Source organism: Rana temporaria, chromosome 3, assembly GCF_905171775.1.
Source record: "Rana temporaria chromosome 3, aRanTem1.1, whole genome shotgun sequence".
Taxonomy (NCBI): Eukaryota; Metazoa; Chordata; class Amphibia; order Anura; family Ranidae; genus Rana; species Rana temporaria.
Genome location: NC_053491.1, coordinates 483601215 through 483673303, shown reverse-complemented (window position 1 = coordinate 483673303; position 72089 = coordinate 483601215). Strand labels below are relative to the sequence as shown.

Sequence of the window (72089 nt, the reverse complement as noted above, 5' to 3'; positions counted from 1 at the left end):
TTTTGGTTAGGACCAATTCCAGGTAACTGCAGCAGTGCCCCCTAGGTTTAGAACACCGATAGCGCGAGAGCCCTTCCATTTCATTACATCTGGTTATTAATACACAGCACCAGGGCCACATACCTACCCAAGGGGTCCAGTTTCACGGATTTGGTCGTGAATAACAGGGATTTACAAATAAGAACTGAGACCCCCCTGGCATAATTAGAATATGTGGAGTGGAATGCCCTGCCGACAAAGGCCCTATGGAGCGCCAGTGTCCTGGAACCCACCAGATGCGTCTCCTGGAGAAATATCACCTGTGGCTTACGTTTCATGATATATTTGAACACCAAGGCCCGTTTTTAATCTTAGAATTTAGCCCCCGCACATTCCAGGACAATAGATTAAGGGTCTGCATCATTGTATTTACAGAAAAAGGGGGGACCCCCAGGGCCTCCCACAGCAGGATGAGGTGAGAGCGGAGGGACCCCTTGGTGGACCGCGTTGTATCTTTAGTTTGAATCCTCAAACCAAGATACGACAGCATCTGGGTTCGATCCGACAGGCGTACGGCGTCGTACGCCTTCGGATCATAGATGCAATACTTCGGCATCCGCTGGGTGGAGTTCGCGTTGTTTTCCGCGTCGGGTATGCAAATGAGCTATTTCCGACGATCCACGAACATACCCGCGGCCGTCGCATTTTCTTACGTCGTCTCTAGTCGGCTTTCTCCGGCGTATAGTTAAAGCTGGTATTTTGCGGCGTATAGTTAGACTTGCCATGTTTGCGTAAGTCGTCCGTGAGTAGAGATGGACGCAATTCACGTCTAAGTCATGTCGTTGCAACATCATTTAGCGCAATGCACAGCGGGAAATTTAGGGAAGGCGCATGCGCAGTTCATTTTGGCGTGGGGACACGCTTCATTTAAATGAAACACGCCCCCTACGCGAATTACGCGCCGAGAGATACAATACGCCGCCGTAACTTATGGCGCTAATTCTTTGTGGATTCAAAGAACTAAAAAGTAAGTTACAGCGGTGTAGCGTATCTCACATACGCTGCGCCTTTCTAATTGTATGTGGCTCTGGCCCCATGTGTAAAGTCCATTGTAAAACCGTGTTAAAATGATGATCAAACACCCAGCTGTGTCACACCCATCACCAAAGTAAAAAATGGAGGCTTTTTAGAAAGCCTGCAGACCCATCTACCCCTCTACCTCTAGGGAGGTCATACAGTGCTTGACTGGATCTCTGATCTACCAAAGAAAATCCCAGGTGCTCTCTCAGGTGTCCTGAATTGGTAAACCAGAAGGCTCTCAACAAACCAGGAAGTAGTGCCAAAAACCATCAATGGATCAGCTAGCTGAAGTATATATGGAACAAAAGACTCCACATGGTGTGATACTGTATCAGCTTTAAATTTAATAAAAAGTTATGCACTTACATCAGATTAGTAAAATGCAGGCAGATAGATACATAAATCCAAACAAAACCCTTGGAAATGGCCAGATAGCGATCGCGCATGCACAGTAGCGTGTGTACGTATCACTCCCGGTGATCGTTTCGTTATCAATGACGTCATCAGGGGTACGCACACACGCCTGAACCTGCGCTATAAATATCCCCAATAGGGAGACAAGGAAGCGTTACCATGGGTCAGATAGAAATGACCTACATAGCCATTGGTGAACAAGAACTGGCCCACCATAGGTTAAAAAAGATTGACTTATGCAGCTAATTGTTAAAAATCATGCCCATCAATAATGGTGTGCAGTTATTCCCCCTCAGCGCCATCTTGTGGATCATCATAGAAATGCCTTAAATAAATCACTTAGTATAGATTGAATGAATACGATTCCTCATCAACCCAATGTACTATACAAGACATTAAATAATAAATTGATGCATTATATTTATAAAATTGATACAGTATCAATTCAGTAAAATATTTAACTATAAAAAAACTATCGGATAATATAAAGCAATAATATATAAAACCAATAATACACACATGCATGCGCAGTCTATATACCCCAAAAGGGCATCTAAACTTTATTCTGATCTAAAAGAAATGGAAAATAAGTACGGAAAAGAAAAAAGAAGAAATTTTATATATATATATATATATATATATATATATATATATATATATATATATATATATATATATATATATATATATATATATATATATATTTTAAATGAATAAAAAGGGGATTAAGTCATGACAAAGGGAACACTCTAACATAGTGGAGGGGACATCTACTATTATTAATAAAACAGTTGATGTCCCACTCCACATTCAATCCTCGGCACATGAGAACACAATTTATAGATCCAATTGATTGGTCTCGGCTTGTCTGTTTGCCATTGCTACCACGCCAGTGGGGAACATATTTTTCAAGGGCAACAAAGGTTGGGGGTCTCGGTTATGTTTTAAATCATAATGCTTAGAAACATTATGTTTGTCAAAATGTTGGCTATATGTTCCGCCAATCTGATATGTAGCATTCGCGTGGTGCGCCCTACATATTCCAGTCCACACGGACAGCTAAGAAGGTATACAACACATTTGGTCATGCATGAAATAAAATAATTAATTGGGTAAGTTACTCCTGTGCCAACTGAAATAAACTCAGTCATTTTTCTCCCCCCGGGATGTATTGATTCTACAGGCCTGACATTTCCCACAACGGTAATAACCTTTCAGATCTCCAAAAAAAGGTGAGTCTAATAGGAGGGTTTAAGACATTGGGTGCTACTGTATTTCTTAAATCGGGTGCTCCCTGGAAGACGACCCAGGGGTTGGTAAGGCATTAGAGGGTCAAGGACATGGTCATTCTTTATAATTGGCCAGCGCCTCTTGGTTATCCTCTTGATTGCCCAATGATGGCTTGAGAAGGTAGTAAAGAAAGCTGAAAAAATAAATCAATTAAGGATTAATTGATTTAACCACTTCCAGACCTTAGGTGTTTTTCAGATTTGGTGTTTGCAAGACTAAAACAGTTTTTTCTGCTAGAAAATTACTTAAAACCCCCAAACATTATATATATTTTTTTCTAACACCCTAGAGAATAAAAAGGTGGTCATTCCAATACTTTTTGTCACACCGTATTTGCGCAGCGGTCTTACAAGCGCACTTTTTTTGGAAAAAATTCACTTTTTTTAATTAAAAAAATAAGACAACAATAAATTTGGCCCATTTTTTTTATATATTGTGAAAGATAATGTTACGCCGAGTAAAATGATACCCAACATGTCACGCTTAAAAATTGCGCCCACTCGTGGAATGGCGTCAAACTTTTACCCTTAAAAATCTCGATAGGCGATGTTTAAAAAATTCTATAGGTTGCATTTTTTGAGCTACAAAGTAGCTCTAGGGCTAGAATTATTGCTCTTGCTCTAACGATCACGGCGATACCTCACTTGTGTGATTTGAACACCGTTTTCATATGCGGGCGCTACTCGCGTATGCGTTCGCTTCTGCGCGCGAGCTCGTCGGGACGGGGCGCTTTAAAAATTTTTTTTTTTGTTTTCTTATTTATTTTTATTTATTTTATTACTTTTTACACTGAAAAACAAAAAAAAAATTGATCACTTTTATTCCTATTATAAGGAATGTAAACATCCCTTTTAATAGAAACAAGCATGACAGGTCCTCTTAAATATGAGATCTGGGGTCAAAAAGACCTCAGATCTCATATTTAGACTAAAATGCAAAGAAAAAAATTTTTTTTTGAAACTGTCATTTTTTTCAAATGACAAAAAAAATAATTGTCTCTTTAAGAGGCTGGGCGGGACTGACGTTTTGATGTCACTTCCGCCCAGCAGAGCTATGGGGACGGGTGAAGGAGATTTTTCCTTCAGTCTCGTCACCACTCAGCTGCCGAACAGTCCCGATCTCCTCCGCCGCTACCGACGGCTCCGGTAAGCGGCGGAGAGCGGCGGGAGCCCCTCTCCCGCCACCGATAACGGCGATCTCGCGGCGAATCCGCCGAGGAGACCGTCGTTATCGTGTACCAGACCGCGCACACTAAGGCCCCATGCACACGAGACGCTGCTAAACTCGAGTTCAGAGGCATTTGGGCATTTTTTTCAACTGCCCCTGAACACATTTAATGTTATCCTATGTGTCCATGCACACAATCTCGTTTTTTGGCGTTTCAAAGCAGTTGGGTTTAGGGCCGTTTTTCCAAACCCCAAATTTTGGGTTCTGACGCTTTCAGCTTTCGCGTTTTAGACGCAAATCGCGGCAAAACGCAGTACAGGCGTTTTGCCGCGATTTCATTTATAGGCGTTTTTAAAGGTGACCTATTTTTTTACATTAGAAATCTCAAAAATGATGGCAAATGATGAAAAACCATAAAAAAAACATAAAAAATGTAATTGCTTGCATTGCATTGTGGACAATCCACAACTTGTGGCAGGTGACGTGGCCAGTGGACAATCCACAACTTGTGGCAGGTGACATGGCCAGGTGACGTGGCAAGTGGACAACCCACAACTTGTTGTAGGTGACAAGGGCCAGGTGATGTGGCAGGTGACGTGGCCAGGTCACGTGGCCAGTGGACAATCCACAATTTGTGGCAGGTAACATGGCCAGGTGACGTGGCAAGTGTACAATCCACAACTTGTGGTAGGTGACGTAGCAGGTGATGTGGCCAGGTGACGTAGCCAGGTGACATGGCAAGTGGACAATCCACAACTTGTGGCAGGTGACGTGGCTTGGTGACGTGGCCAGTGGACAATCCACAACTTGTGGCAGGTGACGTGGCCAGGTGACATGGCAGGTGGCGTGGCCAGTGGACAATCCACAACTTGTGGCAGGTGGCGTGGACAGGTGATGTGGCAAGTGGACAATTCACAACTTGGCAGGTGACGTAGCCAGTTGATGTGGCAGGTGACGTGGCCAGTGGACAATCCACAACTTGTGGCAGGTGACGTGGCCAGTTGACGTGGCAGGTGGCGTGGCCAGTGGACAATCCACAACTTGTGGCAGGTGACGTGGCCAGGTGATGTGGCCAGGTGACATGGCAGGTGACGTGGCCAGTGGACAATCCACAACTTGTGGCAGGTGACGTGGCCAGGTGACGTGGCCAGGTGACATGGCAGGTGACGTGGCCAGTGGACAATCCACAACTTGTGGCAGGTGACTTGGCCAGTTGACGTGGCAGGTGACGTGGCCAGTGGACAATCCACAACTTGCGGCAGGTGACGTGGCCAGTGGACAATCCACAACTTGTGGCAGGTGGGGTGGCCAGGTGACATGGCAGGTGACGTGGCCAGTGGACAATCCACAACTTGTGGCAGGTGACGTGGCCAGTTGACGTGGCAGGTGACGTGGCCAGTGGACAATCCACAACTTGTGCTAGGTGACGTGGCCAGGCGATGTGGCAGGTGACGTGGCCAGGTGACATGGCAAGTGGACAATCCACAACTTGCGGCAGGTGACGTGGCCAGTGGACAATCCACAACTTGTGGCAGGTGGGGTGGCCAGGTGACATGGCAGATGACGTGGCAAGTGGACAATACACAACTTGAGGCAGGTGACGTGGCCAGGTGATGTGGCAGGTGACGTGGCCAGTGGACAATCCACAACTTGTGGCAGGTGACGTGGCCAGGTGACGTGGCAGGTGACGTGGCCAGGTGACGTGGCAAGTGACACGCTAAATACACGTACACTGCTGCTCTGGTCTCACAAAATAGCTGAAATGGTTAAATAATATTGTTTTTTGAGCTTAGGGAGGGTCTTATGATGTTTCTTAACCAAATGCTTATAAACGCAAACGCGGTAAATCGCGGTAAAACGCCGCGAAATTCGCGGCAAAAACGGGCGTTTTAAACGCCGGTTTTTGCGTTTGAAAACTTGTGTTTAGATGAGTTTGCATTTGCTTCTCGTGTGCATGGGGCCTAAAGATCGATACCTCGGTTGTTTTAAAAAAAAATATATTTTTTTTTTTCTCAGTTTAGGCCGATACGTATTCTTCTACACATTTTTGGTAAAAAAAATTGCAATAAGCGTATATTGACTGGTTTGCGCAAAACAAAATAGGGAGCATAATATTATTTTTTTACTAGTAATGGCGGCGATCTGCGATTTTTATTGGGACTGCGACAATATGGCGGACACATCGGACACTTTTGACACATTTTTGGGACCATTGTCATTTTTACAGCGATCAGTGCTATAAATATGCACTGATTACTGTATAAATGTGACTGGCAGGGAAGGGGTTAACACTAGGGGGTGAGGAAGGGGTTAAATGTGTGCCCTGCATAGTGTTTCTAACTGTGGGGGAGGGGGGTGACTGGGGGAGGTGACCGGTCGGTGTCCCTATGTACAAGGGACACACCATCGGTCTCCTCTCCCTGACAGCAAGCGGATCTCTCTGTTTACACACAGAGCTCCACGGTCCTGCTCAGTTACTGGGCAATCGCGGGTGCCCCGGCGGCATTCGCGCATCGGGTTAGTGGCTCTGAAAGACGAGGATGTCATATGATGTCCTCTCAGAACAAGAGAGCTATCGTGCCGCCATCAATTGACGGTGGCCGGTAGTGAGGAGGTTAAGGACCCGCTCACGACTATATACGTCGGCACTTTAAAGATGGATATCTCGGTAAAAGCAGCAACTGCTGCCACAACCAAGATATCCATCTTTTTTGTGAGCGGTCCTGTAAACGATAACGGTGGTCTCCGCGGCTCATTTGCCGTGAGATCACCGTTATCGGCGGCGTGAGAGGGGCCAACTTTACTGTTGTCTTATTTTTTAATTAAAAAAAGTGAATTTATTACAAAAAAAGTGTGCTTGTAAGACCGCTGCGCAAATACGGTGTGACAAAATGACCGCCATTTTATTCTCTAGGCTGTTAGAAAAAAAATATATATAATGTTTGGGGGTTCTAAGTAATTTTCTAGCAAAAAAAACTGTTTTAATCTTGTAAACACAGAGTCTGAAAAACAGGCAAGGTCCTAAAGATATCCAATCTAGTTCAATCCTTACGAAGTGTTCAATAAAACACTCATTTAACATACTACAAATATAAAAGACAACAAAATCTAATTAAAATTGGGTAAATTAATTGAGTTTGGTATTGAATTAAAAATTATGGCCCAGATTCACATACATCGGCGCATATTTATGCCGCCGTAACGTATCGTTTTTACGCTACGCCGGCGTAGCGTATTTTCGAAGGCGCAGGCCAGTGTAAGTGGACGTGACCCCATGCAAATGGTGGTCCGAGTGTGTCGCAGTGGTTTACGTCCGGCGTATCTTAAACGGCGCATGCGCCGTGATGCGGACGTATGTCCCGCACCCCTCTGCGCATGCTCACAACTACGCCCGGCGTAACCCCTAAGATACGCCGGCCCACCGCCTACGCTGAGAGCATAAATACGCCCAGACATGTGTCCGTCGAGCGCAAAAGTACACCAGTAGCTTATCTTCCGTGGTGCAGGTACTTTTGCATTCTGAGTGATGTCTGCTCCTGAGACTGAGAGGGAGAGGAGGAAAAAAAAAAATCAGTTGAGGAGAGGGCCATCCTGATCTCTGCCATTTCTAGGTACGATGTGTACCTCCATGGCACACAGAGTCGCATGATCAGGAAGGTCAGGAAAAGAAGAGATCCTCCAAGAGGTCACCCTGGAGGTCAATGCTCTTGGACATGAGAGAAGGACCTCTAAGGACATTGCTAAAAAAATCAATGACCTGCTTCGTCAGGTCAGAGAGAAGCTGGCCTGGGTGAAGAGGCATGCCAGGGGCACGGGAGGTGCACCAGCCAGTACTGTCAGGCTCACGCCGATGAGTAGGTGATCGCCAGATGTCTGGAGCGGGAGCAAGTGGAGGGCCTGGAGGGCTTTGACTCCGGTGAACAGGCCTTGAGGACAGGTAAGTGTGTTTTATCCCCCATCCGGTGTGTAGCATGTGAGGGGGTGCAAGGGAACATGTGACAAGTGTGTGGGTCCACCAACATATGAATGCTTTGTGTCATCCACAGATGTGCTGGAGGGAGCGGGGCCATCGTCTGCTGCTGGACGACCCACGCCATCCCCGGAGGAGAGTGCCCAGACCTCTCGAGGTAGTTGAGGAACATGTGGATCTGGAGGAATGTGTCTACCTCGAGGAGGATAACATCTTCCCTGGACCCTCCCAAACCTCCCCCCATCAGGGGAAGGCTCTCAACCCCCACCCCCATCAGGGGAAGCCCCTTAAGGGCCACCCCATCAGGGGAAGCCCCTCAGAGTTCACCCCCATCAGGGGAAGCCCCTCAGGGTCCACCCCCATCAGGGGAAGCCCCTCAAGGGCCACCCCCATCAAGGAAAGCCCCTCAAGGGCCACCCCCATCAGGGAAAGCCCCTCAAGGGCCACCCCATCAAGGAAAGCCCCTCAAGGGCCACCCCGTACAGACGGGCCCAAGCCTCTCCAGCCCCCAGGAAGGCTTTGTGGAAGATAAGGGGTGTACCCGAATCCCTACAACAAGGGCTTGCGAGGGAACAGGCCCGCCAGACGCGCCACATGGGTGCTATTGCCTGTGACCTGCGCCGTGTGGCAGACAGCCTGGCCTCACACAGCAGGCTGAGCAGAGCACCTCAATCTCTGACAGCCTGCAGGATGTGAGTGCTAACTACTGACCGTGTGCAGTGTCTACAAATAAAATTAAAAGGGATCATGCCATTGGCCGACATGGCATACCCTTATAGGAGGACGGCACATCCTTCTGTGCACGTCTCTCCAAAAAATGCTATGGTGACCTGCATGGGTGACGAAGCCCAGACCCTGGAGGCCATGCGGCAGCACATGGTTGCAGGGGGTCCCTCACCATCTGGGGACCAGGGCTCTAATGTGCAGGTCAGCCTGGAGCGACATACCCTGGCCATTGGGGAGCTTCAGGCCACAGCAGCAGGCCTTGTGGCAGAGGTGAAGAGCCTGTGAGTGGCTATACAGGCCAATACTGCTGCCATCAAGGCGGAGGGAAGGCAGACCAGGCGCCACCAGCGGCAGACCACCACCCGCCAGCTGCGGATGCAGGCGCAGACGAACTCTGTCCTCACCCACATTGCCCTTGCGTTGGAGGGCACGCAGCCAGCATCTGCCAGGAGTGACAGACCAGGGGACGATCCTCCTCCTGATGCCCCACTTCCCCCACCCGAGGCTCCCCCCCCAGACAACTGAGGAGCCGGAGCCGTGGCACCAGGCCTGGCCCACGACAGGGCAAATGAGTGCTCTTTTTTTTTGTTTGCTCAGACTATGAGCTTTTTTTTTTTGGAGAGACGTGCACAGAAGGATGTGCCGTTCTCCTATAAGGGTATGCCATGTCGGCCAATGGCATGATCCCTTTTAATTTTTTTTGTAGACACTGCACACGGTCAGTAGTGCAGGCTACAGTGTGACTGGTGTGTGAATGTGTGGGTGACATTCCTGCCAGCAAGGCGTGTCACCTTGGTTCATCAGGGAGAGGTTATCCCCACGACCGTGTGAATGTGGTATGAATGGACAGCAACACCATTGGGGCCTTGGCGTGGCGTTGCAGCTCCCAAGTCCTGCATGGTGGACTTGGGCTAAACCAATGTGAGGTGGATGTGGTGTGTGTGAGCTAGGGACCGCAGTGGTGTGCATGTGTGCATTGTCCGTGTGCCATGATGAATATGTGTGTTTAACGTGCAAAGATACGTTCCACGAGGCAACTCCTGACTGCTCTTCCCTCAGCAGACGGGGTAGCCTCGGGCAGGGGGGGACTGTCTGGTTCGGGGGTCAGGTCATCACATATGTCAATCTCCAGGCCCTTTCTCATGGCGTAGTTGTGCAGCACGCAACATGCACCCATGATCTGGGCACACAAAGTTTGGGGAATACAACAGGGCCCCCCCCGGACTTATCCAGGCATCGGAAACGGGACTTCAGGATGCCAAATATGCGCTCCACCACTGCACGGGTGCGTATGTGTGCAGCATTGTATCTTCTCTCTCCTCTGGTTTGGGAATTCCGGTATGGAGTCAGGAGATGGGGCCCAAGTGCATATGCCGAGTCACCTGGAAGGGAAAAGACAGGAGGATGTTGGTCGTGAATGTGCCCCTCGTGATGTCTGTATCATGGGGTCGGACAGTCATGCCTGACTCCCATGTCACTCACCAACCAGCCAGCTGTCCCTGTACACGTTCTGTTCGAATTCTGTTGGGATGTTGCTTTGCGGTATATGTGCTCTGTGGCACGGGGGGGCCGTAGTGCCACATGTGTGCAATCAATGGCCCCGACGGTGCGTGGGAATCCGGCAATTCTGTAGAAATCCTGCATTGCCTTCTGCCGCAGATGCTCATGGGTGGGTTTGATGATGTGGTGGGACATGCGTGTGAGGATTGCTGGGACAACCTGGTGCACACATCTGCTCATGGTGGATTGTGAAATCCCAGACACGACTCCACTTGTACTTTGGAATGATCCACTGGCAAGGAAATGCAGTGTTGCCAGTACCTTGACCAGTGGCTGCACTGCATGTGAGCGTTCTGTCTGGCTGGTGATTTCATCATGCAGGGCTGTGGCTAATTCCAGGATGGCATCCGGGCTGAATCTGAAGATGCGATACACCTCTGATTCCCCCATGCCAAAGACGTTCATGCGCGTTCGGTATATCCTCTCCCGTGCCCTCCTCCGTGCCTGTGGATGCAGTAGTGCTATGACCATGGCTGCCCCTGGCATGTTGGCATACAGATGTGTGGTCCTGCAAGTGTGGTTGCTCAGCTCGTCCGTAACGGTGCTGCTGCAGCTGCTCTCCAGCTGACCTGTGCACGTCTGTTGTTGAGTTACACCTGCTTTATGAGGAATAACTTTTGGCCGGACGTACAACTTACGCGCACATCGTCTAGCCTGCGCCGGGCGCACATACGTTCGTGAATCGCCGTATCTCCCTCATTTGCATATTTGAATAGAAAATCAATGGGTGCACCAGATGCGTCCAGCGTAAATATGCGCCCACGATACGCCGGCGTAGGCAAGTTACGTCGGTTGGATTATGGCTATTTTCAGGCGTATCTAGTTTTGTGGGCACGGCGCACAGATACGACGGCGCATATTTGCACTTATGCAGCGTATTTTGAGATACGTCGGCGCAAGTGGTTTGTGAATCTGGGCCTATATATTTTTCTTTTTCTTTGGATACTGCCATCTTGTGGATAAGACAAATGATAAGGAAATTTTTTTTATAAAGCTGGAAAGTGACTAATCGTGCCATCTAGTGTCGAAAGAAGAAAATGGATTCAAATAGAATGGATACACCCTTTACAGAATAACAATATGCAAATACTGATTTCTAATAATTAGATAAATAGCAATTTAAATCTATATCTAAATTTATTCCGACAGGAGTGAGTGTATTTAATTTATAGATCCATTCAGTTTCATTCTTAGATATTTTCTGAATCATATTCCCTCCCCTCCAATCTGTGTCCATTTTGTCAATCCCACATTTTTTTGCCAAACTAGGATCCCTATTATAATGTATCCTAAAGTGGTTGGAAAGGCTATGTTTTGGGAACCCATTGTTGATGTTGTTTAGATGTTCATTAACACGGGTACATAGATTCCTTTTGGTGCGTCCCACGTATTGTAACCCGCATGGGCAGATGATAAGGTAAGTTAGATGGGTCGATTTACATGTAATGAATTTATCAATTTTATATTCACTCCCTGTATTAAATGAAGTAAATGCTTTTGTAATATTAGTCCTCGTCAATTTACATGCTTTACATTTTTTACAATAATAAAAACCTGTTACGTCCAAAAACGTGCCAGTTTTCTTTGGAGGGGTCAGTACATTTGGAGCTAGTCTGTTCCTTAAATTTGGTGCACGTCGATAAATGAATTTGGGGTGGCTAGGCAACAATTTTGATAATGTCTTATCTCTCAACAATAATGGTCAATGTTTTAAAATGACCTTCTCTAGACTTTTATAATCTTGGCTGAAATTAGTCAGAAAGGCTATAAAATCGAGATCTGATTTATTTTTAGGTTTATCTTCCAAAAGTACTTTTCTGTCCATATTCATGGTCTGTAATTGAATGGACCTAAGGTCTTGATTTTTTTAGCCACAATCTCTGACTGATGTAAATAGTCTGACATGTTGTCACAATTATAACTTATCCTCATTAATTGTCCTCTTGGGACCCCACTTAACCCCCTTGGGGGGTGACAACTAGCTGTGGGGATATAACTATTTCTGTCGGTGCCCTTGAAGTGAGTCTTGGTATGAATGCGCCCATTTGCCTTCACCAAGACTAAGTCAAGGAAACGTATTTCAGATTGATTACAATTTCCTGTGAATTTTAATCCATAAAAATTGTTGTTGATGTTGATCTGGAAAGTTTCCAATGCTTCCACTCCAGAGGATAAAAACGTCATCAATATACCTTTTGTATAAGACATTTTCAGGTATAGGGACCCCAAATATGCTGTGCTCTTCCCATAGACTCATTAATATGTTTGCTACGCTAGGAGCATATTTTGCTCCCATGGCCACTCCTTTGACCTGTTTAAAGCATGATCCCTCATGCCAAAATTAGTTGTTAGACATGGCTAGCTCCAAAGCCTCAATTAGGAAGTATGAAATTAGTATAAAGTGATTCAACATCGATGTTAACAATTAATGTGTCATCATGTATTGGAACGTCTTTTAACAAATTTATGAGATGCTTACTATCTCTAAAATAGAAGTGATATGTTTGGACAAAAGTTTGGCAAAAAAATTTGTCATTGACAAAATGGACACAGATTGGAGGGGAGGGATCATTCAGAAAAAATATCTAAGAATTAAACTGAATGAATCTATAAATTAAATACACTCACTCCTGCAGGAATAAATGTAGATATAGATTTAAATTGCTATTTATCTAATTATTAGGGATCAGTATTTGCATATTGTTATTCTGTAAAGGGTGTATCCAATCTATTTGAATCCATTCTCTTCTTTTGCCACTAGATGGCCCATTTAGTCACTTTCCACCTTTTATAAAGAATTTTTCCTTACCATTTGTCTTTTATCCACAAGATGGCAGCATCCAAAGAAAAATTTATAATTTTTAATTCAATCCCAAATTCAATTTATTTACCCAATTTTACTTTGATTTTATTGTCTTTTAGATTTGTAGTATGTTAAATGAGTGTTTTATTGAACACTTTGTAAGGATTGAACTAGATTGTATATCCTTAATTGGCAGACTTGTATAAATATGGAAGCAACGTATCCAACCACATGATCCCTGATGACGTCAGAGCGTGCTGATGAAATGCATAGGATGGCTTGAGCGTGATACGTCACTTCCGCCGTTTTGCAATGCAGCTGGAACGCTAATGGGGTTTCCAACACATGGATGTCTAAACTGCAATGGTGACTTGTTTTTAAAAAATTTTTTTAATAAATCGTGATATACTTCACCATGGAAGCCCTCCTTTTGTTTGCCTTTTTCCACTAACCATTGGACATCTGTTCGAATCGGTGTTGGGGTTGTGAAAATTTCCCTACTGGTAATATCCACAAGTGTTTATGATCACCTGTAATGGGTGTCCTGGAATCCTGATTGGATACTCGTCCGGACCGGTGCCGTGGTCGTGTGAATCTCCTTTGGCATTATCCATAAGCGTTTATGACTACCTGTAATGGGGGTCATGAGATTCTGGAGAGTAGGATGTGTGGCAGGTGATGGTGGTGGAAGATCTACAGTCACTCCTTATTGTTCACCAGGAACAGGAAGATTCACATGCATTTCATTGTTTGATCATAGATTGTCCACTCATATTGGACACTGAATAGATGTCACAATATTTGTTGGACTTTATATATAAATAATTTTACACATGTATATGATTGTGTTTACTGACACTGTTTGATGTAATTCTTGAGCATTTGGACTTTAAAAGTTTTTTTCTTAGAGAGAGCACGGTTTAAATCAATTAATCCTTAATTTATTTATTTTTTTCAGCTTTATTTACTACCTTCTCAAGCCATCATTTTCCATTTGCACAGGTTTGGGGCGTTTATCTGATAAATTCCCCTACATACACCAGTAAAGAAAGCTGATCCAAAATCGTCCGAATTTCCACCTCGGACTGGATTATCAGTTATCAATTGCTGACGATCCCTATTCCCAACTTCCAGTATGAGGCAATCTAAAGCTTTTTCATTATAGCCTTTGGCCAAAAAAATGGTTTTAAGAATGGGTGCTTCCCTCAAGTAGTCATCCAAATGAGTACAGTTGCATTTTATATTTCAATATTTTTATTGAAAAAAAGAAACTGGTTTCGAAATGAACAGACACATTAATAGAACAAAGTCGTCAGATAATCAATATCACAATACAAAAATACAAAAAGTATGATCACTGAACATATCTGTCCTAATGATTACAGCTGAGTGTAAAATTAGTACTATGTATCCAAATACCAATGGGACTGAATAATATATCCTCCCCATGAGCCTGGATCCCACCATGTACATTGAGTGGCGGAGACCCAAAACCAAAAGGAATCCCAGTAGCGGACCCCGAGATTATCCCACGGCTCACTACAGCGTAGGCCCCATAAGTGATCATCTGTATAGTTCAGTTAAAGTGGTTGTAAACCCACTTTTTTTACTTTGGCCTACAGGTAAGCCTATAATAAGGCTTACCTGTAGGTATAAGGAATATCTCCTAAACCTGTACGGTTTAGGAGATTTTCCCCTCGCTATGCGCTGGAGCTGAAGGGCCGGCGCCGCCGACTCATGCCGGAAAGGAAATCTCCCGCGCGCATGCGTGGGAGTGGCGTCATCGCCGCTCCAGCCAAGCACAGCGCTGGAGCGGCGATACCCGGAATACACACCGAGGCTCGGCTCGGCGTGGACCAGGTAAGTGCCTACCTCGTTCCTATGCAAGTATTTCATAATGAGCTAATATGCGGTGCATATTAGCTCATTATGGCTTTTGCCTTGCAGGTAAAAAAAAAAAAAAAAAAATGTCAATGCGGGTTTACAACCGCTTTAAATACCAGAAAAAGAGGGAAGTAAAAGAGTAAATACCAGAAAAAGAGAGAAAGAAAAAAGAGAAAAGAAAAAAAAGGAGGAAGGGAAGGAGATAAAGAAAGAGAGGGTCAACCTGGAGCTCCCTACGGAGTCGAAAGATAGTCGATCCATGGGTCCCACACCGTATTAAATTTCTTGGAGTTGTTACAAAGGATATAGGTAGGTTTATCATTAATCATAATCCAGTTGAGTTTACTTTTAAACCTGATCAAAAGGGATTATCGACTACAGTTGCATTTTAAATACAAAAACTGGCCTTTAGGAACTGCACTTAGCCAGGAGGGATGGTGACAGAAGTCTAGTGGAATGTACCCATTCCTATCCGTCGGCTTGAAGAAGGTCGAGGTAACAATTCTACCCTCTTGTATTGAGATTTTCAGATCCAGAAAATGGTTCTCAATAGGACTCGCCTCATGACTAAGGACTATGACCCTATTGTTGCTATTCAAAAAGGTCAAAAACGAATTAACTGATTGGAGGTCACCATCCCATATGAAGAAGACATCATCAATGAATCTTTTCCATATAATTAACTCTGAACGTCTATTACATAGAACGGTGTCCTCTTCCGACTTAGACATGAAAAGATTGGCCATACTGGGGGAAAATTTTGCCCCCATGGCCACGCCTTTCATTTGCAGATACAATCCACCATCTTGCCAGAAGTAGTTGTGTGACATGGAAAAATCGAGCAATTCTAAAACAAAATTACTTTGTACAGAGTGAACAGTGGAATCCCGAGAGAGAAAGCATTGGGCTGCTTCATATCCCACTTTGTGTGAAATGGCTGTATACAAAGATGTGACATCCGCAGTCACCAATAGATACGTGGGCTTCCATTCAATATTATTTAAAATATTCATAACATGTTTCCTATCCTTAAGAAAAGGAGTACCCATCACCAATGGCTGCAAGTAATAATTGATATACTTGTCTACTCGGGATGTAATAGAATCGATGCCACTGATGATGGGTCACCCTGGGAGTTTTATCAAAGTTTTATGAAATTTTGGGCAGTAGGCAATCTAGGGGCCACGGGTACCAGATGTTCCTTCTCCTCCTTTTTATCCAAAATGCTCATATTGAAACCTTTCTCTACAAGTATTTTCAGTTCCTTTTTAAATTTCAATTTAGGGTCCATGGGTAAAGGGGTATATGATTCACTATCTGATAAGAGTCTCATCATTTCTTGTTGATAAGCCTTCTTATACAGAATTAAGATAGCCCCTCCCTTATCTGCTGGTCGGACTACAATATCCTTTCTATTACATAGACTATCCAATCCTATATGGATATCACGTTGAGGTTGTAAAGGCCTTATTCTCAGATTTTCCAAATCTTTTTTACAACTAGATCACGAAAAACATTGATATTTGGGGCATTATTTCCAGGGGGGGGTTAAAAAGGGAAGCATTACTCAAACCTGAATGAACAAATTCGGATACGTCCCTTGCCAGTTGCCTAGTGGAATTACTTATGAGATATATTTTAATATTCAGCCTAAGGTTATACTTTTGTATGTCAATAAAAGTCTGGAACTTATTAAGATTTTTTAAGAGTTCTAATCTCCTCCTTGGATAATTCCCTAATTCTCAAGTTTATAATACCATTATCACTTAGGCCCTCCTTCTTTTTGGGGTGAAGACCCCTCCCCCCACTGGTCCCTCTCTTGCGTCTCCATTTCTTTTGTGACCACCGCCGGCGCCCCACTGAAAAACCTGTTGGTTATGATTAGCAGTTTGATAATGGTCATAGGAGGGGGGACTGGATGTTCCCTAATTACTCTAGGTTCTGTTCCTCTATTTTCATTTGCGAGTGGTGCAAACTTATTATAGGTATCCACTCTATAGTGATTAGAAGGACCACCAGTATTCTGAGGGCCATAGGAGTCCATTATCCAAGTTATAACCGTAACAGTTTTTTCAGTAAACAAAAGTATACCTGTAGGCTGAATATTAAAAGATGCCTCATAAGTAGGGATGAGACGAACACCCCCCGGTTCGGTTCGCACCAGAACCTGCAAACGGACTGAAAGTTTGCGCGAACTTTAGAACCCCGTTAAAGTCTATGGGACTCGAACGTTCGAAATCAAAAGTGTTAATTTTAATGGCTAATATGCAAGTTATTGTCCTAAAAAGGGTTTGGGGACCCGGGTCCTGCCCCAGGGAACATGTATCAATGCAAAAAAAGTTTTAAAAACTGACGTTTTTTCGGGAGCAGTGATTTTAATGATGCTTAAAGTGAAAAAAGTGAAACATTCCTTTAAATATCGTACCAGGGGCGTCTATAGTATGCCTGTGACGTGGCACGTGTTTCCCGTGTTTAGAACTGTCCCTGCACAAAATGACATTTCTAAAGGAAAAAAGTAATTTAAACTGCTTGCGGCTTTAATGTAATGTCTGGTCCCGGCAATATGGATGAAAATCATTGAGAAAAATGGCACAGGTACCCCCTAGCCCATTACCAGGCCCTTTGGGTCTTGTATGGATATTAAAGGGAACCCCGCATGGGGCCCCCAGGCCCTATATACTCTGAACAGCAGTATACAGGCGGTGCAAACTAGACAAAGACAGGGTTTGTTCTTAAGTAGAATCTGTTTGTAATTTGGAACTGGTACATTAAACTGTAGCTCCAGACAAAAAATCTATTTTTAAGCTTTTTGGAAAACATAGGGAAGGGTTATCACCCCTGTAACATTTGTTTTGCTGTCTGTGCACCTGCTCAGAAAATTTCACCTCACTTTCTGTCCCAATGACAAATGTTTTTTGAAAATTTGGGGTTTCTAGTGAAACAAGGATTGGTGATAAAGCATCAGTGGATGGGGAGACATGTTGTTCCCATATTAACTCTTACAGGAGAGAATTTCCCTTCCATGGGGTAGATTTCCTCTGACTTCCTGTTGTCTCCTTCAGTTTGCAAGTAGGAGTCGTTTGTAAGTTGGATGTTTGAAAGTAGGGGCCTGCCCTATATACTCTGCAGAAATTTGGGCCTTAGGTGTTGGTGTTGCCACAACACTCTAAAAGCCCTCACAGTTACTCTTGGTGGGTGCTGGAACGCCCTGCTGTGAACTATTATATCAAGAATTGTAATTACATGCCATTGTTGAACAATGGTAGAAAAATTGGGCCTTTGGTGGTGGTGGTAGTGCTGGTGCCACAACACTGCAAGTCCTCACAGTTACTCTTGGTGGGCGCAGGAATGGGCCCTGCTGTGAAATATTATATCAAGAATTGTAATTACATGCACCTGTTGAACAGGGGCAGAAAAATTGGGCCTTTGGTGGTGGTGTTGCCACAACACTGTAAGCCCTTGCAGTTACGCTTGGTGGGTGCAGGAATGGGCCCTGCTGTGAAATATTAGATCAAGAATTGCAATTACATGCCCCTGTTGAACAGGAACAGAAAAACTGGGACTTAGGCACTGGTGCCACAACACTGCAACCCCTCACAGATACTGTAGTTGGAGCGCAGGAATGCGCCCTGCTGCAAAGTATTTCTTCAAAAAATGTTATTAAACGCCCCTGTTAAACAGGGGCTGAAAAATTGGGCCTTAGGCACTGGTGCTGGTGCCACAACACTGCAACCCCTCACAGATACTGTAGTTGGAGCGCAGGAATGCGCCCGGCTGCAAAGTATTTCTTCAAAAAATGTTATTAAACGCCCCTGTTAAACAGGGGCTGAAAAATTGGGCCTTAGGCACTGGTGCTGGTGCTACAACACTGCAACCCCTCACAGATACTCTAGTTGGAGCTCAGGAAACCCTGCTGCAAAGTATTGCATCAAAAATTGTAATTACACGCCCCTGTTAAACAGGGGCTGAAAAATTGGGCCTTAGCCAATGGTGGTGGTGCCAAGAACCAACAATGTTCTTACAAGCCATCAGCATGATCATTGAGGAGAAAAAGGATAGTCACTCAGCATAACAGGATAGTCACTCAGCATCAGCATATTCAGTCTTGAAGGGATCTGACATTTAAAAAAAAAACAGTTACATCAGCATCAGGTGCTTGGTAGCTGGTGGTGATCCAAGACTGATTTGTTTTTACGATGGTCAGTCGATCGACCAAGTCGGTGGAGAGGCGCACCCTGTGATCGGTTACAAAGCCTCCAGCAGCACTGAATGTGCGTTCCAAAAGAACAATGGATGCAGTACAGGCCAGTAGCTCAATTGCATACTGTGCAAGCTCTGGCCAGTGATCCATCCTCAAGACCCAGTAACCCAGAGGATTTTCAGTGGGAAAGGTGTCCAAGTCTGATCTTCCCCTAGGTATTCCTGCACCATGTAAAACAGACGCTGGCGATGGTTGCTGGAACCGATCATACCTTGAGGCTGCGGACTAAAAAATTGTCTGAACGCATTGGTCAGACGGCCACCTTCTCCACCGCTCCTTCTTTGACTGACCGAAGCCTCAGCAAAACGTTGTCCAGGACCAGGAATTTGTAACCTCCCAGTCTCAGGGAACGCGTTGCACAGACCTTTCTGCAAGGCCCCCCGAAGATGTTTCATCCTCTGCTCCCTCTGCGACGGCAAGATAAGGTCCCCAACCTTACCCTTGTAACGTGGATCAAGGTGGGTTGCCAGCCAGTAATGATCCCTCTCCTTGATACCACGAATACGAGGATCCTTCCGCAGGCTTTACAGGATCAGGGAGGCCATGCAGTGTAGGTTTGCTGAGGCATTCGGTCCGGAGTCCTCTGGGTCACTGAGGATGACAGGATCCGCAGCCACCTCCTCCCAGCCACGTACAAGTCCATGTTTTTTTTGGGACTGTAATTTATCCCTTGAAGACTGCTGCTCATGCTGAGTGCTATGCTCCACCTCCATGCTGACACAATCCTCCTCCTCCTCCTCTTCCTGTGTGATAGGTGGGCCAGCAGGAACACTGTCTGGATAAAGGGGGCCTTAAGAGGTAAGGAAGTCCTCCTCTTCCTCCCTCTGTTCTGCCTCAAGTGCCCTGTCCATTATTCCATGCAGCGTGTGCTCCAACGGGTGGACAAGAGGGACAGTGTTACTGATGCATGCACTGTCACTGCTCACATCCTCGTGGCCTCCTCAAATGGTGACAGGACAGTGCATGCATCCCTGATCATGGCCCACTGACGTGGGGGGAAAAAACCAAGCTCCCCTGACCCTGTCCTGGTGCCATATTGGCACAGATACTCATTGATGGCCCTCTGCTGCGTGTGCAGCCGCTGCAGCATGGCCAACGTAGAGTTCCGCCTGGTGGGCATGTCACAGATTAGGCAGTTCTTGGGCAGGTTGTATTGCTTTTGGAGGTCAGCCAGCCGAGCACTGGCATTATATGACCATCGCAAATGCACACAGAGTTTCCTGGCCTGCTTCAGGACATCCTCTAAGCCGGGTACCTGGCCAAGAACCGCTGCACCACCAAGTTAAGGACGTGAGCCAAACAGGGCACATGGGTCAGTTGTCCCTGTCGGAGGGCGGAGCGGAGGTTGTTGCCAATTTTCGCAAACCACCTTTCCTGGGTTAAGCTGGCATGGCATCAACCACCTCTGAGCCTGCCCCTGCAGAGCTGACAGAACCTCTGCCCCAGTGTGGCTCCTGTCCCCCAAGCACACCAGCTCAAGCACCGCATGGCATCTTTTTGCCTGCGTACTTGCGTAGCCCCTTGAACGCCATTTTTAAAACTTTTTTTTGCATTGATACATGTCCCCTGGGGCAGGACCCGGTCCATAAACACTATTAATGACAATAACTTGCATATAAGCCTTTAAAATTAGCACTTTAGATTTTTCATGTTTGACTTTAACGGTGTTCTGAGGTTCAAACAAATGTATTGCCTGTTTGCATGTTCTGATGCAAACTGAACTGGGGGGTGTTCGACTCATCCGTGTTACTGATACATTCTATGACAAGCCAAGATCTTTTTTTTATAGTTTTGGCTGGAGTGAGGGAGAATTAGAACCTCTGTTTTTACTGATATCTGTGGATTCCCCTCATTTCCTGTCCTGCTGACAACATTGTACCGGGCAGAAGGTGAGAGGAAATCAGCAACAGGGACCCAGACTTACTTTTTTAGTAGAATAGGGGAAGGCTAGAGCCCCAGTCAGATTTTTATAATTGTGGAGAACTTTCCTCACTTCCTGTTTGGTAAAATCTTGTCACCGGGACAGGAAGTGAGGAAAAATCTTTAACGGAGATCTGGATAGCAGTAAAAACCTGACAGGGGTTCTAATTCTCCCCCACTCCATCCAAAACTAAGAAAATAAAAAATACATTTTAATGATAAATCACATTTTATTTTCTTAGCAGTAAATCTCTAAATCCCTTCTTCATATACAGTAGGTGTTTGTGATATTGTGTTTTATGCACGACAGCATCGCGCTGATTCTCGGCGACATGGTGCCGAGATCTCGCCGACATCTCGCACTCACTGGAATAGTGACAGCACATCCCAGCAAGCGCGTCATAGAAGCGACGGGAGATCCGACTTGGATTCCCGCCAATTCTACACGTGTGCGGCGTTTGTTATGAATCCTGAGGGGGAAGTCCCCGCCGGATTTTAAATAAAAATCCGGCATGGGTTCCCCCTCAGGAGCATACCGGGCCCTTAGGTCTGTTATGGGTTGTAAGGAGAGCCCCCTACGCCGAAAAAAACGGCGTAGGAGGTCCCCCTACAATCCACACCAGACCCGTATCCAAAGCACGCTACCCGGCCGGCCAGGAAGGGATTGGGGACGAGCGAGCGCCCCCCCCCCCTCCTGAGCCGTACCAGGCTGCATGCCCTCAACATGGGGGGGTTGGGTGCTCTGGGGCAGGGGGGCGCACTGCGGCCCCCCCACCTCAGAGCACCCTGTCCCCATGTTGATGAGGACAGGGCCCCTTCCCGACAACCCTGGCCGTTGGTTGTCGGGGTATGCGGGCGGGAGGCTTATCGGAATCTGGGAGCCCCCTTTAATAAGGGGGCCCCCAGATACCGGCCCCCCACCCTAAGTGAATGGATATAAAAGCGACCCCCCCCGGCGGTGGAAGAGAACCAGACGGCGGCCCCCACCCACCCGAAGACATCAAAGAAGAAGCTCCCCCTGGTAAAAGAGCTAATAAAGAAGACAGGGGGAGCCTCCGGAGCAGAAAAATAAATTATTTTAAAAACCCTTGTGTGATGTGTTTATTAACTTTGATATTTTTCCTACAGGTGAATGGTTAGGGGTACGATGTACCCCATATCCATTCACTTAGGGTGGGGGGCCGGTATCTGGGGGCCCCCTTATTAAAGGGGGCTCCCAGATTCCGATAAGCCTCCCGCCCGCATACCCCGACAACCAACGGCCAGGGTTGTCGGGAAGGGGCCCTGTCCTCATCAACATGGGGACAGGGTGCTCTGGGGTGGGGGGGCCCCGCAGTGCGCCCCCTGCCCCAGAGCACCCAACCCCCCATTTTGAGGGCATGCAGCCTGGTACGGCTCAGGAGGGGGGGGGGGGGGCGCTCGCTCGTCCCCACTCCTTTCCTGGCCGGCCGGGTAGCGTGCTTTGGATACGGGTCTGGTATGGATTGTAGGGGGACCCCCTACGCCGTTTTTTCGGCGTAGGGGGGGCTCTCCTTACAACCCATAACAGACCTAAGGGCCCGGTATGCTCCTGAGGGGGGAACCCATGCCGGATTTTTATTTAAAATCCGGCGGGGACTTCCCCCTCAGAAATCATAACAAACGCCGCACACGTGTAGAATTGGCGGGAATCCAAGTCGGATCTCCCGTCGCTTCTATGACGGCTTTGTCTCTATCGCGGCAAGCCAGCTCGGCGCTGGCTCCCGCGATGGGGCTCGTAGGTGCTCAATCTCGCCGAGAAAGGGAGCGAGATTGACACAATATCGCGTGCACCTACTGTATTTCCTCTGAGATTGTTACATTTCTTTTCTATCTCTATTTAGTATAGATTGTATGGAATAGAAGGAGGAAAGAGAAGAGGTGACCACATCCTATCCAATCACAGTGACCACACTGCACCCTGCACAGAGTGACTGCATGTGGGGAGGGGCAGAGAGTAGGGGGAGGGGCAGGAGGAGGAGATTGCTGATGTCGCACACTGTGATAACATAAAATAGGACATGCCATTCACTGTTACTCCAGTAACTAGAGAGATCTCCTACCCAATCACAGGGAGTGACAGAGGAGGAAATCTTACGTTTAACAAAAATCTACAGGGCACTGGCTGAAGTCCCGCCCACTGCTATATCCTATTGGCTGAATGTTCAACGAATCCTACCACCCATCCTTGTTATATCACCAGTCTCTGGACGGAGTTCTCACATCCCCTGATTCCCCCCACAGATTTTTATACAACCTCTCCCTACACATATCCCAGCATGGAGGGGCTCAGTGAAGGTGGTGGTGAAGGTGTGGAGGTGTCGGATAGGGTCACACAGATCATAAAAGGAGATCCGCCCGGCCTCAAAATCCAGATCTATCCTGACTCTGTTACTGGAGATATTGGTGGGTAAGAGGATCTTATTACTGTCATGTCTCACCCTATACTGATTATTATATCTGATCAAACCCCAGGACTTCTTATTCCATCCAATCCCTGACTGATCTCCTCCTCTCCTGTCTATACTGGGGTAACACATCCCGACTTTCCATCCATCTGATCCCCCGACATCCACTTCCCAGTAATGTCTCCCTGAGGAGAAACTTTGACTACTCAACACCTGAGGATAATCCTGAAATCTCTCTGGTGTTTCTGGATGATTCAGTTTTCTATCTGACATGGACACAGTTTTCCTGTCATCTGATATATGGAGATAATTATGAGCTGTGTTTACATCCAGTAATATGTCTGCAGCTCCCTGTATATAGAAGTCTACATTTACCTCTGTTATTATATCAGATAATGTGTGTAATGCGTGTGATATCCCAGCCACATCCAGACCCCCTCCATCATGGAGGAGCTTCTCATGTCTCTCTCTGTCCTCATTATCTCCATCCTCAGTATCACACAAGTCACCTGTGTCTGATTCCTGTAAGACAGTCAGTGGATCCGTCATGTTACACAGCTCCTCAATGTGACGCATCTTCCTGGACAGCTCCTCCTTCTTTATTTCCAGATCCCGGATGGAGATGGAGATCTGCTCTGCCCTCCCGGAGATTTCCCTCAGGACTCTCTTCTCCAGGTTTTCCAGACGTCTCCTGAGATCTCTAAACAGGACAGTGACTCTCTCGGTGTAACCAGCTGCTTCTTCTTCTACTTTCCTCCTGTGTTCCTGCAGACTCTGGACTCTTTCCTCTGTATCCTCTATCTTTGTCAGAAGTTTCTGCAGAACATTCCTCAGTGTCTCCTTCTTCCTTTTAGAAATCTCACCCAGAGACTCCATTTTATGACCCGTGTGTCCTCCAATCATACAATACACACAGATACAGGTATCATCCTCGGTGCAGTAATACTCCAGGATCTTCTTATGGACGGAACATTTCCTGCTCTCCATGGACAAGGTGGGGTCACATAATATGTGTTCTGGGGACTTTTTGTGGACTCTCAGGTGTTTATCACACAGATAAACCTCACAGAGCAGACAGGATCTAACAGCAGGTACAGGAGAGTCCACACAGTGAGTACAGAAGACCCCGAAATCCTCATGATCTGGCTGAGCAGACAGGAAATTCTCCACTATGTTACGTAGTGTTATGTTCCTCTGCAGTGCAGGCCGATCCTGAAACTTCTCTCTGCATTCAGGACAGGAATATTCTCCAGATCCCCCCTGTGTATCCAGCACACGATCAATACAGACCTGGCAAAAGTTGTGTCCACATCTCAGGTTTACAGGATCTGTATAAATGTTCAGACAGACGGAACATTCCAGCTCAGCTCTCAGATTAGCAGACGCCATCGCTGAAAGCAGAAGAGAGAAACGAAACTGAAATTCTCCGGTAACGGAAGAATTCAGTTGGGAGGGGTCACTTCCTCCTACACAGGGTGAGGCTGATCCAGATCCGTATTATTAGACACAGAGATCAGAGCACTGAAAATGAATTTTTTTTACACAGTAGTAAATATAATCAAACCTCCCAACTTTGAGAGAAAGAGGGAAAGATAGGTGTAAAAAAGAAGGCCCCTTGCACACTAGACATTTAGTCCATGTGCACCCAGGGACAAAAACCTGAGATGTTGGGTGCATATGACAATTCTGTGCATCTTCGTCGAATATGGTAAAGAGTGAAACCGGGAGTTGTAAAGTATAGTGGCGTTACTCTATGTCTCTGTCCGCATTGTCATAGTGTATCCTCCTTCTTTCCCTTGGCATCCACCAGATCTGGGATGGTCGGGGGGTCAGAGGAGGGCAACAAACGGCCTCTGCATCCAAGAGGCAGAGCTTTACAAGGATCTCCTGACCTTCTGGCACTGTGGTGGCTGAGTAAGTGGAGCCATTGTGTGGCACCACCAATTTGAAGGGGAAACCCCATCTGTAGCGGATCCGAGCTGATTGGAGAACCGTCGTGATCTCCTTCAGGCCTCTACGCCTATCCAGCGTGGCAGGCGAGACATCAGGGTAGATTTGGACCGTGTAGTCATCCAAAGTGATACAAGGTTTGTTCCGCGCTGCTCTCATGATCTCCTCCTTAGAAAGGAAGTCCTTCATGCAAAGTACAATGTCTCGCAGAGTTTTTTCCGGCGGGGGTTTCAGTTGTCGGGCTCTGTGGAATCGGTCACAAGTGAAGGCCGCAGAGTCATATTTAGGCAGCAGAGATTTGAAAAGTCTAATGGCTGTGGGGATAAGATCAGTCACCGACTCCGGTATCCCTCAGAGGCGCAAAAATTATTGCGCCTGTTCCTATTGTCAAGGTCCTCGACCTGTGTTTGGATCTGGTTAAAGGCCAATACAAGTGATTAATGTTCCCTGCTGAGGTCACTATAAGCCAGGGCCAGCTCATCGTGTTTTGTTTCAAGCTTGTCAGTACTGGAGCCGAGGACCGCTATTTCCTGTGATAAGTGTAGCACTACCCCTGAAGGAGCTGCTGGTTAGTTTTGGGCGGCATGTTACCTCTATTTCTACGCCGTCTAGGGTACACAATGAGAGCCGAGAAGAACTTCAATGTCCACACTCTAGATGTCTTTTCCTGTGCTTTATTACCCAACTGGGTAAAATAGTAAAATAGTAGTAGCTGAAGAGGTAGAAGAGATAGTAGGTAGTAGGTTCAGGCGTATAACTTGGTTTGGAAACAATCCTGCTTCCAGCGATAATCTTTTGTCACCACTCTAGCCAGAGTGGGTATACTGCACCTGGATAGGCTTCTCTCACCAGCCTAGCAGCCAGAGTGTCACACGAAACTTTAGCAAAGTCTCTGCCACAGACCTTCCCAAAGATGGAGATATTATTGGTCCAGAATCCTTGTCAACACAGGATTAAGCACCCGGATCTCTCTTGAATAAACTTTAGTCAGTTCAGGACTGACAGGCAATCATCATCCAGCCCCTCAGTAATAGTACGTCCTTCAATGAAGTCTAAGGCCTCTCCTGAGATACCAGCCTCGTGCTCAGTACTCCCCCAGACAGGTTCTTCATCGGTCGGCTTCCTCCCTCAGGATGGACAGCGTAGGCCATGTCCCTCACATATGCAGCCATGTCCCTCTAGCCATGTCCCCCACATATGCAGCCATGTCCCTCTAGCCATGTCCCCCACATATGCAGCCATGTCCCTCTAGCCATGTCCCTCACATATGCAGCCATGTCCCTCACATATGCAGCCATGTCCCTCTAGCCATGTCCCTCACATATGCAGCCATGTCCCTCTAGCCATGTCCCTCACATATGCAGCCATGTCCCTATAGCCATGTCCCTCACATATGCAGCCATGTCCCTCTAGCCATGTCCCTCACATATGCAGCCATGTCCCTCCAGCCATTTCCCCCATACCTTTGCCGCCGAAAGCCGCCGCATGGAGAAAATCACAGCATTCATTTGAATAGCTGTTTTGCCCGCGCGTATAGACACTCCCCCTTGCTCGGGATTGGACAGATCACGATCACCCATCCAATCCCGAGCAAGGGGGAGTGTCTATATGCGTGGAAACACTACAGCTATTCAAATGAAAGCTGTGATGTTCCCGCACGCCGTTTAACCCATGCGGCGGCTTTCGATGCGGCGGCAGCGGCGCGGGGGGGAAAAGTATTCTATTTAGGTATCGGGGGTATTTGCGCGAGTACAAGTACTCCCGCAATTACTCGGTATCGGTCCCGATACCGATACTGGTATCGGGACAACCCTAGTGGGAATCGTGGACCCCAATAGCTTGTTGGAGGGCACAATATCCTGGCACACCACAGTAAATTATGTAAATTAAGGGTTACCTTGAGCTGTATGGATCCCGCAGGATGACAGAGAGACTGTACACAAATCTCAGCTTAACCAATGTAACTCTTTACTTGATAGGATAAAGCACAAGAAACAAAAGTAAAAATAGTAAAGGACTGCTTGCAGATCCCTGCAAGAGTCAGAAACAATATTAACCAATGAATACACGTTAAGTTATAAAGGCTATGCAGACCTGAGTAAGCACGCAGCAAGGGGATTCCCTCAATAAGGCATCCACATTGAAGTACCTCATTGCCAAGCCTCACCCAGCTCTCGCTAGTAACAATACTACACAGCATAATAAAACACATTACTCAATCAAAGAGCATAAAGATGGACATCAACTGTCTGCAATAACTAAATAGGCAGTTTTTAGATGATAATCCTAACTAGTGTGGTTTGGTTCATCAGTCCAGACTTCAGTTCAAATTATCCCAAGAGTCCGTGGACTGATGCGTTGGCATGCGGTGGCGTGCAAGGGGTAATTTGTAATCCAACAGGGTAACAATTAAACTTGTGGAAGAAACCCAAACTCAAACCACAATGGCCAATGTGAACGATCCACCCTCAAACAACACAGTCGGTAGGTTCTGGGCAGGTGCCCGTCTCACCCAGCCAGTTCACGCCTTATCCTTCCAAAACACTCTGTCCGCGATCTCCGATCACAGTCCTTCAAGACGACAGCCTCCAGCCCTCAGACAAGTCACAGGGGTAGTAGGAACCCACCCGATCACTCCGTCAGGGGTCTGTCTCTCTCTATCAGTGGCGCTCCACTCGGGCGTAGGTAGGCCTCAACTCCGGCCTAGACTTTCGTATGACACTTCCACAGGTGTCCTCCTGGGTTGAAGAGCCGTTGCGGAGAGAGCGCGCCAAACACGTCCCTCCTCCTTAAATTACCTCCCCCAGCAGGCCGTGCGAGGAAGCAAAGCAGTCTGGGATTGCACAGTTGCTCTCTGGGTAACGTAGTTCATAACAAGCCAGAGCAAATGGAGTCTCTTTTCTCCCTGTACTCAATTTCCCAACATCCTCTGTGGTACCAGGAAAAGAAGCGAACAGCAGGTGGCTATATCACAACTCAGCCACAGGAGGGGGCTCAGATCCTTCTCGATCAGCAGATAGTAGTCTTTTATATCACATAAAAGGGAGATATCCCGCTACACCTACTGTACTCGCTGCCTAAAATTCATAAAACTTTGATAAATCTCCCAGGACGACCCATCATCAGTGGCATCGATTCTATTACATCCCTATAAGACAAGTATATCGTTCATTACTTGCAGCCATTGGTGATGGGTACTCCTTCTTTTCTTAAGGATACAAAACATGTTATCAATTCTTTAAATACTATTGAATGGAAGTCCACGTATCTATTGGTGACTGTGGATGTCACATCTTTGTATACAGCCATTTCACACAAATTGGGGTATGAAACGGTTCAATGCTTTCTCTCTCGGGATTCCACTGTTCCCTCTCTACAAAGTATTTTTATTTTAGAATTGATACATTTTTCCATGTCACACTACTTCTGGCATGATGGTGTATTTTATCTGCAAGCGAAAGGCATGGACATGGGGGCCCCCAGTATGGCCAACTTTTTCATGTCGAAGTGGGAAGAAGACACGGTTCTATGTAATAAACGTTCAGCGTTAATTATATGGAAAAGATTCATCGATGATGTCCTCTTCATATGGGATGGTGACCTCCAATCAGTTAATTATTTATTATTTATTTTTATTATACACAATCTATATAGCGCCAACAGTTTACGCAGATTTTTACAATGTAGATGGGGGACAGCACAATTACAGTACAGTTCAATACAGAAGGTACAGGAGGGCCCTGCTTGTAGAGCTTATATTCTAGGGGGGTGGTACAAAAGGTAATAGCTGCAGAGAATGATTTGATGGGGGTGGCTCTGGGACAGATTTTAGGTGGGTGTGGTATAGGCTTCCCTGAATAAATGAGTTTTCATGGATCTCCTAAAGGTGGACATGGTGGTGGCTGATCAGACATACCGGGGCAGGGAGTTCCAGAGGATGGGAGAGGCTCTGGAGAAGTCCTGAAGGCGAGCATGGGAGGAGGTAACAAGGGAGCTAGAGAGTGGGAGGTCTTGGGATGAGGGGAGGGGACGATTTGGGCAATATCTACAGATGAGGTTGGTGATGTAGATGGGGGCGATCCTGTGAATGGCCTTGTATGTTGTGTTTAGCATTTTGAATTTTACACAGTGGGGTAGGGGAAGTCAGTGAAGGATTGGCAGAGAGGAGGAGCAGTCTCGGATCGGTTGAGGAGGTGTATTAGTCTAGCAGCAGAATTCATAATAGACTGAGGGGGGAGGAGCCTGCGTAAGGGTAGGCCATTAAGGAGAGAGTTGCAGTAGTCAAGGCGGGAAATAATCAAGGAGTGAATAAGTTGCTTTGTGGTGGCATTAGTCAGGAAGGGTCGCATTCTGGAGATGTTGCGGAGGTAAAGGCGGCAGGATTTAGCCAGTGATTGGATGTAGGGGCTGAAGGAGGGGTTAGAGTCAAGGATTACACCCAGCACCCTGGCATGTGTGGAGAGACCAATGGTTGTGTTTTTGATATTAATGGTAAAGTCATGGGGGGGACCATGAAGGAGGAAATATAGCAAGTTCAGTTTTAGAAAGATTGAGTTTGAGAAAGTGGTGTGGCATCCATACCGATATGTTCTTCAGTAAGTTTGAGATCCGTGAGGAGATCGAGGGGGTGAGTTGAGGAGTGGAGAGATAGATCTGGGTGTCATCGGCATAGAGGTGGTATTGGAAGCCATGAGAGGTTAACAACTGGCCCAGACAAGGACAGAGCCTCGGGGTACCCCAACAGACAGAGGAAGAGAAGCAGAGGAGATGGAGTTGTAAGTGACACTGAAAGTGCGCTGAGATAGGTAGGAAGAGAACCAGGTAATGCAGAATCACGGAGGCCAAGGGAGTGTAGTTTGCTGAGGAGGAGCAGGTGGTCAACTGTGTCAAAAGTAGCAGAGAGGTCTAAGAGTATGAGTATGGAGTAATGCCCATTGGTTTTAGCAGTTAGTAGGTCATTGGCGAGTTTTAGTAGGGCAGTTTCAGTAGAATGTTGTGGGCAGAAGCCAGACCTTAGGGGGTCGAGAAGGTTGTTGTCCGTGAGGTAGTGACTCATTCGGTCATGGATGAGCTTGGAGGCAAACAGGAGCAGGGAGATGCGTCTTAAGTTACTCAAACAGGTGGGGTCTAGTGAGGGTTTTTTAAATATGGGGGTAACCAGTGCATGTTTGAGTGGGGAAGGAAAGGTGCCGGAGGAGAGGGAGAGGTTGAAGATGTGGGTTAGGGAGTTGAGGATAGAGCAGGAAGGCGGTCGCAGTAATTGAGAGGGGATGGGTCCAGGGGACAGGTAGTGAGGTGGGGCATGGAGAGGAGTTTATCAATTTCATCGGTGGTAACTGGGCAGAAGGAGGAGAGGATTGAGGTTGGCTTTAGACCTGATGAGTTGGGTATGGGAGAAATTTGAATGCTGGTTAATTCGTTTTTGACCTTTTTGAATTGCAACAATAGGGTCATAGTCCTTAGTCATGAGGCGAGTCCTATTGAGATCCATTTTCTGGGTCTGAAAATCTCGATACAAGAGGGTAGAATTGTTCCCTCAACCTTCTTCAAGCCGACGGATAGGAATGGGTACATTCCACTAGACTTCTGTCACCATCCCTCCTGGGTAAGTGCAGTTCCTAAAGGCCAGTTTTTGCGTTTAAAATGCAACTGTACTCATTTGGATGACTACTTGAGGGAAGCACCCATTCTTAAAACCAGGTTTTTGGCCAAAGGCTATAGTGGAAAAACTTTAGATTCCCTCATACTGGAAGTTGGGAATAGGGATCGTCAGCAATTGAAAACTGATAATCCAGTCCAAGATGGAAATTCAGACGATTTTGGATCAGCTTTCTTTACTACCTTCTCAAGCCGTCATTGGGAAATCAAGAGCATAATCAAGAGGCACTGGCCAATTATAAAGAATGACCGTGTCCTTGGTTCTCTAATGCCTGACCAACACCGGGCCATCCTCAGGGGAGCATCCAATTTAAGAAAAACAGTACCACCCAATGTCTTAAACCCTCCTAGTAGACTCACCTTGTTTGGAGATCTGAAAGGTTATTACCTTTGCGGGAAATGTCAGGCCTGTAGAATCAATACATCCCGGGGGAGAAAGATGACTGAATTTACTTCAGTAACTTACCCAATTATGTATTTTTATCGTGCATGACCAAATTTGTTGTAGACCTTCTTGGGTGTCCGTGTGGTCTGGAATATGTAGGGCGCACCACGCGAATGCTACATATCAGATTGGCGGAACATATAGCCAACATTCAAAAGGGTTTTGACAAACATAATGGGGCAGGTCCACGTACCTCCGTGCATCTTTCCGCCGGGCGCAGCGTATCTAAGATACACTAGGCCGCCGTAACTTTTTTTTTTTCGAATCCTCAAAGAATTCGCGCCGTAAGTTATGGCGGCGTAGTGTATCTTTGGCGGCGTAAGGGCATGCGCCATCCGTGGGGGTATCCCAGTGCGCATGCTCGAAATGAAACCTGAACAAGCCAATGTTTAAGACGGTGATGTCATTCTACGCAAATCCCTATTCGCAAACGACTTACGCAAATGACGTAAAAAATTCAAAATGCGAGGTGGGAACGACGGCCATACTTAACATTGAGTACACCTCATAATAGCAGGTTTAACTATACGCCGGAAAAAGCCGAACGCAAACAACGTAAGAAAATGTGCCGGCCGGACGTACGTTCGTGGATCGCCGTAACAAGCTAATTTGCATACTCGACGCGGAACTCGACGGAAACGCCACCTAGCGGCCACCGAAAAATTGCACCTAAGATCCGACGGCGTACTAAGACGTACGCCTGTCGGATCGATCCGAGATGCCGTCGTATCTTGTTTTGTAGATACATAACAAAGATACGACGCGCAAAATTTGAAATTACGCGGTGTATCAAGAGATATGCCGGCGTAATTCTTTCGTGGATCTGGCCCTATGTTTCTAAGCATTATGATTTGAAACATAACCGACACCCCAACCTTTGTTGCCCACTGGCGTGGTAGCAATGGCAAATGGAATAGCCAAGACCAATTGGATCTATAAATTGTGTTCTCATGTGCCTCGTGGCTCCTCGTGGAGTGGGACATCAACTGTTTTATTAATAATAGTAGATGTCCCCTCCAATATGTTAGAGCGTTCCCTTTGTCATGACCCTTATTATTCATTTAATTTATATATATTCTTTTTCCTTTTCCGTACTTATTTTCCCTTTCTTTAGGGTCAGAATAAAGTTTAGATGCCCTTTTGGGGTACATAGACTGCGCATGCATATGTTTATTATAGGTTTTATATATTATTGCTTTATATTATCCGATAGTCTTTTATTGTTATATATTTTATTGAATTGATACTGTATCAATTTTATAAATATAATGCATCAATTTATTACCAATGGCTGCATAAGTCAATCTTTTTTAACCTATGGTGGGCAAGTTCTTGTTCACCAATGGATGTGTATGTCATTTCTATCTGACCTATGGTCATATATACTTCAGCTAGCTGATCCATTGATGGTATTACTTGAAAAAAGTATCGGTACTTGTACTCGGTCTTAAAGTGCTATTGGGACAACCCTAGCTGGAATATGTGATCAGCTTGATTGGGCTGCAATTTAAAAGGGAGAGACAAGGCAGTGAAATAAAAAAGTAGAGGCCCAGATTCAGGTACATCTGCGCGATATTTGCGGGGGAGCAGGGCAACGATTTTGCCCTGCGCCCCCGCAAATATTTTGCGCTGCCCTCGATTCACGGAGCAGTAGCTCCGTAAATTGCGAGGGCGCGCCGGCAAAATTGCCCGGCGTAAGCGCGCGCAATGTAAATGATCCCGCCGGGGGCGGGAATCATTTAAATTAGGCCACGCTCCCGCACCGAGCGTACAGCGCATGCTCCGTCGGGAAACTTTCCCGACGTGCATTGCGGCAAATGACGTTGCAAACACGTCATTTGCTTCAAAGTGAACGTGAATGGCGCACTTACGCAAACAACGTGAAATTCAAATTTCACGTCGCGGGAGCGGCGGCTATACTTTAGCATTGGCTGCCCCTACTATTAGAAGGGGCAGCCTTGCGCTAAAGTTGCCGTACGGAAACTCCGTACCTGGCTTGCGCAGGGCCCGCGCAAGTTTGTGAATCAGTGGTAGTATGCAATTTGCATACTACACGCTGATCACAATGGGAGCGCCCCCTAGCGGCCCACGCAAGAATGCAGCCTAAAATCTGCGTGGCATAAGAGCCTTATGCCGCGCAGATTTTAGGCTGCAGTCGGTGTAACGAGGTTCCTGAATCAGGAGCACTCGTTACACCGGAGCAAGTAAGCAATTGCGCCGTGTAACCTATGGTTACACGGGCGCAATTGCTTCTTGAATCTGGGCCAGAGTGTTTTATTTCAGAGAAAAAAAATCCAGAAATGTTGTTCAGACTCCATGCACAGTGAATAGGCAGCTTTTACCAGGACACAGTTTTTAAGGGAGACACCAGTCAGCCCCCCCCCCCCCAAACTGATCCATAAACACAAACACCTGCACCCCCAACTCACTGTCACCCCAACACCCCCCACACTGATCCATCAACACAGACAGCTGCACCCCCAACTCATTCACCCCCCCCCCCACACACACACTGATCACCACCACAGAAATCACCCAGAATTCATCAATTAAATCTCCATTTCATGATTTCTGTGTTATATCACCAACACTTCACATGTACAATAGAGAAAAACTTTATTCACATTAACATTTCATTTCCTAATTCCCCTCCCATCACCAGGACAGATCTAGTGATTGTAAGATACACCATCACAATGATACATTATATTAGGATCCATTATAAAAGTGATATAATATAGGATATAATAATGTAGAGACACTTATCAATCATACATGATGACAGAGATATAGTATAATGAAAAAGAATGACACAATCTTCAAACTTATTATATTCTTATTTCTAATGCTTATTGTAATCTTATATTATATTATAGAGAGATAGATTGGGTCTTAAAGGGCCAGTACACCTCCATCTGTGCCTCCCATAAGTCATGTTACACCCTGCGCTCTGTCTCAGGTCCGGCACTCTATACAATGTCCCCTCTCACTACACATAATGATCCTGTACTGGGAGGAGCCATAGGAAATAATACCCCGCCCCCTTTCTGTAAGTAATGCAGCAGCCGTACACCCCCTATAGAGTCTCCATGTACATCCACACTCAGAGCCGGAGAAGTGTACACTGTTAGATTGCAGTCTATAAATAACAGGAAGTACATCTCTCCAGGTAAACACTGCACCCCCAGATCAGTGCACCCCATCACCTCTTACCACTGAACATAGTCATACTGACTGATCAACCTTTGGCCAGCCCAGAGGCGGGATAAAGAGGCTCCACCCACTTTGTCCTTTTATGGTAAAATGGGAGTTCTCTTGCAAACCCTCCAAACCCCCCTATATATTCTCCTTTGCTGCTCCCCAATATGTTGTTGCTCCATCAAAGCCCTTGCTAGGTTCCCAGTTTCCCGGGTATGAGGGATCATGTGACCTTCTCCCAGCATACAATGCTCAGGCCTAAGCAGCCAATCACCAGGCTTAAATACTGTCACATGAGGGATGGGGGAGGGGTGACATCATCAATCCTGTGTAAGCTCTGACATAATCCAACATGGAACCTACAAAGGGGAAGGAATGGAGCAGCAGAGGGGAGCAATAATGGGGAATATAAGGGGGTGGACCTTGAGTGGACAGGTGACAGAGTCTCTTTAAGACCATTTGGGGTCCCAAAGCAATGTGACATACTTGAGTCTCAAAATAATAAAATAAAGCCTCATATAAGATATCTAGGTATTGAGACACACTTGGGGCCCCAGACAGACTCCTTTAGCACTCTAGACAAAGGGCTAGATTCACATAGCCCGCCCTAACTTTGCAGGGGCGTAGTGTATCGTGTTTACACTACGCCGCCGTAAGTTAGCGAGGCAAGTACATGATTCACAAAGTACTTGCCTGCTAAGTTACGGCGGCGTAGCGTAAATCGGGCAGGCGTAAGGGCGGCTAATTCAAATTCGGCTGAGGGGGCGTGTTTTATGTTAATGGGGCTTGACCTGACGTGATTGACGTATTTTACGAACGGTGCATGCGCCGTCCGCCTACATATCCCAGTGTGCATTGCGGCTAAGTACGCCGCACGGTCCTATTGATTTCGACGTGGACGTAAATTACGTAAATCCCTATTCACGGACGACTTACGCAAACGACGTAAAATTTTCAAATTTCGACGCGGGAACGGCGGCCATACTTAACATTACTATTCCAGCTATTTAATGGAATAACTTTATGCGTTATGTAAACGGCGTATCTGTACTGCGTCGGCCGGACGTACGTTCGTGAATAGGCGTATCTAGTGATTTACATATTCTACGCCGACCGCAATGGAAGCGCCACCTAGCGGCCAGCCTAAATATTGGCACAAGCCGTCGTATCTTAGATAGGTTTAAGTGTATCTCTGTTTGAGAATACACTTAAACATAGGTCGGCACAGATTCCGAGTTAGGTCGGCGTATCTACTGATACGCCGGCCTAACTCTTACTGAATCTAGCCCAAAAAGTCAAAGTGCCCCCCCGTCCCCCATTAACTGTGAACTATAGCGGTATAGGTTGCAGGTTCTGCCATTTTGTGCCCCCATCCCACTGAAGAACCCAAGTTGGCCGCCTCTTCTGTAACTCTTTGGCTCGGGCCACCAGACCCTTGGAAATGTTTGGGGCCCCCCAGGCAATGTTAGATGTTCAGTCTTCCACAGAATGTGACATATTTGGGCCCCCAGGGACTGGGATATATTCGGGGAACCCTAGAGAATGTCAAATACTTGTGTTCCCAAGCCATATGATATATTTGTGGCCCCTAGGCAATGTAATATTTGTTTGGCCTCCAGACAATGTCATATACAGTATTTGGGCCCCCGGCTTCCCGCGTAGGCTTTCAGATTAACCCTGTGTTCTTCTTTTCCCATAATACATCTCTTCTTATTCAGCACAGTAGTGCAGAGTGTGAGACCCGGAGCAACCAATCAGATGGTGTGACTGTTAGCGGCACTGTGATGTATATTGTTGTTTAGCGTGTTCAGGGCCACAGAGGGGGTAGAACCGGCCCTCCTGTATGGGGTCTGGGCAACTTTATGGTGCAGGCAGTTCAGAAAGCTGCTGATCACAGCTCAGATCCCCACCATCTGCCCCGCAACACAGATGGCTTCTCTTTCTCTCCTTCCCACCGGCTTCTGCAGGGGGTGCCACAGGGGGGATCAGTTTTAGAGATATTCTGCCCACTGCTCTGATCATCCTTCTCCTGTCTACTTAAAGCTCTGATCCCCCTGTGCCCCCCCCCCCCCAACGGCTCTGCCAGCTTCTCCTCTTCTTCCTCCTGCTTGCTGTCAGCTGCTGCGGGCACAGAGGGGGCCCAGTAAATGTGTCATTTTTACATACCTTCCAACTTTTTGAGATGGGAATGAGGGACACCTATCAGCAAAAGTATTCAGGCATATGACACACCCCTTGCAACGCCCCCTTAAAGGAGAATTGTACAAAAAAACAAAATTGGTTAAACCAACAAGTGCTTTTTTTACCACTACTATTCCTTTATATTGGCTTTTGGAATTTACAAATGCAGCAATTTAGAGATCAGATGAAAGGTTTAGCACTGGGAAGCACTTTTTGATAGATAAAAAGTGCATTTTATATACAACTATATAGATAGGACCAAAATGAGGGACAAATGAGGAGTAATGAGGGACATTGCTTCAAATCAGGGACAGGCCCTCGAAATCAGGGACAGTTGGAAGGTATGTTTTTATCAGCCCCTTCCTTTCCTGAATGAACACAGTGAGTAATTGATACAGATCACTCCTTTGTTCATTCATAACTGAAGTGTGTTTACTATGCTTCAGTGTGTGCCTGAACAGAAAGCCTCTGTACAGAGCACCTCCTGTTTAGTCATTCAGCTGCAGATGTAGTAGCAGAGAAAGGATTGGGGATCTCTGTCCTCAATCTCTTTCTCTGTCTCAGGAGTGAATCATTAGGGGTCTAGACCCCTGATATTTCACCAAAGCCCCCCCCCCACCCCCCTGCCCCACAGGGCTGTTAAAAAATGTAAAAAACTACAAAATTAAATAAAAAAAATAATTAAGGGTTCATTCACACAGGTAATCCGGTCACATGAATGAGTAATCTGTTCATGCAGCTGAAGCCGTGTTCAGGGCCATACACCTGAACCCACACACCCATCCAGGCTGGGGGGTCCCTGTCAGGTAATGTACGGGGCCCCATGATTTCTAACAGCAGCCATGAGTGTGTTCTCTGGTCTCACCCTCTTTTGCTTCCCGTATATTCTACATATTACCAGCCTAATGTATGGCGTGTCTCTGTAAGGTATTGTCCTCTCTGGTGGGGAAGATGAGGGTGAGACCGGAGAACATGCTGCACAGCAATATACATCTCAGTGCTGATAACAGTGACACTGACACAATTATATTACTGATACATTCTATTACAGTCTATGCCAAGCAAGGAGCTTTTTTTAATAGTTTTGGATGGAGTGAGGGAGGATTAGAACCTCTGCTGGGTTTTTACTGTTATCTGGGGATTCCCCTCACTTCCTGTCCGGCTGACAACATTGTACCGGACAGGAAGTGAGTGGAAATCTGCTAAGGGGACCCAGACACGATTTTTTAGTAGAATAGGGGAAGGCCCAGTCAGATATTATTATAAGTGTGGAGAACTCTCCTCACTTCCTGCTTGGTAAAATCTTGTCACCGGGGCAGGAAGTTAAGGTAAATATCTTTAACGGAGATCTGGATAGCAGGAAAAACCTGACAGAGGTTCTAATTCTCCCCCACTCTTTTCAAAACTAAGAAAAAAAAAAACATTATTGGTGGACATACATTTTAATGATACATCACAATTTATTGTCTTAGCGGTAAATCTCTAGATCCCTTCTTCGTATATTTCCTCTGAGATTGTTACATTTCTTTTCATCTCTATTTAGTATAGATTGTATGGAATAGGAGGAGGAGGAAAGAGAGGAGAGGTGACCACATCCTATCCAATCACAGTGACTGCACTGCACTCTGCACAGAGCGACTGCATGTGGGGGATGGGCAGAGAGTAGGGAGAGGGGCAGGAGGAGGAAAATTCATGATGACACACCGTGATAACTGTCTGCTTAATGATTACAGAGAAATGAATATGTCAGATTGATATGGGATGGATAGATAATTATATAGATAGGCCACACCCCTCATTACTGACAAATAGGAACATGACATTCACTGTTTCTCCAGTAACTGGAGAGATCTCCTACCCAATCACAGGGAGAGACAGAGGGAGAAATCTCACATATAACAAAAACCTGCAGGGCACTGACTGAAGTCCCACCCACTGCTTTATGCTATTGGCTGAATGTTCAACCAATCCTACCACCCATCCCTGTTACATCACCCGTCTCTGGCGGAGTTCTAACATCTCCTGATTCCCCCCACAGATCTTTATACAACCGCTCGCTACATATATCCCAGCATGGAGGGGCTCAGTAAAGGTGGTGGAGAAGGTGTGGAGGTGTCGGATCGGGTCACACAGATCATAAAAGAAGATCCGCCCGGCCTCATAATCCAGATATATCCTGACTCTGTTACTGGAGATAATGGTGGGTAAGGGGATCTTATTACTGTCATGTATCTCCCAATACTGATCACCATTCCTGTACAATCCCCAGGATTGTTTATTACATCCAATCACTGACTCCGATCTTCCTACCCTGCCTATACTGGGGTAACACATCCCAACTATCCACCAATCTGATTCCCCGACATCCACTTCCCAGTAATGTCTCCCTGAGGAGAAACTCTGACTGCTCAACACCTGAGAATAATCCAGAAATCTCTGTAGTGTTCCTGGACGATTCTGTTTTATATATGACTTGAATGCAGTTTTCCTGTCATCTGATATATGGAGAAAATTATGAGCTGTGTTTACATCCAGTAATATGTCTGCAGCTTCCTGTATACGGAAAATTACATTTATCTCTGTTATTATATCAGATAAACCTGTGTGTATAATCCCAGCCACATCCAGACCCCCTCCATCATTGAGCAGCTCCTCATGTCTCTCTCTGTCCTCCTCATTATCCCAATCCTCAGTATCGCACAAGTCCCCTGTGTCTGATTCCTGTAAGACAGTCAGTGGATCCGTCATGTTACACAGCTCCTCAATGTGACGCATCTTCCTGGACAGCTCCTCCTTCTTTATTTCCAGATCCTGGATGGAGGTGGAGATCCGATCTGCCCTCCCGGAGATTTCCCTCAGGATTCTCTTCTCCAGGTCTTCCAGACGTCTCCTGAGATCTCTAAACAGGACAGTGACTCTCTCGGTGTCACCAGCTGCTTCTTCTTCTACTTTCCTCCTGTGTTCCTGGAGACTCTGGACTCTTTCCTCCGTCTCCTCTTTCTTTGTCAGAAGTTCCTGCAGAACATTCCTCAGTGTCTCCTTCTTCTTCTCAGAAGCCTCATCCAGCATCTCCACCTGGTGTCCTCGATGTTCTCCGGCCAAACTACAAGACACACAGATACAGGTCTCATCCTCGGTGCAGTAATACTCCAGGATCTTCTTATGGACGGAGCATTTTCTGCTCTCCATGGACAAGGTGGGGTCACATAAGATGTGTTCTGGGGACTTTTTGTGGACTCTCAGGTGTTTATCACACAGAGAAACCTCACAGTGTAGACAGGATCTAACAGCAGGTACAGGAGAGTCCACACAGTGAGTACAGAAGACCCCGGACTCCTCCTGATCGGGCTGAGCAGACAGGAAATTCTCCACTATGTTACGTAGTGTTATGTTCCTCTGCAGTGCAGGCCGATCCTGAAACTTCTCTCTGCATTCAGGACAGGAATATCCTCCAGACCCCTCCTGTGTATCCAGCACATGATCAATACAGACCCGGCAGAAGTTGTGTCCACATCTCAGGTTTACAGGATCTGTATAAATGTTCAGACAGACGGAACATTCCAGCTCAGCTCTCAGATCAGCAGACGCCATCGCTGACAGCAGACAAGAGAAACAAAACTGAAATTCTCTGACACCGGAGAAGAATGCAGTTGGGAGGGGTCACATTCTCCTACACAGGGTGAGGCTCAACCAGATCAGTAATATTTGACACAGAGATCAGAGTACTGAAAAGGAAGGTTTTTTTTCACAGTAGTAAATGTAGCGGGGTCATACTATCATGGACTATTGATAGCCTGAATCTCCACCGGGGTCCAGTTACACTTGAACATACGTGTTTATATTTCTTTAAAAAAAACAATGCATTGTGGGATCAGAAGTACCAGGAGATATGGACTCCATTGACCTTTAGTAGGAACAGACTACACTTCCCACAATGCCTTGCCCTTTTGGAGCACATGACACCTCCGTACAGCCTTATGGGGGAGGTTACTTAAAGGCAAGGAGGAGCTGACTTCGCTCTCTAAAGAACCTGCATCTTCTCCTCTGCGGAGCTGTGGAGAGCACCAGAGCCGAGCTGTTAGGCCTGAAGCCTGGGCCTGGATCCACCGGAAGACCAACCATCCGGAGGGAAGCAAGACCAAGGGTGTCCAGCTCGTGTTCCCAGAGACCGGAGAAGCTCGCCAGCTGACGATCGTAGCAGTGGAAAGTTCGATACCGGAGACCGTGTGTTGCGGAGCAGTGACTGATTGGCGCGTCTTTGTGAAATACTCAGGCGGACCGGGCCTGCTCGGGTGAGAGGGCACATGCCCAAGTTTCAATACCACTTCAGCTTATAACTTAACGTTACTCCATAAACCGGGAGCCACGTGTTGATCTCTGACTAAATCAGAGAGGCCTAACAAGTTGAGAGTTATACCTGCAGAGTTGGCTGACGCTGACTGGAGATCAGTTCATCAGCATTGGTGTTCATCATACCCCTTTTGACTGAGTTTATTCCCTTCTTTACCTTTTGGATTACAATTTAAAAGTGCACCAACGGTTGCAACATAGACTTTGTCCTTAGGAGATATTCGGGAGCTGTTTGAGCCAGGCCTGGCAAAGGTTTTTTTCTGTATTAGCTGTTCTGCAGAACTGCCCGCTAGGGGGAGCTCGCGAGCATAGACTGCCTATAATAACTGATACTTAACAATATTACCTTTTAGTTTGGGGTTTCTTTTCTTTATTTGTTGACTCTTGCAAAGGGCCCTTGCACAGTCATTTTTATGTCAATACCTGTGTATGTTTAACCTGTTATTCAAACCCCTTTATCCTCTTTACCATACGCAAAGTAAAGCTATCCTTTTGGTTTGACTATATTAATTGTGTTAGGTGTGTTTACTCTTGGGAGCCGACAACTGGAGAAAGTAACAGTGTTATCGTATTACCATTGCTTGTTTTATGTATGCTATTGTGGCCCCACCCAAGTAGGGGTCACAATACTATTGCATTTATCTGGTGTGCCAAGGGAGGGTTCGAGACAATTGAAGGGGGTGAATTGATTAATGAGTAGATCCCAAATCTAACCAGCGGCTCCTGCGGGGGTAGCGCTACACGTGGGGGCTCGTCCGGGATTCTACTTCTCAAAACAAAAACAAAAAATTCCCCTCATATTGAACCTCAACCCTTGCCAAGATCAGCCATGGATGCCGCTGCTGCATCCAAATGGTGCAGATAAGAGAATGTTGCTTTGAAGAGTGGCCTAGTGGTCGAAATCAGGGGAGAAGTCTGGACAGAGGAAGAATTACTCCCAGTCCTGATAACTTTATCCAAAGACAGAAAGCCATGGATAATAGACCTACGGGTAGACAACACAAACCCTTCCAGATAATTTCAAAGGTGTCAGTTTAAAGACACCAGGCAGTGTTGAACTCTTTTGACACAGCCTGCAGAGGAACAAGACGGTCCTACTTCCTCTAGTGCACCGGCCCCCGAAGGGGTTAAAGAACAAAAGACAGAGGGGTCTGACCCAACACCACTAAACTCTTGGTCCAGAATTACGTGCTGTTTTGGGAGAAATTGTGGCTCAGTATAAGAAAGATTCCCCAGATTACCCAATAACAGGATACAGGAAGCTCAGAACCTTCTCAGGGAGACAACCAGTACCATCCTCGGAGGATGGATTTGAAGAATGGCTGGACCATGCCACTCAGGCTCTGGAAGAGTGGGAAATTCCAGAGAAGCATAAAAAACAAAGGATTATGGAGAGCCTCAGGGGACCAGCATTGGAGGCCATACGTAACCTTAAACTCAGCAAAAAGGACTGTGTTGCACAGGACTATCTAGATGTTTTGCAGAGTGTATTTGGAAGGACTAAGAACACCAATGAGCTCCATTATCAACTAGAGCACTGTTTTCAGAAACAAGGGGAGAAGTTATCCGAGTTTGTTGGCCGCTTAGATAAAATCTTGCATCAGATCCTACTGAAGAAGGGAATGGATCCAACAAAAGTGGATGAGTTCAGGGCCCAACAAGTTATAAGAAGGGCTCAGCCAATGAATCCCATTGCTCTTGGCAACCCTGGCACGAGTTTGTGTAGTGGCCACTGAGAACAGTGACCCTCAGGTTGAGCTACTGAGGACACAAGTGTCTCAACTGATGGAGATGGTGGTCGCCTTGACCAGTCAAGTGGAGGTTCTTCCTTACCAAACCAAAAGGGAAGAGCTGGAGAAGCCCGCCTATAGGCAGAATGATCAATCAAGGAGACCCAGGAGATTCATATTCTGTTTCAACTGTGGAGGAGTACGACATACAAAGGAAGTTTGCCCCAGCCCAGCCAAGAATGGTCAACCAATGTACAAGCCGGCGGAAAACTTCAGAGGGCCCCGGTGAAGGAGTCAACCGGGTGCCTGCCTACTGTAGACAACTCCAAAGTAACAAAAGAAGCAGAAAAGCAAGGCAAGGAGGGAAAACCCAGTCCAAGGCCACCTCATACCCCTCCCCTGTGTGGACGTGTGGAAGCCAAAAAGAGCCCTCATAAGAAGGGAGTGAGGGTGCAGGTCACAGAGAAAAAAGGGAAAACTACACCCCAGAGGCTTCCTGAAAACTTAGTGGGGCCTTCCCCATTAGTCTCTATCCAAGTGGAAGGAATCTACACAAAGGCCCTCCTGGATACTGGAGCTCAAGTGACTCTCCTGTATAGAGACTTTAATGATCGATACCTCTCTCACCCGCCCTTACAAAAACTGGAAGATCTGGAAATATGGGGTATTGGAACTCAGAGTTTCCCCTAAGACGGGTACGTACCCATTCGCTTGACCTTTGATCCTTCGGTGGCAGGTGCAGCAGAGACCTTTGACACCTTAGCAGTAGTCTGCCCTCGACCACCAGGGGCCCAACAGAGTTCCCTCATTATAGGGACCAACACCGACTTGGTCAGAAGACTTTTGCTCCCTCTAGCTGAAGTAGCAGAGACCCCATCACGGAAAGTCCATCCAATGTTGCGGAGGGTTTACCAGCAGTTGGTGATGGAGAAGAAGGCCACTGAAGAAGGAGTGGGGAAGATCTGGCGGCTGGACAAGACAGCGAAGATCTTACAACCAGGTGAAGTGACCTGTTTGAGGGCCTCGGTAAAGCTTACCTGATCTCAGCCAGGCCCGTTTCTTGTCCTTGAGCCTGACCCTGCCTGACACTCGGAAGGAGTGGAAGTGATACCTGAGGTGATCCCCTTGAAGGTGTTGGAGAGAAATCGTCTAATAGTGTCCGTCAGCATCAGGAATGCTACTGCCAGCCCTGTGGATGTGCCAGCCAGAATGCTACTGGGCCGGGTACAGCAAGCCACCCAAGTCGCCCCCTCTGACCTAGAGGAGGGGAAGAAGATTGAAGATCTAAAGAAGTTCCACCAACCTAATGGCACTGGCCTCCCACCAGAATGGGAAGAAAGGGCAAAAGCCCAACTTGACAGGTGGCAGAAAATCTTTTCAAAAACTGAGTTTGATGTTGGGTGTGCGAAGAGTGCCACCCACAGGATTCGACTAAAGGAGGATAAACCCTTCAGGGAGCGAGTCCGGAGAGTCCCTCTGACAGATTTGGAAGACCTCCGAGAGCAACTGGCAGAGTTAAAAAGGACAGGAACCATCAGAGAGTCCAGAAGCCATTATGCTTCTCCCATAGTGGTGGTGAGGAAGAACGGCTCATTGAGGTTATGCATTGACTATAGAACCCTCAACAAGCAAACCATACCTGATCAGTACACCACATCTCGGATTGAAGATGCTTTTCAAAGTCTGTCAGGAGCCAAATGGTTCAGTGTAATGGATTTAAATAGTGGTTATTACCAAATTCCCATGCACCCGGAAGACAGAGAGAAGATGGCTTTCATCACCCCAGTGCGTTTCTTTGAGTTCAACCGCATGCCACAGGGATTGTCAGGTGCCCCAGCCACTTTCCAGAGATTGATGGAGAAGACAGTAAGGGACATGAACCTGATCGAAGTGTTGGTGTACTTGGATGACATTATTGTGTTCGGAAAGACTCTGGAAGAACACGAACAGAGATTAGAGAAAGTGCTAAAACGGCTTCATGACGAAGGCCTCAAGCTTTCCAGAGAAAAATGTCAGTTTTACCAACCGTCTGTTCACTACCTTGGCCACATTGTCTCTGCAGAAGGGATATCGACAGACCCAGAAAAATTGGAAGCAGTTACCTCTTGGCCTAGGCCAACCAATGTGACGGAGTTACGGTCATTTCTGGAATTCTGCTCCTATTACAGGAGGTTTGTGGAAGGGTTTGCAAAGATCGCAAGGCCTTTAAACGAATTGTTGAAGACAGAAGATGAAGATGACGCTTCTGAATCAGAAAGGCCGGTGAAGATCAATCTGGGGCCTCGAAGTCCAAAGAGTCCATCCGTAACCAATGGAACCCCAAGTGTGAAGAGGCGTTTGTTCAGCTCAAAAAGAACTTAACCACTGCTCCTGTTCTGGCCTATGCGGATACCTCTAAACCTTATGAGTTGCACGTGGACGCCAGTAGAGAGGGACTAGGAGGAGTATTATACCAAGAACACAGTGGTTATCTACGCCCATTAGCCTATGTGAGCAGGAGTCTAACTTCATCCGAAAATAATTATCCCACTCACAAACTTGAATTCTTGGCCCTGAAATGGGCTGTCATAGATAAGCTTAAGGATTACTTATACGGGCCAAGTTTGTGGTAAGAATTGACAACAACCCACTCACTTACTTGGATGTAACAGGACAAAGATGGTTGGCAGCCCTCTCAGGATTAAATTTTAGCCTGAAATACCGACCAGGTGTGGGAAACAGAGATGCAGATGCTCTCTCCAGAAGGCCCAGTGGATCGATTGTCTCTGAGAAAGAGTGGACTCAAATAACCTTTGAGGGGGTGCGAGCTCTGTGCCAAGGAACAGAGTTACAGATAAAAGGAGGACCCAGAGCCGAGAAAATTGGAGTTTCGGCAGTGGGAGTACCCAAGTTCTACTGTAATGTGACTCAAATGGGAAGCGAGGACCTACCCAAATTGTCAAAGAAAGATCTAAGGAAAGATCAAGAAGAAGATCCCCTTGGAAAGTTGGTCCTAGAGGCTTTGGAAGACCAAGACCCAGGTGTGCTTCTTACCAGTCCCTCAAGAGAAGCACGGCTGGTGCATAAAGAGTGGGACAGGCTGCAGCTCCATCAAGGGGTGGTCTACCAAAGGGGCCCCTCTGATGGTCCCTAAGAGAAATGGCAGATGTTCCTGCCCAGTAAACACCGAGAGACCATCCTAGCTGCACTTCATGACCAGCATGGCCATCTGAGCCCTGAGAGAACTTTCCAGTTAGTCAGAGACAGGTTTTACTGGCCTGGCATGAGGGCTGAAGTTGAGGGATATTGCCATTCTTGCATCTGGTGTATCCAAAGAAAGACTTTACCCTGACAACCTGCCCCAATGGGCCATCTTCAAAGTCAGGGTCCATTGGAACTGGTGTGCATAGATTTTCTCTGCCTGGAGCCTGACTTGAGTGGAGTAGGAAATGTCCTAGTGGTGACCGACCATTTCACTAGATATGCTCAAGCATATCCAACTAAGGATCAGAAGTCTTCGACAGTAGCAAAAGTACTGGTGGAAAAATTCTTTGTGCACTATGGATTACCACCATCCATTCTGACCAGGGGAGAGACTTCGAAAGTAGGCTAATAAAGAAGCTGTTGGATTTGCTGAACATAGACAAAACCAGAACTACTCCTTATCATCCTCAAGGGGATGCTCAGCCTGAACGCTTTAACAGGACTCTTCTGAATATGTTGGGTACCCTGAGCTCAGAAAAGAGGCAACACTGGAGCAAGCATGTAGCTGCCATCGTGCATGCATATAATTGCACTATGAATGATGCAACTGGATACTCACCCTACCGTTTAATGTTTGGACGGGAAGCCTGATTACCAGTTGACTTAGCTTTTGGAGTATCCCTGGATCATACATCCGCAACTTCCCATAAGGGTTATGTAGACCGACTAAGAAGAAGTTTAAAAACAGCTTATGAGAAGGCCCATGCTAGTTCAGATAAACTTGAGCAGAGGAATAAAAGGAACTTTGACTTGAGAGTCAGGATTCAAGACTTACAGCCAGGAGACCGAGTATTATTGAGGAATCTGGGTATCCCAGACAAAACATAAATTAGCTGACCGTTGGAAGTCCCAACCATATATTGGCCCGCATTCACATACATCGTCACATATTTATGCCGCTGTAGCGTATCTTTTTTACGCTACGCCGACGCAGCGCAGAGAGACAAGCACTGGATTCACAAAGCCAGTGCTGCCAAATCTGCGCTGGGTTTCTTAGGCGTAAGTTGTCGTAAGTGGAAGTCGGCGTGAGCCATGCTAATGAGGCGTGACCCCATGCAAATGATGGGCCGAGCGCCAGATAGATACAAATAACGAACGGCGCATGTGCCGTCCCGTGGACGCATCCCAGTGCTCATGCTCAGAATCACGTCGGAACAAATGCCTAAGATACGACGGATCACTGCCTACGGCGTGAATGTAACCTACGCCCAGCCATATTCACGTACAACGTAAATGACGTAATATACGAAGGCTTGTGTTCCCTGGTCCATACCTTTGCATGGGTTGCGCCTCATATATGGGGAATAACTTTACGCCAGATGTACGACTTACACAAACCGCGTATATTATGCGCCGGGCTCACGTACGTTCGTGAATCGACGTATCTCCCTCATTTCCATATTTTAATAGGAAATCAATGGGAGCACCAGATGCGTCCAGCGTAAATATGCGCCCACGATACGCCGGTGTAGGCAAGTTACGTCGGTCGGATGAAGCCTATTTTTAGGCGTATCTCAGTTTGTGGGCACGGCGCATAGATACAACGGCGCATATTTACACTTACGCGGCGTATCTCGAGATACGTCGGCGTAAGTGCTTTGTGAATCCGGGCCATTGTGTGCAAACAGTTGCCTGGTCTTCCCGTATACCAGATCAGACTGGAAAGAAGTGTGGGTCCTTTAAAAACTTGGCACAGGAATCACCTGTTGCCCCTCACTGAGACTGTTCGAATACCTCCTGAGTAATGTTAGGAATAATGCACAGTGTTTGTTGCCTTGCATAATCTAACAAACTTTTCTCCACTTGTATTTACAAAGCATGTATCAGAATACATACTGTTGTCCTCTTTGGGGACCAAAGACTTTGAGTGGGGGGAGTGTGTAGTGGGGTCATACTATCATGGACTATTGATAGCCTGAATCTCCACCGGGGTCCAGTTACACTTGTACATACGTGTTTATATTTCTTTAAAAAAACAATGCATTGTGGGATCAGAAGTACCAGGAGATATGGACTCCATTGACCTTTAGTAGGAACAGACTACACTTCCCACAATGCCTTGCCCTTTTGGAGCACATGACACCTCCGCACAGCCTTATGGGGGAGGTTACTTAAAGGCAAGGAGGAGCTGACTTCGCTCTCTCGGAACCTGCATCTTCTCCTCTGCGGAGCTGTGAAGAGCACCAGAGCCGAGCTGTTGGGCCTGGAGCCTGGATCCACCGGAAGACCAACCATCTGGAGGGAAGCAAGACCAAGGGTGTCCAGCTCGTGTTCACGGAGGCCAGAGAAGCTCGCCATCTGACTATCGTAGCAGTGGGAAGTCCAATACCGGAGACCGTGTGTTGCGGAGCGGTGACTGATTGGCGCGTCTTTGTGAAGGACTCAGGCGGACCGGGCCTGCTCGGGTGAGAGGGCACATTCCCAAGTTTCAATACCACTTCAGCTTATAACTTAACGTTACTCCATAAACCGGGAGCCACGTGTTGATCTCTGACTGAATCAGAGAGGCCTAACAAGTTGAGAGTCATCACTTTGGCCATCACTTTGTTGTGTACCTATAGGTATCATAATGCATGTTCCCCTTCCGAAAGGATTGTCCATAAATTGCAACCCAAAAATACATATTTTTGGGTCAACTCGCCTTAACACCCATCTTTGCCATAATAAATGACTCCATCTATTCATGTGGCCTATAGCTCGTTACCAGTTAAGTAATTCACTCATTAATGCAATGTCTGAATGTATATGCTATTACCATACCCCTTTGGGGTTATTTACTCTGTACTTTGTATCTTTTATGTTTTTGATGTCCTGGGTGCACACTGATGCTCCCCTCCTCATTCCTCCCCCACCTCTCCATGTGGGGCGGGTGCCGCCACTTTCACAGGCTTCCCGACACGGCGGGGAGACGTGTTATTATTCACGATTCTCCCCATTGCTATGCTCCCATTAGGGTGTGCCATTCCACCTGTGGCCACCCGGGGGAACATTACCGTGTCGGCGGCATTCCTTGATCACCTCCAGAATTGCCATGATGCCGCATGCATGCATGGCCTCGGCCCTGCGTGCGTTTTTGCGTCAGGACATCACGCGATTGCGATGGAGGTGACGGCAGTGGCCGAAGCATCAGCTTACAGGAACGCCGAGGGAGTAAAGAGTTAACCAGCACGGGGCTGTGGTTGATGAGGGGGAGGGAAAAGACGACACCTGGCACTAATTGGCTTAGACCCTATTTAATGTGCCTTATTTTCCTGGGTTTGGTAATGATCCCAGAAGAGCTCCCTCCACACACTGACAGGATGTGAGCCCATGTGAGTACTTGATCCAGCATACTATATATATTCATATTATTTTTGCACACTATACTACACTTTGTAGTTATTTAGCAATATCATTACTGCCTTAAAATGCATACATCTACACTTATTTACAACTACCAGCACTGGGACATACTATCACACTGACCTTCACCATTCACACACACTTTCTTTTACTTCCTACATTTTTTACTTTCTGCTCATGTCACCTGATTCGCTAGATTTTTCTTGTTTTTTCAACTTTCACTACACATATTGCCGCTTTTTTTATTTTAATTTTTTATCTTTGCACATCATTGCACACACTAGTATTTCCAAACCCATACACAGTGCATTAACATGCACTCTGTACCTATACACCCTACACACACACATACACATTACTTTTGCACCACACATTTTTCTGTCATTTTTTCAATCACTTCATCCACCAGCAGCATGTTCACTCTGCATTCACTTGTATATTATACCTACCATGTCAATGGTTCTGGTATATTTAATAATAATAACATGATATTCTGATATGAGTATCAACAATACCTTCATACTCTATCATATTCTTTTATACATATTTATGCCAAGATCTTGTTAGTACACAATGACTTTATACTCTTATTACAAATACATATTGAATCATTATGGGTGTCGTCTGTTTTTCCTAGCCCCCCTCCCCCCCTTCTCGCAGGTTCACACCCGAGACTCCCTGCAAGCCTGTGTTTTGGTTGACTCCCGCCTGGAGTGATGGGGGACGTCCATCATGGGGACATTGGGATCCTTTGTCTGCACCACGGCCATCATCTCTGGTTACATGTCACCTTCTATATGCTTCGAGCGGTAAATATATCCTCACTATCTGTACTATGGGTGCCAGCATTTTACTTGAATGTTAGTATCCTAACATACTTTTTTTGACATCTTTCCAGAATACAAATCCCCCTGAAGAAGACCAAATTGTGGTCGAAACGCGTCGGAGTATTCTTATGGAAGCTACTTCATCAATGGCACTATATATTATTCCATTGTATCATTTAACATTTAATTGTTGTTGAGAAAGGTCTCCAACTGTCTGTAACCTGAATGTATTTTATATTACAACTATCTGCATTTTCATTACTCGTGATACAGAAACCTAGTAAAACATTTTTTTATATATTTCCATGTCTTTGAATTTAATATACCTTACACAATATGTCGCTTTAAAGCCCCCGGGGGGAATTTCTCCATTTTTGTCTCTACAACATTTTGGGGCGTGCGGCCCTTGGACTCTCAATATATGCGTTTTTCCTTGTCTCAACAAGTTGAGAGTTATACCAGCAGAGTTGACTGACGCTGACTGGAGATCGGTTCATCAGCATTGGTGTTCATCATACCCCTTTTGACTGAGTTTATTCCCTTCTTTACCTTTTGGATTACAATTTAAAAGTGCACTTACACTTACAGCGTAAGTGTAAGTGGGCGTCACCCCATGCAAATGATGGTCCGACCGTGTCGCAGTGGTTTACGGCGGGTGTATCTTAAACGGCGCATGCGCTGTGACGTGGACTAATTGACTGCACCCATCTGTGCATGATCACAACTACGCCCGGCGTAACCCCTAAGATACGCCGGCCCACCGCCTACGCCCAGTGCATAAATACGCCCAGACATGCGCACCTCAAGTGCAAAAGTACACAAGCATTCTTTTTGTGCTAGTACTTTTATTTCTTGAGGCATGTCTGCACCAGTGGTGACTGCTAAGTGTTGGAGGAAGCTCAATTTCACCCCTGAGGAGAAGGCACTTATTATCGAGGGCCTCAATAAGTACGGCGCGTGCCTATATGGGGCACGGAGTGGCACTACCAGCAAGGTGGAGAAAGATCAGATCCTGCTGGAGATAACGACACAGGTGAATGCCCTTGGCGTGGAGGCTAGGACCCCCAGGGATATAATGAAAAAGATCAATGATCTGCGGCGTCTTGTTAAAGAAAAGCTGGCAAAGACCCGGAGGCATGCCAGTGGCACAGGAGGTGGACCAGCCACCAACATCACCCTCACTCCTGATGAGCTGGTGATTGCCCGATGCCTGGTTGAGGGCCTGGAGGGATATGATTCGGTTGATCAGCCCTTGAGGACAGGTATGTGTGTTTTATCTTCTCTCCGGTGTGGCATGTGAGGGGGTGCAAGGGAACATGTGACAAGTGTGTGGGTCCACAAACATGTGAATGTTTTCTGTCATCCACAGATGTCCAGGAGGGAGCTGGGCCATCATCGGCTGCTGGGCGACCGACGCCATCCCTGGAGGAGAGTGCCCCCACCTCACCTGTGGAGGAAGTAGAGGAGGAACAGGTCACTATGGAGGAAGGTTTTTTTCATAGTGGAGGAGACCCCCATACCAGTGCACTCCCAAACCTCCTCCCCCATCAGGGATAGCCCCTCAAGGGCCACCCCCCATCAGGGAAAGCCCCTCAAGGGCCACCCCATCCAGCCTCCCCCAAGCCTCTCCTTCCCCAAGGAAGGCTACATGAAAAACAAGGGGTGTTGGAGGCATTGGAGGAGAATTTGGCAAGGGACGAGGCACGTCAAACCAGCCATATGGGTGCCTTAGTGGGGGACCTGCACCATGTGGCAGAGAGCCTGGCCTCCTCGGCCCAGACCCAGGCTGCCTGTACCCTAGCTGTGCAGCAGGCCCTCACCCAGCAGGCGGATCATAATTTCACCATCAATGACAGCCTGCAGGATGTGGTCGGAAACGGCACAGCAATTGTGACCTGTCTGGGGGAACTGCAGGCCACCACATCAGGCCTTGTAACGGAGGTCCGGAGCCTGGCAGAGGCAGTCCAGGACACAATGGCCATGCAGGTGGAGGGGAGGAGCCTGGCAGCTGCCGTACAAGAGGAGGGGAGGCAGACATGCAGGCCAGGAGCCTAGGCACCAGGCGCAGCCCACGACAGGGCAGATTTATTTTTTGGTTCTCTTTTATGCTCTAGTGATGAGTTTTTGGTTTTATTTGTATACTCAGGTGATGAGTGTTTATTTTTATTTAAACTCAGGTTATGAGTTGTCTTTTTTTTTCTAATTCCTGCACACGGGGAGAAATGCAGGCTACAGTGTGACTGGTGAGTGAATGTGGGGGTGACATTCCTGCCGGCAAAGGGGTGTCACCCTGGGTCGTTGGGGAGAAGTGATCCCCACGACCGTGTGAATGTGGTATGAATGGACAGCGACATAATTGGGGCCTTGGCGTGGTGTTGCTGCTCCCAAGTCCTGCATGGTGGACTTGGGCTAATCCAATGTGATGTGGATGTGGTGTGTGTGAGCTAGGGACCACAGTGGTGTGCATGCATGCATTCTCCTTGCGCCATGATGAATGTGTGTGTTTAACGTGCAAAGAAGCCTACCACGAGGCATCTCCTGACTGCTCTTCCCTCAGCAGATGGGGTAGCCTCGGTTAGGGGGGGACTTTGGGGTTCGGGGGTCAGGTCATCACATATGTCAATCTCCAGGCCCTTTCTCATGGCGTAGTTGTGTAGCATGCAACATGCACCGATGATCTGGCTCACAAAGTTTGGGGAATACAACAGGGTCCCCCCGGACTTATCCAGGCATCGGAAACGGGACTTCAGGATGCCAAAGGTGCGTTCCACTACTGGACGGGTACGTATGTGTGCAGCATTGTATTTTCTCTCTCCTCTGGTTTGGGGATTCCGGTATGGAGTCATGAGATGGGGTCCAAGTGCATATGCAGAGTCACCTGGAAGGGAAAAGACAGGAGGATGTTAGTCGTGCATGTGCCCCTGGTGATGTCAACATCATGGGGTCGGACAGTCATGCCTGACTCCCATGTCACTCACCAACCAGCCAGCTGTTCCCGTACACGTTCTGTTCAAATTCTGTTGGGATGTTGCTTTGACAGTATATGTAGCTGTTGTGGCTGGCCCCTGGGTGTTTGGCACGGACATGCCATATGAGGCATTGGGCATCAGCTATCACCTGTACGTTGATGGAATGCCAATGCTTCCGATTGCGGTATATGTGCTCTGTGGCTTGGGGGGGCCGTAGTGCCACATGTGTGCAATCAATGGCCCCCACGGTGCGTGGGAATCCTGCAATTATGTAGAAATCCTGCATTGCCTTCTGCCCCAGATGCTCATGGGTGGGTCTGATGATGTGGTGGGACATGCGTCTGAGGATTGCGGGGACTACCTGGTGCACACATCTGCTCATGGTGGATTGTGACATCCCAGCCACTACTCCACTTGTACACTAAAAAGATCCACTTGCAAGGAAATGCAGTGTTGCCAGTACTTTGACCAGTGGCTGCACTTCATGTAGGGCTGAATCTGAATATGCGATACACCTCCGAATCCCCCATGCCAAAGACGTCTATGCGTGTGCGGTATATCCTCTCCCGTGCCCTCCTACGTGCCTGTAGACGCAGTAGTGCTATGACCACTGCTGCCCCTGGCATGTTTGCATACAGATGTGTTGTCATGCAAGTGTGGTTGCTCCGCTCGTCCGTAACGGTGCTGCTGTAGCTGCTCTCCAGCTGACCTGTGCAACTCTGGTGCAAAGTTACCCCTGCTTTATGAGGGTTAACTTTACGCCGGACGATGCACTTACGCGCACCGTGCGTAGCCTGCGCCGGCCAAATGTACGTTTCTGAATCGCCGTATCTCACTCATTTGCATATTTGAATAGGAAATCAATGGGAGCACCAGATGCGTCCAGCGTAAATATGCGCCTACGATACGCCGGCGTAGGAAATTTACATTGGTCGGAAGAAGCCTGTTTTCAGGCGTATCTTGTGTTCTGGGTACGGCGCACAGATACGACGGCGCTAATTTACACTTACGCGTCGCATATCAAGATACGTCGCCGTAAGTGCTTTCTGAATCCGGGCCATTACCTTTTAGTTTGGGGTTTCTTTCCTTTTTTTGTTTACTCTTGCAAAGGGCCCTTGCAGAGTCATTTTTATGTTAATACCTGTTTATGTTTAACCTGTTATTCAAACCCCTTTATCCATATGCAAAGTAAAGCTATCCTTTTGGTTTGACTATATTAATTGTGTGAGGTGTGTTTATTCTTGGGAGCCGCCAACTGGAGTAGGTAACAGTGTTATCGTATTACCATTGCATGTTTTACGTATGCTATTGTGGCCCCACCCAAGTAGGGGTCACAATACTATTGCATTTATCTGGTGTGCCAAGGGAGGGTTCGAGCCAATTGAAGGGGGTGAATTGATTAATGAGAGTAGATCCCAAATCTAACCAGCAGCTCCTGCGGGGGTAGCGCTACATAAAGATAATCAAAGCTCCCAACTTTGAGAGAAAGAGAGAAAGATAGGTGTAAAGTCCATGTGTGTCCAATTCTGGGACATTCGTGTTCACAGGTGCAGCACCTAGCCCCGCTGCCTGCAGCCTGTCGCAGTCTTGGAAAGGCTGACATACACTGCAGCTGGATGGGGCTGAACACTCTACTGCCTTAGGCCGGGTTCACACTGGTACGACAAACACTCCGACATTGGTATCTCATGTCGCATGACGTGTGAAAATCAACGTTTCCCTATGTGAGCCATCTTAACTGGTCTGACACAAGTCAGTCCGACTTTGAAAATGTTCCCTATACTTATTTGATCCTACTTCAGCCCATTGAATATCACTGAAGTTGGACACCATCTTGACTCATCTGACTTCCCGGCAACCCTGGCCATTGGTTGTCGGGGTCTGCGGGCAAGGGGCTTATCGGAACCTGGATCCCGGCCCCCCACCCTATGTGAATGAGTATGGGGTACATTGTACCCCTACCCATAAAAAAAAGTGTCAAAAATAAAACACATTTCACATATTTTTTAATTAATTTGATAAGGCAGCTCCATCGTCTCTTCCGATCTGTTCTCCGCTCTCCGGCTCTTCTGCCTCCTCTGCTGACGTCTTTTGTCTCTGTTGGTTCTTCTCCACTCTCCGGTTCTTCTCCAGGCTGAGACTGGAATTCAGACTTTCCTGACAGACTCCATGGCAGCCTACGTGTGGGTTAATCCCGCCTCTCATACCTCATAGGACCCTTCTCCCATAAATCTTTGCTTCTAGCCAGAGACCGTGTTCCTTTTTTTGTCCTCCTCCTAGGACCAAAGTATGTTTTTTTGTCATTACCTTAAAGATTCTGAAATACGGTTCAGCCTGACGCACAAGTTTGATGGTTTTATCCTCTATGGATCCCAGCAATCCCAGCTATTAGCAGGGTGGATTCGGGTGATATTTGCGATGCCATGAAGAGCTTACTAGCCTGGCCATTGGCAGGCAAGCGGCAATTTGGCCAAACGTCCTGACTATTAGCAGGAGGCCCTTCTGACTGAGATTCGCCCAGGTCACCCAGATCGTGCACTGATGGTTGTCCCCATGGTTCCAGGCTGACCAGGATCACGCTGCGGTATCGTATGAAAGATTTATTACCTGTTCATGGCAGCGGTTTTTGTGTGTTGTTTGTCCATGGCGGCTGGAGCGCATCTGCGTTCCAGTCCGCCGCGTCTTCCGGGTGTCTGCGCAGCTGCGAGCCTCGTCCGAGATCGAGGATTGGTTCGCGCATGTGCAGTTCCGGACACAGCGGCGCTCGCGCATGCGCGTTGGGCTCTGCTGGGCGGCGTCGGCTCCGCCGTACGTACGCCAAGGGGGCGCGGTGACGTCATCAGCGGCGCCAAGTTTAAAAAGCTGTCAGATTCAGCTTTTTCCTTGGGTTGCCCTGCGGATTGACAGCAAGCTTCCCGGTGTCTGCTCTTGTGACTACCAAGGTAGGAAGTGATTGCTACTCCTCTCTATGACTGGCTGACTCTTCTATTTTGGGTATTGATGGATCTACTTTGTTTTCAGCTGCCAAGTCTTAGCTATGGACGTGTCATCGCCCCCCAGTGGCCAACACTTGCTCTGCAGGTAGGAATTATTTTTCCTTCTGCTTAGTTTGGGTGCCTTGTTTTCTCTTAAAAGATTTTTTTATATGTATTTTTTGTACTCTGTTTTTCTTTCCCAGTCCTTCTAGGTCTGAAAATAGACAGTCAGCACGTGAAGATGATAAAACTAAACGTCATTCCTCTTCAAGTTCTAGACGTCCAAGATCCTCCTCTAGACATCGTAGTAGGGAGTCCAGGTCCGGGCGCCACTCTCATGGTCATTCCAGCCACTCTAGAAGCAGAGTTTGTTGGGGGTGCAAATCCCAGGTGCCAGATGGAAAATCTCTGTGTGAACCATGCTATGCCCGGGCCATGAGAGAGAGAGGGGATGAAGGTCTTCAAGTAGAAGCGATGGTCAGAAAGGTGGTACAGGAGTCCCTAAACAAAGCTGAACCCACGGCTTCAGTGGTTCCTCCATCTGACCCATTACCAGTTCCCATGCAGTTGGATTCTGAAGCTCCAGGTCCCTCTAGGCTTTATCGCTCCGCTAGTGAAACCTCTCTCTGTGAGGTTGAGGAATCTAACAATATCTCTGGTTTTGATTTTTCTCTGGTTCCAAATCTAGTAAAGGCAGTAAAAGACGCCTTGAAGTGGGAAGAGCCTGTTGAGGCACCCTCTAAACAAAGACAATTCTTTAAACAACTTCAGAAGGAGCGCCCAAACTTTCCTTTTCTGGAAGAACTCGGGGGAATTATTTCGGATGAATGGACTGGAGTAGAAAGAAAGAATTCTTTGCTCTCCAAAGTGGCAAAAATGTATCCATTTAAGAATGAGGATGTTAAGCATCTGGAGTCTGCCCCTCTGGTTGATGCAGCCCTAATGAGGTTGGTAAAACACGTCACACTTCCTTTGGAGGATTCCGTCTCATTCAAAGATGGGTTAGAGAGGAAGATAGATACGGACCTTAAACGTATCTATATCACAGCGGGCATGACTTGCAAACCGGCCCTGGCTCTCGCAGCTTTATCTAAAGCAATGGAGATTTGGTCAGAAGAAATAGATTCTTCCGTGTCAAGTATCTCTGAGGATCTAGCCGGAAGCATGCCGCTTCATGAGCTGAAAATGGCTTCAGTCTTTCTGGGGGAAGCTTCCCTTGACATTATTCGCTTAGTGGCTCGTGTCATGCTCTCCTCTGTTACAGCCAAGCGGGCCTTGTGGCTCCGTCCTTGGCTAGCTGATCCAGCCTCTAAACAGGCTTGGTGCCGTATTCCCTTTCAGGGTTCTTCCCTGTTTGGCAATAAGCTTGACAGTGCTATTACCCGGGCCACGGGCGGTAAGTCAGGTTTCCTTCCCCAAGATCGTCGCCTTCTGAGTCAGAGAAAATTTCAACCCAGGCACAATCAGGATCGTGCAAGAGAGGCTCGTAGTTATAGGCCCGGTCGTGACTTCAGAAGAAATTGGAGAAGAAACCAGCCATCAGGGCAAAAGCCCTCTAAAACAGCTTCTTCTGGGGGTCGTGAAGCCCCTAAATCCTTTTGATACAGGATTGGCTCAGACAGTTCAAGTCGGGGCCAGGTTACTCCAGTTCCGACATGTCTGGGCAGCCTCGGTAAAGGATTACTGGACGGTCAAAACAGTCTCTTTAGGCCATTCATGGACGTTCACCAAACCTCCCATGCTTCAGTTCATACCCACAGTCCTACCCTGCTTGGAAGAGAAGAGAAAGATCCTTCTGTCTTACACAAATTCCCTAATAGCCCAGGGTGCTGCCATACAAGTGCCAATGTCCGAGAGATTCCAGGGGATGTACTCACCCTTGTTCATGGTTCAAAAGAAATCCGGTTCTTGGAGACCCGTAATAGATCTTACGTACCTAAACACCTTCATAAAAAAGGAAAGGTTCAAGATGGAGTCATTGCTTACAATACGGCAGACGGTTCAACCCGGCGATTGGCTAGTCTCTATAGACCTGAAGGATGCGTACTTTCATGTTCCAATTGCAACAGAGTTCCAGAAATATCTCCGGTTTGCGGTAGACAATATTCATCTCCAATTTACATGTCTCCCGTTCGGGCTTACAACATCGCCTCGAGTATTTTCAAAACTCTTACTGGCCATTGTCGCCCTGATCAGAACCAAAGGAATCCGTCTACACCATTATCTAGACGATCTGCTGCTACTTTCCCAGTCCAAGGATCAGCTACTGCTACATCGGTCTCAAGTCATTTCTACCCTGACGGAGTTCGGTTGGCTTCTGAACCTAGAGAAGAGTCATCTAGAACCTACTCAAACTCTAATCTTTCTTGGAGCTCAATTCGATACGATAGAGAGCACAATCTCCTTGCCACTGGAGAAGATTCCAATAATCCGAGACAGAATTTGCCTGGCATTGTCTTCTCCTCTCCTCAGAGCCTCACAGTGCCTCAAAATAATAGGCACCATGGTATCTACAGCCCCCATGATGAAATGGGCACAGTGGAAGATGCGACCCTTTCAGAAGGGATTTCTCCAGCAATGGGATCCGAAGGCCCGAGATCATTTCGTTCGGATAACTCCATCTATGCGGGAAAGTCTCCCTTGGTGGCTCCTACGGGAAAATCTTCTCAACTGTCATTCGATAGCCCCAATTTCATGGATCACAATTACAACGGATGCCAGCAACAGAGGCTGGGGGGCACTCTGCTTGAAGGAAGTAGCTCAAGGAAAGTGGGTCCTTCCGTCCCAGAGGGTAGTGTCCAATGTCCTAGAACTTCGAGCAGCCTTTCATGCTCTACAAGCCTTCTTCCACTTAATCAAGGGGTCATCAGTCCTCCTGAGACTGGACAACACCTCAGCGGTGTCTTACATCAAGAGACAGGGGGGTACCCGCAGTCTCTCCCTATTGAAAGAAGTAGACCCGATCATGTCATGGGCTCAAACACATCTATTGAACTTGACAGCTGTATATCTTCCCGGGGTTCAGAACTCTCAGGCGGATTTCCTTTCCAGAAAGACGCTCGACAACAACGAGTGGTCTCTCCACAGCGAAGTCTTCAATTGGGTTCTATCTCTAGGGATTTCGCCAGAGGTAGATCTATTCGCATTCCCCGTGCAACTTCAAACTAAAGAGGTACTACACAAGATGTCGTTGCCCTCAAGCCTTCGGTGTGGACGCCCTGACGGACCAGTGGAGGTTCCAGAAAGCATATGCCTTTCCCCCCAACGCCTGTCATTCTTCGTTTTCTGTCGAGACTCAGATGGGAGAGAGTCGAGATAGTAGCAATAATTCCATACTGGCCCAACAGACCATGGTTCCCATTACTAGTGCAACTAAGCTTCCGGGATCCAATTCAGCTTCCAACCAGGCCAGATCTTCTACTACAAGGATCAACTCCTCACCCTTGTCCAACACACCTCCATCTGATGGCTTGGTTTTTGAGAGGGCAAGGCTGGAAGCGCTAGGGTGCCCAAGTAAAGTTGTTCCAACTTTGTTAAATGCCAGAAGATCAAGCACCAATAAAGTTTATCAGAAAATTTGGTCTAAATTTTCAGATTTCATTTCTTCCGTGAATGGTTCTCTCGATGATCCCCAAATCCAAGATGTTCTAGGGTTCCTCCAGACAGGTTTTGACCTACCATTATCTGTCAGTTCTTTGAGAGTACAGATTTCAGCCATTTCCGCCTTCACAGGCATTTCCTGGGCAAGACACACCCTGGTCAGGCAATTCTTTAAGAGTGCTGTGAGACTTAGACCTCAAAGAAAACCAAGGTTCTCTAAATGGGATCTTCCTATGGTTCTGGATTTTTTCTCAGAAAGTCATGTGAATCTTTTGTCGATCAAGGATCTCTCCCTCAAGGTGGCCTTCCTTATTGCCATCATATCAGCTAAAAGAGTATCTGAAATTGGTTCTCTAGGTTCCAAAGAACCGTTTCTCACCTTCTTCCCGGATCGGGTCGTGTTAATTCCTATGTTGGGTTCTAACCCAAAAGTAACATCTGTCTTTCACGAGAATCAAGAGATCGTCCTTCCAACCTTTCGTTCATCTGAGGACTCTAGTGTTCATCCTCTGGATGTTGGAGAAGTTCTGAAACAATACCTTGAAGCTACTACTTCTTTCCGGCAATCAGATCATCTACTTGTCACCTTTCAAGGGAAAAATAAAGGAATGCATGCTTCCTCCAGGACTATTGCAAGGTGGATCGTCCAAGCCATCCAAATGGCCTACAGAGCAAAGGGGTTGGCTCCTCCAGAAGTGGTGACTGCACACTCCACTCGGAGCATCTCCACATCATGGGCGGCTGCCCGTCACGTCTCCCCGGAAGTGATTTGTAAAGCGGCTGCATGGTCGTCCTTAAATACATTCATGACGCATTATTGCGTAGAACCGGCCTCCTTATCGTCGGTTAATTTTGGTTTACATGTTTTATCTGTTTGACAATGTCAATTAAATCTTTTTTTCTTTATCCAGCAACTGCCCACCCGGGTGTGTATGGCTAGTCATTTCCCACACGTAGGCTGCCATGGAGTCTGTCAGGAAAAGGGAAAATTTATATCAAATACTTACCGTAATTTTCCTTTCCTGATGGACTCCATGGCAGCAGGAGTTCCCTCCCTTGCTGGAGTAGGCTATATTACGGAACACGGTCTCTGGCTAGAAGCAAAGATTTATGGGAGAAGGGTCCTATGAGGTATGAGAGGCGGGATTAACCCACACGTAGGCTGCCATGGAGTCCATCAGGAAAGGAAAATTACGGTAAGTATTTGATATAAATTTTCCCTTTTATTCCACCATTTTATACTGTATATTATGGATAGAGTTGAGCGGACACCTGGATGTTCGGGTTCGACGGGTTTGACCGAACTTTGGAAAAAAGTCCGGGTTCGGGACCCGAACTTGACCCCGAACCCCATTGAAGTCAATGGGGACCTGAACTTTTCAGTACTAAAATGTCTCTAAAACACAAATGGAAAGGGCTAGAGGGCTGCGAATGGCAGCAAAATGTCGAGGAGGGGAATGGCAAGTACTCTGCAAATAAATGTGGATAGGGAAATAACTGAAAATAACATAAAAAAATAATAATCTTGACCTAGGAGGACGAGGTCCATATGGAGTAGGAGGTTGAGGTGGCGGTGGATGTGGCGGTGTAGGTGGAAGCGGCGGTGGAGGAGGACGAGGTAGCCAACACAGCAGGTTTTTGTTTTTAATTTATTTATTTTTTAAATTAGGGTACACCCCAAAAGAGTGAGAAAGATCTAGGGTTGCCACCTCATCCCTTTAAACCCGAACACATAGTAATTACACAGGTTCTGGGGCTAATTTAATGTCGATAAGGCACCAAGTGAGTTTAATTAGCACCTTAATCAGCCAGAGAACCTGTGTAATTAATATGTTTTCGGTTTTAAAGGGATGAGGTGGCAACCCTAGAAAGATCAGAAAAACAAGAATGGCTGGATAAGGCCACGTGTCTATTCTGCACAAGGTACGGACAAGTCCTGTGGGATCCATGCCTGGTTCATTTTAATGAACGTGAGCTTGTCCACATTGGCTCTGGACAGGCGGCTGCGCTTGTCTGTGATAACGCCCCCTGCCGTGCTAAATACACGTTCAGATAATACACTGGCTGCAGGGCAGACGAGCACCTCCAAGGCGTAAAGGGCAAGCTCAGGCCATCTGCCCAATTTGGAGACCCTGAAATTTAAGGGGGCAGACCCGTCATTCAGTACGTGTAGGCGTGTGCACACATACTGCTCCACCATGTTGGTAAAATGCTGCCTCCTGCTAAAACATTCCATATCAGCTGGTGGTGCTGGTTGTTGTGGCATGCTGACAAAGCTTTTCCACATTTCGGCCATGCTAACCCTGCCTTCTAAGGGGGTGGCGGTGCCCCGGCTGCGTTGGCGACCTCTTCCTCCTCCTCTGCCTTTGCCTTGTGCTTCCACTGTGCCCCCGCTGTCAGGTGGGAATTCCACCAGCAGCGCTTCTACCAGCGTGCGCTTATACTCGCGCATCTTGCGATCACGCTCCAGTGAGGGAATTAAGGACGGTAAATTGTCCTTGTAACGGGGATACAGCAGCGTGGCCACCCAGTAATCAGCACCTGTTATAATGTGGGAAACACGGCGGTCGTTGCGGAGACACTGCAGCATGTAATCGCTCATGTGTGCCAGGCTGCCCAGAGGCAACGAAAAGCTGTCCTCTGTGGGAGTTGTATCATCTGTGTCCTCTGTATCCCCCCAGCCACGCACCAGTGATTTCCATGATCTGGTCTGGGTGCCACCCTGCTGTGAACATGGTTCCTCCTCCTCCATCTCCTCATCCTCCACCTCATCATCCTCCAGAACTGTGCCCTTGCTGGACAATTGTGCACCTGGCGTTTGTTGGTGCAGGAACCCACCCTCGGAGCCACTTGTGAATGACTGCCCTGAAAGCCTTGGAAATTATCCCGATTCCTCCTCCTCCTGTGCCACATCCTCTTCCATCATCGCCCGAAGCATTTTTTCAAGGAGGCACAGAACTGGGATAGTAACGCTGAGAACGGCGTCATCGGCACTGGCCATGTTGGTGGAGTACTTGAAACAGTGCAACAAGGCACACATGTCCACATGGAGGCCCAGTTATTGGTGGTGAAGTGGTTCTGTTCCGCAGAGCGACTCACGCGTGCATTCTGCAGCTGAAACTCCACTATCGCCTGCTGCTGCTCGCACAGTCTGGCCAGCATGTGCAAGGTGGGCACGTCACATATGAGGCGGTGAGCGGGAAGGCCGAAGTTACGCTGCAGCGCTGACAGGCGAGCAGCAGCAGGGTGAGAACGCCGAAAGTGCGCACAGACGGCCGCACTTTCTGCAGCAGCTGTGGCATATCGGGGTAAGTTTTAAGGAACCTCTGCACCACCAAATTCGGCACATGCGCCAGGCAAGGGATGTGCGTCAAGCCGGCTAGGCCCAGAGCTGCTACGAGATTTCGCCCATTATCGCACACCACCAGGCCCAGCTTGAGGCTCACTGACGCCAACCACTCATCGGTCTGTTGTTCCATGTCCCTCCACAACTCCTGCGCGGTGTGGGGTTTTTCCCCTAAACAGGAAAGTTTTAAAACTGCCTGCTGTCGTTTACCCATGGCTGTTCTGAAGTTGGTGGTGAAAGTGTTACGCTGACCGGATGAGGAGGCGGTAGAGGATGAGGAAGTGGAGAAGGAGGAGTTAGCAATAGGAGGGAAACTGAAGCGCCCTGCAATCCTCGGTGGTGGAAGAACATGCGCCAAACTGCTATCCGCCTCAGGCCCAGCCGCCACTGCATTTACTCAGTGTGCTGTTAGGGAGATATAACGTCCCTGACCGTGCTTTCTGGTCCACGTATCCGTAGTTAGGTGGACCTTGCCACAGATGGCGTTGCACAGTGCACACCTGATTTTGTCCCCCACTTGGTTTTGCAGGGAAGGGATGGCTCGCCTGGAAAAGTAGTGGCGGCTGGGCATGACGTACTGTGGGACAGCCAATGCCATCAGGCTTTTAAAACTCTGCGTCTCCACCAGACGGAATGACAGCATTTCAAAGGCCAGGAATTTTTAAATGCTGGCATTCAGGGCCAGGGATCGCGGGTGGGTAGGGGGGTACTTCCTCTTCCGCTCCAGTGTTTGGGAGATAGAGAGCTGAATGCTTCCATGGGACATTGTGGAGATGTTTGGTGACCCAGGTGGTAGTGTTGCTTGCCGATCCTCTGATTGCGGGGTGGCAGGTGCCACTGTCACTACAGAGGTGGATGAAGAGGCAGAGAGGCCCGAGACTGATGCAGAAGAGGAAGCAGGAGGAGCCAGAGACCTTTCTTGGTTTTTGAGGTGTCTACTCCACTGCAGCTCATGCTTTGCACTTAGATGCCTGGTCATGCAGGTTGTGCTCAGGTTGAGAAGGTTTATGCCTCGCTTCAGGCTCTTATTGCACAACGTGCAAACCACTTGTGTCTTGTCATCAGCACATTGTGTGAAGAACTGCCACGCTAGGGAACTCCTTGGACCTGGCTTTGGTGTGCTCGGTCCCTTGCTGCGTTGGGCAGTAGCAGACGTACTGTCTAGGGGACGGACGCTCTGCTTTGGCACCCTGCTCCCTCTTCTGCTGTGCTGGTGGCTCTGTGCGACCACCGCCTTTTCCTCCGAATTACACAGGTCATCTGCATGACGTTAATTCCATGTGGGGTCGAGGACCTCATCGTCCTGCACATCATCTTCCACCCAGTCTTCACCACTGCCCTCCTTGTCGGTCTGCACAATTGCAAAAGCACCAGCAGTTGGCAACTGTGATTCTTCATCATCCGAGACGTGCTGCGATGGTCCCCCCGTGTACTCATCTTGAAACATAAGTGGTTGGGCATCGGTGCACTCAATCTCTTCCACTTCTGGGGCAGGGCTAGGTGGATGGCCCTGGGAAACCATGCTAACAGACTCATCAAAAAGAAGAAGAGACTGGTTGGCTGATTTGCAAGGGGGTGAGGTGAAAGACTGATGGTGGACATCGGCTGCAGGCGCCAACTCTGAACTTTCAGCACAAGACTGGTTGGAAAATAATGTGAAGGAACTGGAGGCACTGTCAGCAACCCAATCTACTACCGCCTGTTCTGCTCCTGGCCTCAACATTCGTAGAGCTGGATTAGGCCCAACCAAATACCGCTGCAGGCTCTGTCGGCTACTCGCACCTGAGAAAGGTGTTTCACTTGTGCATGTAGCTGGCACAGATCGACCACGTCCTCTCCCTGTAACAGGAGCTCCACCAGCAGCACCACGACCGCGGCCACGTCCCTTATTTGACGTTCTCCTCATATTTCTCAAATGTAGGTTCTTGCCCTAAATGGGTGTTTTTTGAATAGCACAATAGAAGAACAGTATCTAAAGTGTTTATCTCACACCTACAGATATGCAGGAAACGCACCAAAAAAAATTATTTGCCCTAAATATTTTTTTTTTTTAATAGAACACTAGAAAAACAGTATGTAAAGTGTGTATATCACACGTACAGATATGCAGGAAACACTGCAAACACTGGAGGAAACACTGCAAAATATATTTTTTTGGCCTAAATGTTTTTTTTTTTTAATGGAACAATAGAAGAACACTAGCTAAAGTGTTTCTCTCATACGTACAGATATTGAGGAAACACTGCAAACACTGGAGGAAACACTGCAAAAAAAATGTGATCCCTAAATGGATGTTTTTTGAATAGCACAATAGAAGAAAAGTATATAATGCAGAGTATCTCACAGTAACATATGCAGTGCTGGTGTAATATGATTTCTGAAGCAGGACTGACTCCTATATATTTCTCTCCCTATAAGCAAAATCAGGAACCTTTCCCTAAAGTATCTAATGCAGAGTATCTCACAGGAACATATGCAGCGCTGGTGTAATTTGATTTCTGAAGCAGGACAGTCTGACTCCTATCTAATTCTCTCCCTGAGAGCAGCAGCAGCAGCCTTTCCCTACCCTATCTAAAGCAGAGTGACGAGCTGTGCTATGTGCCTCTAGCTTATATAGAGGCTGGGTCACATGCTGGGTCACATGCTGCACTGGCCAATCACAGCCATGCCATTAGTAGGCATGGCTGTGATGGATTCTAGATCACACGAGTAAATCAAATGGTGATTGGCTGCCCTGCAGCGCTATTACATTGCCGAACACCGGACCCAAACCCGAACTTACAGCAAACAGTTCGGGTTCGCTTAACCCTACTTATCAACAAGAAATGATGAGACTCTTATCAGATAGTGATACATATACCCCTTTACCCATGGACCCTACGTTGAAATTTAAAATGGAACTGAAAATACTTGTAGAGAAAGGTTTCAATATAGGCATTTTGAATAAAAAGGAGAAGCAACATCCGGTGCCCCTGGATTGCCTACTGTGTACTCGCTCCCTAAAATTCAAAAACTTTGATAAATCTCCCAGGACGACCCATCATCAGTGGCATCGATTTCTATTACATCCCGAGTAGGCAAGTATATCAATCATTACTTGCAGCCATTGGTGATGGGTACTCCTTCTTTTCTTAAAGGGTCACTAAAGGAATTTTTTTTACCTTACTGCAGTCCTGGTTTCATGTCCTCATTGTTCATTTTTGCTTTGATGTTGCTGTAAATCCTCTCTGTTCTGGACACTTCCTGGTTGTCTGTTTCCTGATCACCACAGTACTGGGAGATTTCTCACAAACCATCACTGCCCTCTATTGGCTCTCTGGCTCTGTACATTAGAGAACCAGGAAACAACAGCAAAAACGAAACTAAACTGTAGGTACATTATATGATTGTTTTGTATCTATTTTTAATCATTTTTAAAAGGAATCAGTAAACTATTATGTCTCTATACCCTGTAAACAGTCATTTCAGCAAAAACATTTTTTTCCTTTAGTGACCCTTTAAGGATACAAAACATGTTCTCAATATTTAAATACTATTGAATGAAAGATCACATTGGTCTATTGGTGACTGTGGATGTCGCATCTTTGTATACAGCCATTTCACACAAATTAGGGTATGAAACGCTCCAATGCTTTCCCTCTCGAGATTCCACTGTTCCCTCTGTACAAAGTAATTTTATTTTATAATTGCTCGATTTTTCCATGTCACACAACTACTTCTGTCACGATGGTGTATTTTATCTGCAAACGAAAGGCCCCAGTATGGCCAACCTTTTCATGTCGAAGGGAGAAGAGGATACAGTTCTATGTAATAGATCAGGGATATGCAATTAGCGGACCTCCAGCTGTTGCAAAACTACAAGTCCCATCATGCCTCTGCCTTTGGGTGTCATGCTTGTGGCTGTCAGTAGTTAGCATTTTGAATTTTATACAGTGGTGTAGGGGAAGCCAGTGAAGGGATTGGCAGAGAGGAGCAGCAGTCACGGATCGGTTAGTGAGATGTATTAGTCTAGCAGCAGAATTCATAATAGACTGAAGAGGGAGGAGCCTGCGTAAGGGTAGGCCATTAAGGAGAGAGTTGCAGTAGTCAAGGTGGGAAATAATCAAGGAGTGAATAGGTTGCTTTGTGGTGTCATTAGTCAGGAAGGGTCAAATTCTGGAGATGTTGCGGAGGTTAAGGCGGCAGGATTTAGCCAGTGATTGGATGTGGGGGCTGAAGGAGAGATCAGAGTCAAGGATTACACCTGGCACCCTGGCATGTGTGGAGGGACCAATGGTTGTGTTGTTGATATTAATGGTAAAGTCATGGGGGGACCGTGAAGGAGGAAATATAACAAGCTCAGTTTTAGAAATATTGAGTTTGAGAAAGTGGTGTGGCATCCATACCGATATGTCCTTCAGTAAGTTTGAGATCCGTGAGGAGATCGAGGGAGTGAGTTGAGGAGTGGAGAGATAGATCTAGGTGGTATTGGAAGCCATTGGAGGTTAACAACTGGCCCAGGGAAGAGGTATAGATTGAGAATAGGAGGGGCCCAAGGACGGAGCCTTGGGGTATCCCAACAGAAAGAGGAAGAGGAGCAGAGGAGATGGAGTTGTAAGTGACACTGAAAGTGCACTGAGATAGGTAGGAAGAAAACCAGGATAAAGCAGAATCACGGAGGCCAAGGGAGTGTAGTTTGCTGAGGAGGAGCAGGTGGTCAACTGTGTCAAAGGCAGCAGAGAGGTCTAAGAGTATTAGTATGGAGTAATGGCCATTGGTTTTAGCAGTTAGTAGGTCATTGGTGAGTTTTAGTAGGGCAGTTTCAGTAGAATGTTGTGAGCAGAAGCTGGACTTTGGGGTCGAAAAGGTTGTTGTCCGTGAGGTAGTGACTCATTCGGTCATGGATGAGCTTGGAGGAAAATGGGAGCAGAGAGATGGGTCTTAAGTTATTCAAACAGGTAGGGTCTATGGGGGTAACCAGTGCATGTTTGAGTGGGGAAGGAAAGGTGCTGGAGGAGAGGAAGAGGTTGAAGATGTAGGATAGAGAGTTGAGGATAGAGCGGGAAGGTGGTCGCAGTAATTGAGAGGGGACAGGGGACAGGTAGTGAGGTGGGCCATGGAGAGGAGTTTATCAACTTCATCGGTGGTAATTGGGATGAAGGAGGGGAGTATTGAGTGTGGTGTTGGACCTGATGTGTTGGGTTGGGGAGGAATTTGAATGCTGGTTAATTCATTTTTGCCCTTTTTGAAAAGCAACAATAGGGTCATAGTCCTTAGTCATGAGGCGAGTCCTATTGAGATCCATTTTCTGGGTCTGAAAATCTCGATACAAGAGGGTAGAATTGTTCCCTCAACCTTCTTCAAGCCGACGGATAGGAATGGGTACATTCCACTAGACTTCTGTCACCAGCCCTCCTGGGTAAGTGCAGTTCCTAAAGGCATTGCATTGCATTTAAAACGCAACTGTACTCATCTGGATGACCATTCTTAAAACCAAGTTTTTGGCCAAAGGCTATAATGAAAAAGCTTTAGATTCCCTCATACTGGAATTTGGGGATAGGGATCATCAGCAATTGATAACTGATAATCCAGTCCAAGATGGAAATTTGGACGATTTTGGATCAGCTTCCTTTACTACCTTCTCAAGCCATCATTGGGCAATCAAGAGGATAACCAAGAGGCACTGGCCAATTATAAAGAATGACCGTGTCCTTGGTTCTCTAATGCCTGACCAACCCCGGGCCATCCTCAGGGGAGCACCCAATTTAAGAAATACAGTAGCACCCAATGTCTTAAACCCTCCTAGTAGACTCACCTTTTTTGGAGATCTTAAAGGTTATTACCTTTGCGGGAAATGTCAGGCCTGTAGAATCAATACATCCCGGGGGAGAAAGATGACTGAGTTTACTTCAGTAACTTACCCAATTATGTATTTTATTTTGTGCATGACAAAATTTGTTGTAGACCTTCTTGGGTGTCCGTGTGGTCTGGAATATGTAGGGCGCACCACGCGAATGCTACATATCAGATTGGGGAACATATAGCCAACATTCAAAAGGGTTTTGACAAACATGATGTTTCTAAGCATTATGATTTGAAACATAACCGAGACCCCATCCTTTGTTGCCCTTGAAAAATATGTTCCCCACTGGCGTGGTAGCAATGGCAAACGGAATAGCCAAGACCAATTGGATCTATAAATTGTGTTCTCATGTGCCTCGTGGAGTGGGACATTAACTGTTTTATTAATAATAGTAGATGTCCCCTCCAATATGTTAGAGTGTTCCCTTTGTCATGACTTAATCCCCTTATTATTCATTATATATATATATATATATATATATATATATATATATATATATATATATATATATATTTCTTTTTCCTTTTCCGTACTTATTTTCCCTTTCTTTAATGTCAGAATAAAGTTTAGATGCCCTTTTGGGGTATATAGACTGTGCATGCATATGTTTATTACTGGTTGTATATATTATTTCTTTATATTATCCGATAGTCTTTTATTGTTATATATTTTACTGAATTGATACTGTATCAATTTTATAAATATAATGCATCAATTTATTATTTAATGTCTTAGTATTGGGTTGATGAGGAATCATACCCATTCAATCTATACTACAGTAAGTGATACAGTATCACACCATGTGGAGTCTTTTGTTTCATATATACTTCAGCTAGCTGATCCATTGATGGTTTTTGGCACTACTCCCTGGTCTGTTGAGAGCCTTCAGGTTTACCGACTAACTGCTTGCCGACCAGCCGCCGTATAACGACCTGCCAGTTATACGGCGGCAGGTCAGCTCTGCTGGGCGAGAGCACGTAGCTATACGTCACCTCTCCCAGCAGCCAATAGGGGCACCCCCCGCTCTCCCCTGCCACCGACGCGCGTGCCTGGCGGTCGCGATCACCGCCGGGCACCCGCAATCGCTCGTTACAGGGGGGGAAATGACCTATCGTCTGTTCATACAATGTATGAACAGTGATTTGTCATTTCCCTATGTCAGTCCACCCCCCCTTCAGTTAGAACACACCCAGGGAACATGATTAGCCCCTTCCTCACCCCCTAGTGTTAACCCCTTCACTGCCAGTGGCATGTTTATAGTAATCAATGCATTTTTATAGCACTGATCGTTATAAAAATGCCAATGGTCCCAAAAATGTGTCAAAAGTGTCCGAAGTGTCCGCCATAATGTCGCAAAACCGATAAAAAAAAATCGCTGATCGCCGCCATTACTAGTAAAAAAAACATATAAAGAAAAATGCCATAAAACTATCCCCTATTTTGTAAACGCTATAACTTTTGCGCAAACCAATCAATAAATGCTTATTGCGATATTTTTTTTTAAGAAAAATATGTAGACGAATACGTATCGGCCTAAACTGAGGAAAAAAATTTTTTTAGATATATTTTGGGGGATATTTATTGTAGCAAAAAGTTAAAAATATAATTTTTTTTCAAAATTGACGCTCTATTTTCTTTATCGTACATCACGGGACACAGAGCGGCATTCATTACTATATGGGTTATATGGAGTACCTTCAGGTGTTGACACTGGCAATCTCAAACAGGAAATGCCCCTCCCTATATAACCCCCTCCCATAGGAGGAGTACCTCAGTTTTTCCGCCAGTGTCTTAGGTGTTAGTCATGGTTTAGCTTGCCTCCACATCCTTGGGATTAGGTGAGCTAACCGGTTCTGTCCAAAAAAGCCTCAGCGCTAAAGTGGTCAGTAACCGGACCCCAAACCCTTGGGGTATAGCCCATAATGCTTTTCTTTTTAGAGAGCTGGACCCTGGGCCCAGAACTTAGAAACCTTTGGGTGCCTAATGTTTCTGTTGCCAGAGTGCTATATGGGCCCAGGACAGTGGATCCTTCATAGGAACCCAGGGCCTGAAGGTCTAGACATCCCCACCGAGATGGGGGAAGATTGGGCCTCTTGCTTGGCAAAGTCCTGCGGCATGGAGCAGGTAAGTGAGGGGAAAACTTGCGGAACTTGGTTCTTAGCAGGTTTTTTCTGGGGGGTCACAGGGGACATGCCTAAAGTTATGCACTGCATCTGGCAAACTAGTCACATATCATAAAGATAGGATGGCTCTATATGTATTATTCCCCATAAGATGTGACCTCCCTTGTAGTGTTGGAAAAGCATTGAGTGGGGCCTGTGTTATATAAAAATATATGTGTGTGTCAGAGAGCTGTGCTTACCTGCAAGCCTCCAGGCGATGCTCCATTCAGTCTTCCTCCTCACGGCCTGCAAAGCAGGCAAAACGCTGACCTCCTCATGGCTGCAGTTTGCTGGAGCAGAGAGGTCCCTTCCTCCCAACCCCACCCCCCCCCCCGTCGGGAGGGGCATTTCCTGTTTGAGATTGCTGGGGGGGAAGGGCGGGTCAGTGGCTTAAGGAAGGGGCGGCCCTTCCTTGTTTGTTCCATATAGCTCATTCAATACTTTGGAACTGAGGAGGAAAGACCAGAACGGCAAGCACGGGGCGCCGAGGACACACAGTGGCCAGAAAGAATATTGCAGTCTTCAGAAAGACTGTTTTCAAGCCTAGGAATAGGCTGTTTCTTTTCCATCTCATAGTTTTTCTTGCAATACTACTCAGGGGGACAGAATGTTTTTTCTTTCCTAGATTTGAAAAAAAAAAAAAAAATAAAGATTTTTTTTTGAAAAAAAAAAAAAAAAAAAAGAGAAGTGTCATCTAGGGGAGAGGAAGCATTTTTTATCCCCCAAACAGGTGTTTGGGCATTTAACTATTTATAAGTCCCAGGTACCAATAAGTAGCAGGTGTACCTCGG

General features: G+C 46.8%; 2 protein-coding genes and 1 long non-coding RNA gene across 3 annotated transcripts; 1 reads left to right on the top strand and 2 right to left on the bottom strand.

Moving 5' to 3' along the window:
* Nucleotides 1–22894: 22894 nt before the first annotated feature.
* LOC120933701 (E3 ubiquitin-protein ligase TRIM39-like) lies at nucleotides 22895–24901 on the bottom strand. Its single transcript, XM_040347054.1, has one exon. It carries the CDS (start codon nucleotides 24867–24869, stop codon nucleotides 23292–23294), a length of 1578 nt encoding a protein of 525 aa, XP_040202988.1. The 5' UTR covers nucleotides 24870–24901; the 3' UTR covers nucleotides 22895–23291.
* Nucleotides 24902–38898: 13997 nt separating this feature from the next.
* LOC120930793 (E3 ubiquitin-protein ligase TRIM39-like) lies at nucleotides 38899–40511 on the bottom strand. Its single transcript, XM_040341967.1, has one exon. It carries the CDS (start codon nucleotides 40501–40503, stop codon nucleotides 38899–38901), a length of 1605 nt encoding a protein of 534 aa, XP_040197901.1. The 5' UTR covers nucleotides 40504–40511.
* An 8796-nt stretch (nucleotides 40512–49307) lies between these two features.
* Nucleotides 49308–50704, top strand: LOC120933700. Its single transcript, XR_005748123.1, has 3 exons — nucleotides 49308–49546; nucleotides 50215–50386; nucleotides 50476–50704. It is a non-coding gene; the product is annotated as an uncharacterized LOC120933700 (long non-coding RNA).
* The last annotated feature ends 21385 nt before the right edge of the window (nucleotides 50705–72089 follow it).

Bases quoted from the DNA above. Each gene is read 5' to 3' on its own strand.
- LOC120933701 (XM_040347054.1), bottom strand. From the start codon at position 24,869: ATGGCGTCTGCTAATCTGAGAGCTGAGCTGGAATGTTCCGTCTGTCTG.
- LOC120930793 (XM_040341967.1), bottom strand. From the start codon at position 40,503: ATGGCGTCTGCTGATCTGAGAGCTGAGCTGGAATGTTCCGTCTGTCTG.